A 71,458-nucleotide genomic window follows, 5' to 3' on the forward strand; every position below is an offset into this window, starting at 1 on the left:
GAATAGAAGAAGTTCCACCTAAACCTGAGGAGGAACTTCTTTCCTGTGAGGGTGGCAGAGCCCTGGAAGAGGCTGCCCAGGGAGGTGGTGGAGTCTCCTTCTCTGGAGACATTCCAACCCCACCTGGACACGTTCCTGTGCAACCTGCTCTGGGTGGATCTGCTTTGGTAAGGGGGTTTGGACTAGATGATCTCCAGAGGTCCCTTCCAACCCCATGTGATTCAGTGAATGAATTACTTCTCCCTTTGATATTTACAATGATTAAAAGCCAACCGCATAGCTCTGCTTCCTGTCTGTTTCCCATAGGAAAGGGCATGTGTCTTCTCACGGGGGCCGGGGCGGGGGGGGATAGGTCTGCTCCCTCAGTTGATGCTTTTTGAAGAGCGGGGGCTGCTGACAGGCTGTTTTGCACCATCACCATGTGGCACCTTGCCCCTGGCAGGTCCCATGCTGGCAGAATGAGAAGAGCTCCCAAAAGTGTGGAAGGAAACAGAGGGCAGGGAGGAATCGTTCTCAGCCGTCGCTGGCAGTAGCAGCAGCTTTTTTTTTTTGTCTTTTTTTTTATTTCCTTCAGCCACTGTGTTCCTTGCCGGAACAGAGTCCTGATTCTGGCTGTTCCTGTGCGCTGACCGAAGCTCTGTGTTAGCTGAGAAGCCAAAGCATGTGGAGATCATAGAATCATAGAATGGTTAGAGTTGGAAGGGACCTTAAAGATCATCCAGTTCCAACCCCCCTGCCATGGGCAGGGACACCTCCACTAGAGCAGGTTGCTCAAAGCCCCATCCAGCCTGGCCTTGAACACCTCCAGGGATGGAACATCCACAACTTCCCTGGGCAACCTGTTCCAGTGCCTCACCACCCTCACAGGAAAGAGTTTCTTCCTAATATCTAATCTAAATCTCCCCTCTTCCAATTTAAAACCATTACTCCTTGTCCTGTCACTACACTTCCTGACAAAGAGTCCCTCTCCAGCTCTCCTGTGGGCTCCCTTCAGATATTGGAAGGCTGCTATGAGGTGTCCCTGGAGCCTTCTCTTCTCCAGGCTGAACAACCCCAGCTCTCTCAGCCTGTCTTCATAGGGGAGGTGCTCCAGCCCTCTCATCATCTTCGTGGCCCTCCGCTGGACCCGTTCCAACAGGTCCATGTCTTTCCTGTGTTGAGGACTCCAGAGCTGGACACAGTACTCCAGGCGGGGTCTCACGAGCGCAGAGTAGAGGGGTAGAATCACCTCCCGTGACCTGCTGGCCATCCTTCTCTTGATGCAGCCCAGGATGCGGTTGGCTTTCTGGGCTGCCAGTGCGCACTGCCGGCTCATGTTGAGCTTCTCATCCACCAACACCCCCAAGTCCTTCTCCTCAGGGCTGCTCTCCAGCCATTCTCTGCCCAACCTGTATTTGTGCCTGGGATTGCCATGTCCCAGGTGCAGGACCCTGCACTTGGCCTGGTTGAACTTCATGCGATTTGCACGAGCCCACCTCTCAAGCCTGTCCAGGTCCCTCTGGATGGCATCCCTTCCCTCCAGCATGTTGATCATGCCACCGAGCTTGGTGTTGTCGGCAAACTTGCTGAGGGTGCACTCTATCCCACTGTCCATGTCTCCGACAAAGATGTTGAACAGCACTGGTCCCAGTACCGACCCCTGAGGAACTCCACTCATCACTGGCCGCCAATTGGACATTGAACCATTGACCACAACCCTTTGAGTGCGGCCATCCAGCCAGTTCCTTATCCACCGAGTGGTCCATCCATCGAACCCATGACTTTCCAATTTTGAGACCAGATGCTCCTCCTCTTGTGGAAAAGAACAGCCAAGGGTTTAAATGCCACTGGGCTTGGTGTAGCTGCGAGCGCCTTGATGGGAACCCAAAAGCTCCCTGCTAACAGGGGCAGCTGCTCCTGCCTTGAAGGTCAGTTGGGTTGGACAACATTAGTTGATCTCAGCGCCCAAGTGGACCACGGATACAAACCGATCCTGTGTTTTACGGTCCAGCTGCTGTTCTTGTTGCCGCTTTATGCACCATGGGCTGGGTGAAGCAGGGGAACCTTGGAAAACCTTGGTTTTTCTAAAACCTTTGTTGTTTCTAAAAGGAAAGGCTTGTGGTTGATACTTTGGATCTCACAAGTTTCTCCTGCCTCTGCGCTGCGCTCTGGTAGTGGTTTTCCAATGTAACAACTGAAAAGAAAAGCTCTAGCTGAATGACAAAATACTCAGCGTTCCACTAGTAGATGTCAACGCGAAGTCGTCAGCGATGTAAACCCTGGTGCTTTAAGGCGTGGACAAACCTCTACAGAGAGCTTGGGCAAAGGCCGTGTTTAAATCATTTTACGCTTTCCGCAGGGAGCGGGGGGTGTTGCTGCGACGTGACATCGCAGCGAGGACATCAGACGGCCCGCGACTCCTCTGTTTAGCCGGGCAATTCCTGCGTGAAGCAAAATCACTTGGTGGTCCAAGTGACTAAGGAGGGATCTTTGCAACTGGTGGAAGCCACCAGAGAACCCTCCCTTGGGAAGCACAAACCAGTAGAACTCTAGCTCATCGGGGAAGTATTCTTCTGTGTCTCTGTACACGCTCTCATGTATTTTAGATACTCATTTGGCTCTGGAGCAGTGGTGGGATAGTAAAATGATTGCAGGAGGAATCGGTTCTATTTGAAGATGTTTTGGTGGCTCTATAGGTAGCCATCTGCAAAAACAACTGCCGTGTGCGTTTCTCATGTCAAGAAGCCAGATACTGTGTTTTCAGGCTACGCTTTATTCAATCCAGAGAGATCCATTCACTCGAGCGATACAGTTGCTTTCGTAGCCACGAGAGGAACACGTGGCCTGAGGAACGGCGGCAGAACCTTTCACGTTCTGTAACGGCAAGTGCCGTAGGGGTCTCTGCAGCGGTGGCAGCGCAAGCGCAAGGGACTCGGTGCTAGCTTTGTTCGTTGTCAGCAGGGCTGGCTTCGCTTTCAAAAAGGTTTTGAGGAGAATTTCATTTACCTCCCTCCCCACCCCACGAGGCAGAAGCACGGTAGACTGGAAAGCGGTCTCTGCGTGTCTGTGTCCCCCCCCCCCCCCCCTTTTGAGGCTTTCTACAAAGGTCACGGAAGGGTTTCTATGCCGTTGTCGCAGTGTTACCGTACTAGTCGTTTGAATTTACCACGTTGCAAATGGAGACGGAATTAGCCGAGAGTTGAAAAGAAGGGTGTGATAGCCCCTCTATAAACCCTTTAGATGGACACAGGCAAGTTATCCTTCAGTGCAGAGGGGGGGTGAACTGTGGTCTGCCCCAGGGACAAAGCACGGAGCAGGGTCTCAGAGACCCAGCACCCCTTTGGACCCGTGGGGGAGTCACTGTTAATCTTTGAACACATCCAACTTCAAGGGCATGGACGGCCTCACTAATTTTGGTGACTCAAACACAGGGTTCTACGTATTTAAGCTTTAAGACCATCTAAAGACCATCTCTTTACCTCAGTTAATGTCCAAAGCAGGGAATATTTTCCTGTCCCTCCCCTTTTTCTCTCCTCCACCTATTCCCACAAAGCAAGCCTGCGCCTCCTGAAGCATGGCATACATACTCAGAGTGTCTCTGCGCTCTACTGGGGCAGGGGGTGCAGCTGGAAGTCTTTAATTAACAAGCTGCTCTACAAACATTCTCTTGAGGTTTACTTCATGCTTCATTGAGAAGTTTGTTCCATCTTGTTTCAAGGCAATGTTACTCCAGCTCAGAATAATAATCTTCATCCTAGATTCCATGGTAGCAAAGAGAATCACTTAAACTACATGCCTGGTTTGTAAATCTTTTTATTAAAAGAGTTGTTTTTTTCTTTTCCACAGTAGTAAAGCTTTGGCACTTACAGTATAAAAATAATCACTGATCATAATTACACCAAATTCCTCTTTGTCAACTGCATACTAAGTGTCTTCAATACATTTTATTCCCATATAAAAACACTTGAAGGTCAGGGGAACAAAACTGATAAATAACAGTATGAGATATAAAGATACAGCTAGAAAAAATACTAGGATCATTGAGAAAGAATTAGGACTGTGCATATTTTTAAATATCACAGTGATTGGATTTGCTGTTCCTATCTTATTGCTGGCTGCACGCTTATGTGAAAGCAGAAGTGTTCGGTGGACTTTCCTATTGCTAAACTTCAGTAATGTCGTACTCAAATGTTCTTTGCGTAGCACGGGAACCTTGAATTTCTACACCCTCCCTCACCCTTGATGTATTTTGATCCCCCACCAATTTGCGATTTAGCATCTCCCCCCCCCTTTTTTCTTTAAATTTGAAAATACTGACTGGTATTCAACACTTTGAGCAAAACCAAGACAAATCACTGTCAATCATGAGAAAAGTCTGAAACACTCCAAGAGTGGCGTTTGGAGAAGCTGTGAGTTGAGCTTAAGCTGGGAAAATGGCTCCAGAGCAGAGGGCCATTCTCAAAAAGATGCAGTTTTGCTAGCATCACTCCAGTTTGGATGGTAATCGTGGCAGAGAGATAGGTATTTATACTTTGGTTTGTCTGTTGCCATGGCCGCAAGAAGTCTTGCTGGATGTTACTTTCCCCGTGGATGTTGTGTGTCTGCCTGTACATCTAGGGGCATGAAACACTCAATTGGGCAGTTGACGTTCTGTCAGGAGGGAAGGAAATGAGTTAGCGCTCTGTCCTGGAAGGACGGACACTTCCGTGGTGTGGTTTGGGCTGAGAACCGTCACCGGTGCGTGCAGCCTGTTTGGCTTTTCTCAGCGCAAAGCACACAGCTGGTTTTAACAGCAGCAGAGAGTGAAGACCGGGCAACTACTCCATGCACTATCGCCTCAGCCAGAGCATGCAGCCGCATCCCGGGGCCAGGAAAGGAGAAGCCCCGCTGACGTGAGAGCGGCACTTGAACGCTGTTGTGTGGAAGTGTGAGCTCAAGCCTGTGTTGTGTGCTGCGCCGAGTGCTGGTTTGCTGGATCAGTGGCTGTTGTGCCCTTCCGTCCAAGCGGAAAGCTACGCGCTGCTCTTCTACCTTGCGCCCTACACAGACCCCCCAGGTATCTGTGCCATAGACCAGACTCACAGTAAGGGAGGGCGGAGAAGCAAAAGTGTACTCACGGTGTTCGTGGCCTGGTGGTATCTCTGTGTATACTGTGTGTAGGTATGGCCAGCAGAGCCTTCGGGGGCCACCTCCACGCTGGGTCTGCGGCAGTTGTCACAACGCCAGCCCTAGAGACACAGAACGGGCACGCGCCGGTCAGACCGCGCCGACGCGGGCGGCCAAGGAGCTGTCAGTATTCGTAGATTCATAGATTGGTCCAGGCCGGAAGGGACCTCCAAAGGTCATCTATTCTGACCTCCCCACAGTCAGCAGGGACACCCCCAACTAGACGAGGTTGCCCAGGGCCTCATCGAGCTTCACCTTGAATATCTCAAGGGAAGGGGCCTCAACCACCTCCCTGGGCAACCTGTTCCAGTGTTCCACCACCCTCAGAGTACATTCCTACATGTGGGTACAGCTCCACCAACACCACCAGCATTGGGGTTGCAGGCCCCAGCTCCCAAATCCCTGGCAACTACTTAAGCTCTCCTACTAATTATTTTCCTTCTTATATGGGCCTGTTCTGGTCAGGTATTAGACACCATCTGACCTGAAACCCAGCAGCCTTAGGACCGCACTCCAGCACGGCCTCCTCTCTTCATTTCCCTGTGTTCAGCGTGCCCAGTCCCTCCCGCTTACCTGCTGTCCTCCATAACAAGTGCAGGAGCAGATGGCCCCAAAGTACTCCTTCTGCCACTGCTCTCCGACTTGGTACATTTTGCCATCATCGTAGCACGTGGTCTCATCTGTGGAGGGAGAAGCAGAGCTCAGTTCCACAGCCCGTGCTTGGCTTTAAGCGTTCTCAGAGCAGCTTAGCCATCAGAACAGGAGCCTCTGGCCAGCACGCTCCCTCTGTTTGACCAGAGGCTCGCTGACCGGGAGGGGGAACATCAGTCATTTTTTATAGCTCTCCAGACACTTTGAACTAGAACACTAGAACAAAGTATCTGCCTGACAAGAGAAGCGCAGTTTAATTCCTACTGTGAAGACTAGAGGATCTTCAGGGGACAGGCCCTGCAGAAAAGTCCTGTTATTGATTAGGATAATCTACACCACTTAGCGCAGTGACATGTCCCTCTTCCGTGGCTCCAGCCAAAGGCAGAGAGACCCTGAGCGCGCTGCAACCTTTAGCTAACAAAACAGGGTTTTCTTCCTTTTAAGCTTGGGAATGTGAGTTTTATTGCCTTCAGCTCCTATGAGAACAGGTTCAATCCGTCACTGAATCAGACGTACTGATGCTCTCCCTGCCCCCATGGCAGGACCTTAATAGGAACAGCCCTGAGATGCTGAAACTTGCTCAATGGGAGCTCAGTTACATTAACATCAGAAGGAGACTTACGAGGTTCACACTTGAATTCTCCTTTTCCATTTCCAAGGCAGGTGCAGCTCATCATCTGGCCATTCTCTCCCTGCCGATCCCACTTCTCCCCAATCTTGTAGTTTACACCATTATCGTGACACCACTCTGGAGAAGGCAGAGGAACAAGAGAAGCAGGAGTTATCCCCCATGCTGCGCTGACATAGCAGGAGAAGAACAGCTTGGTGTTGTCTCAGGAACCAACAGAGGGGCAGGAGAAAGAGACTTTTCACCTCATATAAGGCCCAAGGAGGAAATGGATTCCTGCTGGAAATGGGTTCAGCTCCTGCAGCTTTTAACTGCTGAGGACTGTTACAGCTCCAAGAAATGGCTAAAGGCTCTTAGAGTAAGTAGGATGTGACAAAGAGTGGGGAGGGGGAGAGGAAGGATGGGAGGGGAAGATAAATGAAAAGGAATTTAACAGACATGGGGCAAGAAGGGAGAGGAAAATATTTCAAATGCCTTTTTTTTTTTTTTTTTAAGCAAATATCCAGTAAAACTGTATCACGGAGACTGCAAAACCCAACAGGAAAGCCGTGTGTATCAAATGAGGAAATATAAATATTAATCCTGTAAGACAACTGTTTTCCCTAAAGTCACTCCTCTGAGTCTATGCAAATTGCAGAAATACTCTCTTTGCTTAGCTTACTCCACAATTTAAATTAGCTGGATATGAGTTGTGTTAACCCGCTCAATCATGGATTTTTACTCCATCCCCTTAGAGGAAGTTTGATATTCTCCCATGTAAACCACAGTCCTGCAAAGAATAAAACTTAGTGCCCCGGCAGAGGTGTTGTCTGCTTGACAGAGCTTCAAAAAGCAGCTGACAGAATTAGAAAACTGGTTCCGCAAGATGCTCTGCAAACCTTGTCTGCAATGCAAAACAGCCTGTACTTGCTGTAATACCCATTGAAATCCACGGAAGTTCTGCCTGTCCCAATGCAACAACGTATATAATTAAGGAGGTGAAAATTCAACTATAGTTTAATACTCAAAGCTGTCTTCCGAAATGGCTACTCAGATACTGTCACTTAGGCAGCTTGCCTATCTCTCTTTGACACCTGCCAACGGTAGGGAAAATAAAACAAACATTGAACTTTGGTGAAAAAGTCATCATATATCAATACAATATTGATGACGTGGGAATCCCAGGCACAAATACAGGTTGGGTGGAGAATGGCTGGAGAGCAGCCCTGAGGAGAAGGACTTGGGGGTGTTGGTGGATGAGAAGCTCAACATGAGCCAGCAGTGTGCACTGGCAGCCCAGAAAGCCAACCGCATCCTGGGCTGCATCAAGAGAAGTGTGGCCAGCAGGTCACGGGAGGTGGTTCTACCCCTCTACTCTGCTCTGGTGAGACCCCACCTGGAATACTGTGTCCAGCTTTGGAGTCCTCAACACAGGAAGGACATGGACCTGTTGGAACGGGTCCAGTGGAGGGCCACAAAGATGATGAGAGGGCTGGAGCACCTCTCCTATGAAGACAGGCTGAGAGAGCTGGGGTTGTTCAGCCTGGAGAAGAGAAGGCTCCGGGGAGACCTCATAGCAGCCTTCCAATATCTGAAGGGAGCCTACAGGAGAGCCGGAGAGGGACTCTCTGTCAGGGAGTGTAGCGACAGGGCAACGGGTAATGGTTTTAAATTGGAAGAGGGGAGATTTAGATTAGATATTAGGAGGAAATTCTTTCCTGTGAGGGTGGTGAGGCACTGGAACAGGTTGCCCAGGGAAGTTGTGGCTGCCCCATCCCTGGAGGTGTTCAAGGCCAGGTTGGATGGGGCTTTGAGCAACCTGCTCTAGTGGAGGTGTCCCTGCCCATGGCAGGGGGGTTGGAACTGGATGATCTTTAAGGTCCCTTCCAACTCTAACCATTCTGTGATTCTATGATGGCTGCTGCTGCTGCAGGGAACGGCAGGACTGGATAAGCTGCACAGCTCAGAAGTAACCAAAGTTTTCCATCACTTCTCATGATGCAAAACACCGATTTGGTTTAAAAAAAAAACAACAAACTTAAGAGACTGCATTGATTTGCACCATGTTTGGATCAGGGTGGTTCTGTCAAACATGCTATTAGTGCTCAGGGAGTTTAGAGACAGGGAGGGTCCAAAAGCAAGCTACTCACTAGAAGAATCGCATCTGAAATGACCACTGCCAAAGCCTAAACACTGGCACCAGAGTTTAAAGCCAGTTTCAGACAGCCGCTCCCATTCCTCGCCAATGGAATAGAAGGAGCCAGTGTAAGTATCAAAGCAGGTATCGTCAGCTGGCTGGTTTAGTCCTTCAGACACTGGAACGAAAGAAAAAAGAAACAGGCATCACACACAGCAATAGGCACTACTGAAAGACAGGATGATTTTCACTGGATACGTGGTTTTTGTTTTTTTTTTTTCCTCCTTCTTACAATATCCTGGCAGTAATGGAGCTACCCCACGGGCATATACTTGATGGTTCTGTCAGCAGTCCAGACTCCCTGTGATTTATTTTCCATTTGCATGTGTCAGAGCAGTTGAATGATAAAAAAAAAAAACTTGACACGAAGGCTATTTTCATTTTGACTTGCCAAGTTTCAAGCGAATGTGAGTTTTTGCATTTGCTGCTAGAGAGCAACAACCTGACTGAGCCTGTTTTGAAGAGAAACGTGCTGAGCGATGCTGGGGAACAGCAGGAGGTTGGTAGCTGCATCTGCACTTTTTTTGGGCACTTCAGACTCTAGCTCATGGGAGGAGGAGGGAAGGAGACCAGACCTTATGGCCATGCTGTTGTATGCAGATTTCCACCTTAGGTGTGTGCCTTGATTGAAAAGTGGCTGTTTTACAACCACCATTTCAGCATGTGATGATCAGGGCCAAGAGTTAATGCTCTCTGTTCAGTCTGTGACAGAAATAAGGCAGTTGCTGGAAGGGGAGAAACAGCCTTGTTTTCCCAGGGAGGTGAGGGCAGTAGGGACCTGCATGGAGAAGCCTACTGGGTGGACAGTGTAAATCCTTAACTCTTCATTTCCTCTTCTCCCATCCTGCCCTCTTCTTCTTTTTGGCCTCAGAATACATACAGGGGGAGCTGGAGGGAGAGAAAGAGTTGTTGACCAGCCCTTTGTACTGGTTAAAGCAAAGCCCAGGTCCCACAGAGTGTAGGGGGGGCTCTGGGCTTTCCAGCTGTGGCAAGTTGTGGTCTCTGACCGCAAGTACTTGTGGTTGGTCACATGGCTTCTATGAGCTGCCTCTTTGTGTTTAACCAGCATCCCTGCAGGCAGCCTGCTCTGCTGCCGGGACCTTCGGAATGGTCTAGCAGTGCCGCTGGACAGCCAACACAGAGGCAGTGGCAAACGACTGACAGAGCAGTTAAGCTGGCCCCTGGCTCCTTCCCATAAGCATGATGTGTTACTGTGACAGCAGATCTTCACTGCTGGGCAGGAACGTGCAACACCAGCGTGATCCCTGTCTTCCTTTGAGAGCGCTAAATACCATACCTCTTGGTGTCTCTCAGGCACTGCCCCTACAGGAGTGTACGGAGCCTCAAAGCACGTTCTTCATGATGAGACAACGGATCAGAACAGCTCTAGTCACACCATCAATGTGGTAGTTAAGTTATCCAAGATCAGCGGACTTTAAAATCACTTGTGCTAGTGTCCTGTGATGAACTCTCCTTGTCAGGAGAAGTTTCCTTTCTGAACTGTTCTCAAGCCCGGGCACCAGGTAGGTTGTCTTGAATAAGGGAAAGAGGCAGGGACAGCAAAGGTTCCCCCAGGCTCCACAGAGCTTTCACTTACCAGTATTGCCAACTGTGACCACCTCTTCCAGCACCTTTTGTCTCCGGTGATCTTTCAGGGCTTCCACGATGATGTTGTAGGTGGCCCCTCTCGTAAGACCAGTGAGCGTAGCACTGGAGGAAGTGCCAGGAACCCTGAACTGCAACAAGAGGCAATGCCAAGTCACCGGAAAGGGAAGAGTGATTACTTCTTAGGTGTCACCCCCCTCATAGGAAAGACAGGGTGTTTAGGTTGACATCTCTGTACCATGATGGAGCCAGCCCATTCCCCTTAGACGTTCTGAGAACTTCAAATATTACCACGTTAAACTTGACTACTCTGGACTAGGGTTCATGAGGGATATGTTATTACCGCCATTTCAAGGAAACAGAAACCAAGGGAGACTAAGGAGAAGGGCGAAGGGAGTCTTTAGCTTGGAGAAGCAGCACTTGAGTGTTTGAAACTCCCAATCATGTCCCTGACTGTCCCCTTCCCTGGTGAAATGTTGACACGGACAGCGTTTCAAAGGCTTTCTCTTTTAGCATTTTTATCCTGTAGCCTTCTCCATGAAGGAGACGAGGGAGGCATTTATCCTCCTCTAAGCTACACGTTAAAAAGACTCTTTCAGCCATCTCTGACTGCCCACCTTAGCCCCCATGAGATGGGACTGGACACAGGAAAGGGACTGGACTCTCAAGAGATGTCTGCTGCCACAAATGAGGCTAACACTGTTCCTGTTGCTAAGACAGTTCAGTTACCTGCAGAGTATCCTCATCCTGGCTGACCGGCTGACATGAGATGATGTATTCAGAGCTTTCCAGCAGCGGCCTCCAAGAGATGGTTGTCTGAGAAAGAGCTTCTTGACCTGCGGTGTCGTTGCGCCTGGGCCCACGGGAGTGAGGGTATGAAGGTTCGACTATGATCGGCACTTGGTACCCAGGGATTTCAATCGCTTCATCTACATTTGGCGGTTGCCGTCTTGACCCCGGCCTAAGGGGAGTTGCTGTAGTGGGTACAGGCCGTCTGTAGCCATGCTCCTCAAAGAAGACTTGTTGACCCTGGTGTCCTATTGTCTGTGGGTGCCCAGAGGTGCCTGGAAGTTGGATACCATTTCCATTGTCATACCTATTGTTCGTGAGGTAAGGGGTTCCCTCGTCAATGGAAGGTACGTCGAGAATGTCGGGCTGGTTGGGGTGCGGTCTGGTAATCAACATGGGAAGCTCATCTGGCCAAAGAAAGGTTAGAAGCCATAAAGCAAAGCATGGCAAATTAACAATGGTAAATTAAACAGCTAGAGTGGATGCCGTACACCACTCCAAGCAGCAAAGATTAGCAATCATCGTGAGATGCAACACACTTTTTATGACCTCACTGTGTTTGTGAAGGTGTTTTCTATCTCTTTATATATTTATATGCTATATAAACATTTGTGTATATCTTTCATACACAGGCATAAGAAGTGTGTTGGTATGAAATTTTCATACAGCCGAGCAACAGTTTTGAACACTGCAACCCAAAGAAGCCACTACTTCTCAAACTGAGAAGAAGTACTGATTACGAGAGATCTTCACAGGTTATCAGTTTAAGAAAAACCACCGGTGTGCAGTAAGAAACTAGCTCCTTGGTCACATCAGGATATACTGCTGGTATTTTGCTTGCTACAGGCATCTCGATCTCACACTGTGGAGGGTGTAAATTAAGAGAAATGCAACGAGAAGCAAATGAATGAATTCTGCCTTGGATGTCATCGTGTGCTATACAGAAATGTGAGCGTTAACCCTAATTTAACTATCAATTAGGTACCCAGGCAAGAATCAAGCACCGAGCATGTTATTCTTTTCTTAGTGTTCAAATGCAGCTAAATGTAATTCACATAAGTTCATAATCTTACCTCCTGCATCCTAGAAAGGAAAACTTCCTTACAAAGCTTATTTGACTTATAAAAAAAAGTTGCGGCTGAATGATGTGAACAGCGTATTTTAAATAACATTATTATTTGAGTCCTGAGATTGTATTCCCCAAGTGGAAGACATCGTCTCCTGCTGGCACACAACAACCCAGAGCTTTGTTTTACCTGTCCTTTTTCTGCCAACCAGTGGTTCACTCTTCTGATTGTTCTTTACAGCAATGATGTAGATGATGTATTCAGTTCCTGGTTCCAAACCTAGGGAGGGAGGAAAGACATAAAACAATCTTAAACTTAAAAGTTGCTTTTATGATTTTGTGTGGGAGCTAAGGCAGACAAGAGGTGGGTATGGCTATAGTATGGGTCTCTGCATTTTGGGTCTGAGTTTTCAGGACACTACAAAGAGTCCAGCCTCCCGCTCCTCAGAGCAAGTTTGAAATCTGACCATGTCCGCTGGGATCACGGACACTGCAGACACAAAACACAATGAGTCTTCAGAATGTGTGACTGATGGGCTGCCAGAGTCAAAGCCCTTGAATGAATGAATGACAGCTGTAATGGCAGTGGAAACAGACATCTGTGGATTGTTCAAATCTGATGGTTGATCTGATCAGAGAAGTGTATTCTGTTTATAGGAGAGGTGTGCTCATAAAACCACTGTCTGTCATGAGAAACCACAATAAAGGAACAAAATGTTGTCTTTGTCTTAGCTGACCACCAACACATTTTATAATTAAGCCTTCCCCCTTTCTCTTCCAATTTAAGTGTTTCAGGTGAAGAGCTCCCAAACAAAAGAGAGACAGGTACCAGTAATAGTAGCCTCAGTGGTGCCGGGCCGAGGGCGAGGCAGAACCTCCTTGGCTGGTGAGCCAGGTTTCTCATATTTGATGATGTAGCCTGTGATCTTGGCTCGTGGAGGCTGCCAGGTAGCCAGGAGGGAGTTGCTTGTGGTTGTAAGGAAGCGCAGGTTAGAAGGAGCATCGATAGCTAGGTGAAAACAAAAGGAAACAAGTCAAATGCAGTAAAGGCAAGAATATTCTTCACCTGAACTGCATCTTCTGACACCCTTCTCAAACTCAGGAGTAAAACCTATTGCTGTAAGAAGTCACAGTAAATATTATATGTGATCAGATAAAGACAAGTTCTGCCTGACCATATGTGACTACTACGTGTTAGCATGAGGAGAAAAGTCAGACGATCATTACCGGTGGCGGCGTCAATCACTACGGGGGAACTGCGTGCATTCTCGTTCAGAGTGTAAAGGTAGATCTTGTAGTCATTGCCAGGTTGCAAGCCTAAAATGAAGTTGAAACATAGATGTGAGTTAATCTGAGAAAGCCATCTTAAAAGGGACATCAGAATGTCTTTCAACAACTTCTTGGAGGCTAGTCTTTATGACCCAGGTATTTTTTCTTACCTTTTATTCTTATATTATTTCTCATCAAAGAAATTCAACTACTAAACAAGAACCCAGTGTACGTTCTGATATGACCCTGGAAGCTCCTGCACCTCCAGAAGCCCCTCACTTACCAGTGATAGTGTAAGTCCTAACATCAGGGCTGATGGTTCTTTGAATGGGGTTCTGGCCACTCGCTGGGACAGCATCAATTTGAAAGCCAGTGATGGTCTCAGTCTTGGTTCTCCAGGTAATGGTGATGGTTGTCTCAGTGGTATCTGTCACACGGGCCCTGCGAGGGGGACTAACATCTGCACCAGAAGGAAAAGATTTCCTGTCAGTACAGTGGGGATTCTGAATCTTACCAGGTAAGTGCTTGGAAGGCCTTTGCTAAAGCTTTGTATAGAGCCCTGCTTTTGACACAGAGCAAAATCTTGGCCTCCGCACCCAGCACAGGACTAGCTGGTCATTTGTGGAGGATCACTACTTACTTTCAAGAGTGGTGACCACCCCTTGGGCTGGTCGGCTGGTCAGAGAGTCCTTCAGGGCGTACACGCTCACTTCATACTTGGTTGCTACCTAGAATGGACAAAGTTACATACCATGTTAGGAGAAGGACCTGGCACAGTGGGAAATACTCCGGCCCTCGTTCAGTGTTTGGTGGAGCCACATTTCTTGGTGACCAGTTACTGAAGTATTAAGCCTTAAAATAACTCGAATCAGTAACGGATTGATGGGATAGTTCTAATTATTTCCAGCTGTCATAAAAGAGTAGACATGGACCCTGATAAACAGCGCTGTTGACAATACTAGTAGTGCACACGTGCACACCCAGGAGCAGAGGAAATCCTGGAAGAAGCTTATTTGTCACCCCTCATTTTGGAATCTGTGCTTCAAAGCTGATTCTTCAGAAAAACCTAATTTACATCCTGTTTTTCCTGAGGTTAATGGATGCCATTTGCTAAGATAAGTGGCTCTTGCGGTGAAGAAAAAAGAACAGTGGAAGTTACAGCATGGTCTTTCATCCTTGACTGCATCAGACCAGGAGTTCACTTAGATTAGAATGTTTTTTAAGGCTTATTTTTGAAAATGATTCATGAAACGCCTCAAAAACAGATAAGTAGCTCTTTAAGATAGCAGGAACCATAAAAGCAGTGATTTTCAGCCTTTTTCCAGTTCAGGAACTCCTGAAATGTTTCCAGTAGAGAAGACGGCTATATAGCAAATTTAAGCCTACTCACAAAAGACTTGCATTTTTTACTGACATTTTGCAGATGTCTTAAAGTTAGGCAATAGACTGCCAGAGCTCCCATATCACAGCTTGAAAACCTCGACATTAGGTCACTTTATCTGACCTCTTTTGTGAAAGATGAGTAAAAGCATTTTACTGGGTTACTGTTGATTGTGACCCCGATAATTTGAATTTCATTAAGGCATCCGATCTCTCTGTGCGAAATGAGGAAGGGGAAAGAATGCAGATTCAGCAGGCCAATTCCTTGCCTTTTAAAAACTATGGTAAGTGAGTAGTTACAGCTGATGGCTCGTCAGACTTCAAACAGAGTCAGACCCTTAGGAGCTGTAATGATCTACTCCAGCTGAGGTTCCTGACCCAGGAATTTGAAATTGCTTAAAGTTTTCCTAACATCTCCTTCCCACAACATAGTCTGCTTTACACAAGGAAGAGAGTTACCATTAATCCAGACACGACGGCAGATGTACTGTCCGGAGAAAGGTTGATTTCTTTCATAGGACCAGTCTTTTCTTTGGGGTTTACTCTGACTCTGTAGCCAGTGAGGCGAACGTTTGGTGCATTCCAGTTGACGGTAAGACTGGTGGGAGTTACCTGAGTAAACTTAAGGTTTGTTGGAGGTGGAATTGCTGCAAAAATCCAGATTGGCACATGGTTAGTTTAAAGAAGACAGTCTTGGATAAAACAATATTCTCTCCTGAACACAAGACAGGCTTAGGCCTGAAATACGTAGGCAGGAAAAGTGGTGTGCCTTCTGCAAACACAGGCATAAAGCACCGTGGAAGGGGACAAAGTATTCAGGAGGAGATTCTCAAATCTACAGTAACACTTTTCAGCAGAAATAAGGAGACGTCGATGCTTCAACCCTGAAACTGGGTGAGTAATGACACTTGCTGTGATAGAAGGTGAAGGCTTTGGGAAGTGCCTAAATCTGTAGTAGGCCAGTCTGGTTTAATTCTTCTGCCTGTCTCTGCTTTTCATCACACAGCTAACAGTTTAGTCCTGCTTCCCTTGCCTATCTCTGTTCATTTCTAAAATACGATGGATGGTTTACAAAAGTAAGTAGGAAGCAGGCTCAGGAACTGCAAAGATAAAATACTGCAAATGCAGAGGGGAAGCATTTTACAGCCACTTACACAAGTGTAAATTACTACACAGAGAGCAAGGCAATGGAAAAGCAGAGCTGTGGTGGCCATAAGGCTCATCACGCGAGAGTCTGTCCACGAGCTAACACACCTGAGATCTTTAAAAAACAAGTGTTTGCATAAAAAAAAAAAAAAGGACCATCCATTGAAACATTTTCTTGCCTTACTGTTGGTAATCCTTGGGCTGTGAACAGGGGAAAAGTATACCTTACCAAAGCGCCCGCTATTAACACATTGCTGTGAAGTTTTCTAATTTTACACAGTGGAAATACAAGATAAATCTCCCTTGGTGCTTTGCTTGGAGCTCAAGCTAAAGCCCATGGGAGTCAACGGAAAGTCTTGAATGACTTCAAATATGCTTTTGAACAGCCCACAAAGAGTAAACCCACAGAGAGTGGGGTTTTAAAAATTACTGTATTGGCATTTCTGGCAGGTAGTCAGCCAGCTGTTTCTACCATTACAGCACTTTGCTTAGGTTTAGTACAGTAACCTGCATGCTAGGAATCACTGTCTTCATTGCGTCCCTGGAATTACAGTGCCAACTTTTCATCCACAAATGAACGGTAGACCTTAATTACAAAGGTGCTACCTTTGTAATAGACACGTCCGGTGATGCTGGAAGCTTCACAATGGATTCCATATTGCCAGAAGTAATTTTTATCTCAAGCAATTAGCTTCCTTTTCTTTTTTCACATAGGAATTTTAAATGTATTCTACATGGAGCTGGATCAGACTGGGGTCTCTCCTGAATGGAGTGTGTCCTCTTCTTGTGGAGGTGATGTGAGCAGAGAGTGTGGGCATGCACACAGGTGGTAGTCCTTAGGGCAGTGCCAGTGAAGGATCTAGAGGCTCTGTGAGACCTGAGGGTTAAGCAATCTCCCAGCCCTTCATGCTGATGTTCCGCTCCATCCAACAGCAAGGACCCTGGGGGATGAAAGCTGCCCTAATCTTTCTGTCATTGGTAACTACCTCTGCTTGCAGGTGCCCCATATCCTAGAGACAAGAGCGTTGCGAGAGAGTGATTCACCATGAATAAATTAGGCTCCATGACTAGCGACCGGACATTACTGATCCACTTTAGGACCGAGAGGTGACTATAAGGTAATATCCCTCCTTCTTTTAGAATCTGCTCCTTCCATCCTGCTGATCTTTCCTCCATTCCCTGCCTTCCCTGATATGTACGTAGGCTGACTCCGTTAGCAGCCAGCTCTCCAGCACCAACTAAGCCATCTCTCAAGAGCAATCACATCCCCTTGGGCTGCCCCTGGGGGCTTCCCCGGCACAGAGCACTAGTTGCGCATGGAAGCACACTTTACCCAACAGGGCAGAAGCCACTGCTGCCACGGCCTGCTGGGTGGTGTAGTTAAAAGTGTACCTGTGGACTGGGTCCCAGTGAGGGGCAGGCTCTCCATGTCATCGTATATGGCAACGATATTGATAGTGTACTCAGAACCTGGCCTGAGGCCATGCAGCTCAGCAGTGTCTTCTTCGCCACCTGGGGCCGGCAATAGCTCATGGATTCCATCCTCAGGGCTTGAGTAGGTCACCCTGTACCTGGTGACTTGCCCCTGCGGGCTTTCCCAAGCAATTTTGATGGAATCAACATCCACCTCAGTGAATGTTAGTCCTTTAGGGCGGTCAATGTCTGTTAGGCAAATTAACGGTAAGAGGTTATGTGATAAAAAGCAGGTTGTGGGTGAGGAAAATAAAAAGCATTTTATTACATGCAAAGCAGTTTTCGGTTTTGCGCGGGAGAGGGGGTACTTGATTCTCCTCTGTGCTGCACCTTGCACACATGCTTACACACGTGCAGAGTAAGGCTGAGCGTTCGCAGGTGCCAGACAGCAGCAAGGCAATCTTGGCCTTGTTGAAACCAAAAGGACTTACATTACCACCTTCAAAGCAGCCAGGAAACCAATCCTTACCTGTATTTCGGCCCCTTGGCACTGAAACCCCTTTTACACAACTCTAGCAGCATTAAGCTACCTTAAAGTGGTCAAGAGGGAAAAAAAATAAATGGGAATTTTAAGGCCCATTTCTACCACCGGAGCCAGTAACTGGTTCCCAGTGCTAAAGGCAGTCAGTCACACAACCCACCTGATTCGGTAAGTTTGGATTCATGCTGCATTTGCTTTTCACTACTGTAAGCTGCTGTGCAATGTGCCAGTCCAAGGAGAATCAGTCCCATTATTTTCTTTCATAAATTAATATCCAATTAACACACACTTATCAAGAAAGCAAATTACTCAGAATATCGTATTTTAAAATCAGTTAGAAACAAACTTTTCAGCTTTGTTTTGAGTGCACAGGGAATGACCACAGGTGCAACTGGGCGATACGCACACTTCCTAATTAGACCAATTAATTGGATTTTCCTAGCAAGGCAGGAGCTCAGTGCTAGACAGCAAAGTAAGCGAGCCTTGCTCCACAGAAGTCTAGTGTGGCTACCACAGAGCTATACCCATTTGTTACACAAAATGGGAGGATCTGACCTATCATTTTTATATTGGATCCAAATTATGTTTTTCTGTAAGATTTCAACTGTTTATTTGCCATGTTATATTAGTCCTGAATTTTCTACATTTTCTAGTTGACAAAGGTGATTTTTGTCCAGGAATTTGTTGGCTTGAAATTGATGTGGACTCTTTCCCCATCTCTGAAAAGTTTCAGAGAAGCTCCTGTTGTCTGTAGGACAATTCTGTAAGTATCTGGGGCTGAGCTGTGCTTTTGAATACAAGCCTGAGAAAGGGAATAACGTGCATCCAAATCCCTCCCCCAGAGGTGTCCCTGAAAAAGGCACTTTACATCAGAGAGATCCCTCTGAGTTACATGTTCCCTCTTGCCTCCTCTCTGTGTCCAGAGCAGTCCTGCTGTTCTGTACAGGCAGATAGAGCAATTTGAAGGCTGAGCTCTCCTTTCTTTTCCAGTGCATCATCCCGAGTTCTTGATAACTCATGTCATTTCCTTTACTCCCTTGCACAGAGAAAGTGCTCCCAAGCCAAGTCCACTCCCTTAACAGTAATCACCTTTGCCACCCGGCTCCAGAAAGGAGATCTTTGCACACTTTTTCCACTGATTGGCTGAAGGCAAACAAAACCCAAAAAGATTTTGCAGCTTTAGTGAAAGAAAATCAGAAGCACAGCATTTTGATGGGGTGGGAAATTGCATTTTGCCAGTGTTTGAGGGAGAGGGACTGCATTTTTGCCAGCATCTGCAATTTAGGTGCATGGTACTTAACACAGGGCATTTATCACCTTGCATTTTCCTGGAGACTAGGCACCTGCCACTTGCTTTCACTGGGGACGTGATACTGCATGGTAGATTCAGAGGTCAACAGATAACATTTGTTTCGTTACTGTGAAGTGAAATACGTACTGGTGACAGCTGTCTCAACCAAGGGAAGGCTTTCTCCATTCTGATTCTGAGCGTAGACGCTGACCATATACTCAACCGTGGGCTGCAGACCTTCAATAGTGACTTGCGTTTGATCTGGCAGGAAAGAACAACATTAGTTCATCTGCAGATGCACAAAGCTGCAGAGCATTGTGCCTTGAAGCAGCCTTGAACGAAGGGCCTGTATTAGCCATACATCATTAAAATGAGACAGGATTGACACATCAGGTTCACCTTTAGCTTGCACTACATCTTTCTGGTACTGCAGGACAAGGTATCTGCTATTTGTACCTGCTCAAAGGCCCCACAGCTAAAAGGGCAGGTTAGCACAGTATAAAAAGTAAAGCAAGAACAGACCAGCCTTCACCATTTGCTGGGATAGGATTGACCATTAACCCAACCGCATCACAAGCATCCCTGAGCGCTAATCTTTGCAGATCCCACAAAACCCACTGTGTTCCCAAGAGCTGACTTGGCAGGCACTATGGTAACGAGGTCAAGCCAGTAGCATATGGGACTGAGTCCGTGCTATGACCAAGGGTCACACTATGTGACCTTCAGAAGGATTTCAGAGGAAGTTTTGCTGGATCCTAGAAAATCCAATGGCATTTCTTTGAAATTCAGGTGCCTTTCAGAGACACTGAGGTTGCCAAGAACAAACCTTTGCAGCACAGCGGTGTCAAAGAAATATGAAGCTTCGGGGCAAAAATTTGCCCTAGCTTCTCCTGGATGAGACCCAACTGAAGTCAGCAGGATGGCAAAAAAAGGTACAAGCAGGAGAAAGTTTGGCTTTGAGCACATGCCTAGTGCCTGGTAGTGTTGATTCTAGTGGTCACGTCTTGCATTCTTTACAAATCTGGTGAAGGATGTCATGTCCTCTTACCTGCAGGGACATTTTTAGTTTTTGTAGGCCCATGTCCTTTCTTGGGCACAGCTGTCACTCGATACCCTGTGACTGGGGATGTTGAAGGGAGCCATCTGATGCTGATACTGTTGTCCTGGACATCGGTAACTTGCATCTGGGATGGTGTATCTATTTCTGGGCAACAAAAACAGTTTTTTCTGAGTATGCTGCTACAGGAAACCTTCCCTCCACTATTACCTCCTAACTGAATTTTATCCTGCTCTTCCTTTTCTGGGCTGTGCTTCCTAAAACTGAAAACACATGTTACTATTCATTTCTCTCGTGCTAGCCCAGAGTAAAAAAGCCTTAACCACGATGTGTGGGTAACTGACCTCCTATCAATGTTAGATGAGGACTTTTAGCCAGATAAAGGCTACTAAATACCTTTATCTGCAGCTACAGTAGGATTAAGTTATATCCAGAACAGCGGTGAGACAACAGTCCTGGATCTAGAAAGTCAGGTCTTATCAGGATCACATACTATGACAGTGCACCAGAAGTGCCAGAGTTAAGCCAACAGTGTCCCCATGATATGACAGTCCAACAGCATTTCCACTCTGCAATAAGCAGTCAAATATTGCTCGCATCCCCATCTGGACTCCACAGGGTCTCCCTCCTCCACAAGTCCAAGACCACAATCCTCTTGTGTGTCATGTCATTGTCATGCTGGGCCACCACAATATGAAGCTTCACTGAAAGTGACAGGCTTACAACACAGCCCATAGCTTCTAAAAGAAACCAGGGATCAGTGATAAAAATGTATGGGAATAAGCCAACACCAAGCTGTAGGGGTTTTATGTAGGTTTCGTTTATTTTGTTTAAACAGGTCTCACCTGTTTTGTAGGTGACAGTGACTGGCTTGCTACTGGCAGGGCTGTCTCCACGGCCGGTTACAGCATACACGGTGATGGTGTAGTCCACACCCGGTTTGAGGCCAGTGATGGTAGCAGTGGACATGGTGCCAGGCACTGTAAACTCCTGCACAGGGCTGCTTCCACCTAAGGAGGGTGGAGTGGAAAAAGAAGCATAATGGATCTCTAAATTACACATTTTAAATCATTACAAAAACCAGAACAATCCTATATGCACCAAGCTGAAGAGAGGACCCTGTTGATTTTAGAGGATCTTGGGTCAAAGTCTTTTTCAGACCAACCCAAGGAAAAGAATGAAATATGTACACAGAACCACCTCTAAAATGACTGGAGTGCTCCAAATGTTCTTTCTTTTTGGTTGACAAAACATGATTTGCTCTCCTTTAAAAAAAAAAAAAGGACCTATATTTGACAATCTTCTCTAAATATGCTGTAGGAATCTCAGAGATACAAGAGTTTGCATGCTGCAGTCAAACTTGCCTTTGCTGTTTTCTGCAGCTTTCTAATGGCCTTAGAAATAGAGCTTCTGGTCTGTGACTGGCCATAGCAACCTGCTCTCACCTGTTTCACCGTAAGTGATCCGGTAGTATCTGACTGTCACTGCAGGAGCGTCCCAGGAAATCACAAGGCTGGTTGGGCTGGTGGGGGTGACTTCCAGGTCCCTTGGAACATCAGACACTAGAAAAACAGAGAATGGAGATGCAGTTTAAGCACAGTTAATGTATATCAGCTACATATTCCACCTATCATACCGTGCTCCTCTGCTACTTATCTGCCTTAGTTCTAGCCCAGCGCACACACCTCTACAAGTGACGTATCCGGTTAAAAACCGTCAGGCATTGGACTGGAGTCAATGAAAAAAGTTCTGCTGGCCCTAAAGACATCTGACTTGGTCTGAAAGTAGCATGAGTCCTCCCACCTTTTTCTAAATCAGGCCCTACCTCAGTATCACAGGCATGCTCCTCCTGAGCGGTTTCACCAGCTGGCAAGGAGTATCTGGTTTAACAACTACTTTGCTACAGGACACCCAAAATTGTCAAGGTAACTTTTAGCCAGCCTTCTCTCAAGGCTTACCTGTTGTTTGTTGGCCGACCAAGGGCACGCTCTCCTCCCTGCCATTGATGGCAATGATGCTGACCACATACTCAGTCCCTGGAAGCAGGTTAGTAAGGGTGATGGAGTTCCGTGAGGGTGGCACGCGGTCCTCCTTGGGCCTGCCAGCACCTTGCTCTGGGTGATGCCGGATTTTGTAGCCTGTAATGGTGGCACGAGGAGCAATCCAGTGGACGGTGAAAGAGTTAGCAGTTATATCCGAGAAGTCAAGGCCAGTGGGGGAATCAAGACCTGGGTATTTCAAAGAGACAAGAGACTGAGCTCAACTGAGCTACTGGTCACGTTCCATTAAGTTCAGTACCATGACACTGCCAGATCCTAAGCCAAATGCTATTCGGCCATGGAACTAAACACATATGTGTTCAGGATCAAAGTGAGATAAACAAGCACTGGAACACAACTGCAGGAAAAGAGTGTTTGTCACACACAGACAACACAGCATAAAACACCACACATGACCAGTGAACATTACACAGTTATGAAACAAAGACTCAGTGATAGATACGATGGGCTCTGCCTAGGCTTGCTCTCAGGCAGACACTATTGGTACATTCATTCCTGGGGTCTACAATGCTCTACTTAAAACCAACAGAAGTGCTGGCTCTCAGGCATAAGGATATGTGAGATTTCCTAGCCTTTCCCAAGATGTGCATCTGCATTGCTCTTTGATACCTAGCTGATGAGCCATCAACGAGGTGACAATACACAAGAAAGAGCAACAAAGTTCCGTTAGTGAATGCTTAATGGATAGCATTAATCACATGTGTCTCAGGCTGTGTCTAAGTACCTGTTTTCTGGGTCCCAGACAAAGGTGCACTCTCGTGTTGCTCAGAAACACTGTAGACTTTCACCAGATATTCAGTCCCAGGGAGCAGATCTGTGGAGTTTAAGTACAAGAATTTAGACATATTTCTTTACTAATTATCTAGAACTAGTCACTCAACCTACACAATGTTAACTGTGTTTACCCTCTTAAGTGAGGTAATCGGGTTTTGCTGGATGAAAGATCTGAGCCTCCAGGACAGTCAAAAATTTCAATCAGTTCTTTTTGTGGCATTATGGATGCTTGCAATGTTTTAGCCTGAAGGAGCATGGCATCCTGTATCACTGCTTCATTAGTTTGTGGAGACTGGCTAGAAGCAATTAGTTTTCTACAAGGTCCCTTCTAGTTACCTAGTAGTTTAGTTATGCACCAGGCCAAAGCTTTATCTGATACAGACTGGAATAGGGCCAGTATTTCTAACATAGCTACTGTAACTCAGATGAGCTCCAGATCTAGTCTCTTATTCTAAAAGTGGGTATTGTTTCTCACTCAACCAACCTGATTCCAGGATGGAGAAAAAAAACTTCAAATATAACACAGCTTTTGCAAAAGTTAATGTCAGCTTTTTGAAAATGCCTATGTTTTTCGTTGCCATGTCCTGTAACATTCCAAACAGTATTTATTTTCTGGTCCCAAGCATACAAAGCCAAAGGAGCAATGACCTTTTCCACATTCTGATCCTCTCCCCTGAATCTCTGCACTGCAAATTCTTGACATTACTGGCAAACCAGGTGAGTAATATGTATTTACTCTTAATACCTAACTAGGCTGCAAATCAATGCAATTGCCCCATAGTCTAATTCATCACTGTCCTTGGATTGATGCGAAAAACTTTCCTGTGGTTTGGCTTTAACTTGGGCAAAGCAAGTGACCAAACCCCATTTAGCGTGAGTTTGTATAAGGCTACTTCGACATCAGCTTCGATCAGTTGAGAGCTTGGCTGTAAGTTACGCTTAAAGTAAGCAATTTTTCTTCTGCCTCACCTTATGTCATATATATAAGGGGCTTCTTATATTTGACTGACTTAGGTGACCCACTTACTTGTTAAGATCACCATGTTGTCTGAGGGTGAAATCGTCAGCTCTGCAACGTCTTCCTCCTTCTTCACAGGTGAGTAGCGCACCAAGAAACTGCTCAGCACGATGGAAGTTGGCGCGGTCCAAGTCACTCTCATAGTATCAGGCCCCACGTTAGTGAAGCGGAGATCAGTGGGAGGAGGCACGGCTACATAGCAAAGAACAAATATATCTCAGTTCTCTGATTCATAAAAGTCGATCAAGGGAATGACCATTGAAAGTATCTCATGCATAACAGACTACTGTGTCAGACCCATGCAAACAGACTTCTAAACTACATTCGGTTCTACTACAGTTAAGAGAAAAATATTCCTGTACTACTGTCAGGCTCCTTTAACCTCTTGGCAATTCCAGATACTTTAAACGTACCCTGTGGGGCTAATTTGAAAATAAGGTAGCAAGTTTCAGTAACGCGCTTCTTGCAGCTGGATTTCGTATTACAGATACGGAGCCAAGAGAGGTTTAAAGTTGCCATACAGCAGCTCACAGATGGAAGAGTAATCTCATCTAGAATTCATACATGCACACACAGGAGAAGAGAGGGTATATCACTAATTTCCTATGACTCTACTTCTAATCGTGTTGAAGAATTTACAGCCTCAGGATTTTCAAACACAATAGGATTTCATGCAAGAACCAGTTTTCAGCTCGCCTTCTGCTCATGCACTAGAGAGACCCTTGACGGTGTGGCATGGCTGTCAGTAGCGTGTACTCGGGGAGCGGCTTTTCATCCGCACCCTTTGGGGCATTGTGGAAAGAGCGGGGCCACCACCGAAACAGCGGCTGCTGGAAGCTCAAAATAGTTATCAAGCCCGGAGGATGTGGGCTGAACTGCTCCACCCTTTAGGCGCTCTTATTTTGGGGAACCGCAGTTTAAAAGTCTGGTGAATACACAGCTCGTGTTGCAGGCTCTTCGATTCCGACTGGATCCCAGAAATCTGAGTAGCAGAAGGTGAATGAGCCTGGCAAGTCTGCAGCCAGACACAGTATTAAAAGGCCTCAAATTAGAAGTCTGAGCAGCGTATATCCATCCCTGCCGGACAGTTAGAAAAAGAAACGAGTTGGGTCTGTCTGGCTTCCCCCCGGTGAGCAGCTCAATTTCTCTTTGGACAAAGCCCCATTGTCCCGACAGCCAGTGACAGCATGAAACACCGTCCATGTCACAAAACACAGAAGTTTTCAAAATTCACCCGTTTGCTGTGTCAGAGTGGTAGGGGCGCTCTCTCCGCCATTAATGAGTGTGATTACACTGATGTCGTAATCAATGCCCGGCTCCAAGCCTGTGACTGTGTAGTATCCTACTGAGGAGTCCACAAAATCTTCAAAAATAGGGACACTTTCTCCTGCCGCAACTACTGTGATGCGGTAACCAATAATGGTGGAGGCATTTAACGGGGTCCACCTCAGGCCGATGCTTGAGTCAGTTATGTCAACAAAGCTTAGGTCAGTGAGTTGGGGCACCTCTAATGAGTTAAAGAGCAAATGGGAAAGGCAAAGACATACAGAGGCAAAAGAAAGAGAAGGGAGAAAAAAGCAGTGTTCATCACTCTTAACATTGACAGAACTTTAGAAGCAATTGCGGTGATATGCAGAATTTCTCGCAGGGTTTGGGGGAAAAGGAGGTTTTTTGGTGGGTTGTTGTTGGTGGTTTTTTTTCTTTTTATATTGTACCCTTCAATGTGATCTCCAGCTGCCTTCCCAGGCAGGCAGAAGCTGAAACCCCAATCCCTTGCAACAATGCACATCCACTTGAGACATACAATTTTCAAAAAGACCTACGAGAGGTCTTGCAACAAATTTACTTTGAGCAATGATGAGCCATAAAGACCCATCATTTTCTGATGAAAACAGAAGCAAAAAAACCCCATACCTGATTTTTTTTTTTTTTTGCAGGTAGAAAACAAGAGCTCTAAGTTTATTAACATATAAATAAAAGAGCTCCTCTGAAATAATAGTTGATTGACCCTCTAGAATTTTTGTCTTGTTCAAATGGTAAGTCTAAATTTTATCATTGGGATCATACAAATATCAATTCATTTGAAGGGCCTAAATTGCCCTACACCCTCAGCTGGTGAGAACCATCACAAAGCTTCAGGGTGGATCATCCACTATCCAAACTACTTACACTGGATTTGGAAAAAAGGTCTCAAATCCCTCTAACGGCTTGAGGATCTGGCCCAGAATTCCTCAAGTTCTACTTACCACTAACTGCCGCAATACATGTGCTAAAAACAGATGATACGAACAGTGAGCGATAAAACACTTTCTTGGAAAGGTGGCAACTGGTTAAAAATGACCTTTAGATGATACGAATTCTATGAGTGACAACATCCCCATATTCAGAGGTTATGTCCAGCACATTACGTGGCTAAGAGGCTGACTTGATTTGTTGGCTAAATTGTTCAAAATCTCAGAACCGAGTTAAGGATCCTCTTTAATGACCCTCTACATACTGCCTAAGTTTCTGTATGGCAAAGAAGCACAGCAGTGACTGTTCTCCCTCCTATCAATATTACTCCTATTAGCAAAGCTGTTCTTTTCCTGTATGTTAGGGCCAAGAGAACTGGCCAGGGGGTGGGGAATGTTAGATGCATCTTTAATCGACAACGGCCAAACCCTCAGCTGCTCAAGTCAATAGATTGATATTGATTTAAGCCACAAGATTTGGCTGTATAATTTTAGCAGGGTGATCCTGAAGTCAGTGGGAGCTGATGGATGCTCTTCCTCACTCAGGATCAGACACCAGCAGGTGAGTCAAAAATGCAGGACTCGGTAGCTGTTCTGTTGGATTACAAGTTAGCTTGAAAAGGAATTATGAGACAGTAATAATGCAAAAGACTGGCTTTAGTAATTGTGGTTATGTTCTATTTCGATGTCCTTCTAAAAAAAGACTTATTTTACAAAACAGATGCAAAAAAAATGCCATCTTTCTGTAAAATCATTGTTTATCCACATGGAATGCACGTACCATATCACCTTTAAAGAGTGCTAAAAGCCAGAGACATACATTCTTAGGTTTCCCCCACCAGAAGATGGTAAAGGGCTAAAGCTACTACTTCTTTAATTATGCAGTATCACAGTATTAGTGAACCCCCAGGGAGCATACAGCACTTCAGTGAAGCATGGAGATTTTAAAGCAGTGTTATAAAAGCAAGCAAACACAGTAGCTGGCATCATTTCAGGGCTGAGCAGAAACAAAAACAAACGAAGCCCTGACAAAGCAAAATGAAATGAAACCATTTGGGGAGATGCGTTTTAATTTTGCTACTGTGGCTACAAAGGTAGTTCCTGCAGTCATTGCAGCAGGTAATGTGTGGTGGCACATACTACTTCGTGTCCCAGAACCGCTACAGTGATGGACCTTTCAATCTTGGCTTTCTTCTCCATTGTGCTGAAGTGATCTTCTGCCACCATTCCTGCCAAAATTTCTCCTGTGCTCACTTCCCACTCATACCTCTCTTCACCTACTTCCTATTCCCACCAGCTGTGCTCCAGATGCTGGGGCACCGCAGGGCCAAGTTACATCTCTGCTGCTTTCCAGCTCAGTGTACTGATACAACAGATCCATCCCTTTACCACCACCCTGCTGACAGACAATGTAGGCTGCCCATGCAGAGAAGTACATGGGTATAAAAACTGCTCTGCCACATGCTGGCACACGGCTTCTTGAGACTAAATACTAAGTCTAAGCCCTCTGCCATCAGACTAATAGGCATTTTGCAACGTAGAGCCGTCGGGCTCAGCCATTTGACCTTTGTAGCTAAAACCGCTGCTCATCCTTTCGTTACCTTGTGTGACGGTTTCAGAGATGGGGATGCTCTCCTGGTCGTCCTTCACTGAGTAAACGCTGACGTTGTACTCCACACCAGGGCTTAGGTTTTCAAAGGTGCAGGTGGTCTGATCCGCACCTACTACTTCCTCCAAGGTAGAGCCCTGCTGCCCACTGGTAGGAGCAGTGGTCACTCGGTACCCACTGATGCCTGAAATACAGATATACCACTATGCAGTGAACTCATGCCGTATTTATTTACGTCAGGTCTCAGCATAAACAACCGAAGCAAACACATTACATTTTACAAGTGATTTTGCCACCCTGAGCCCAGCAGACAGGAGGTTGCTTTGTCAAGCACTCCAAAACGAGCTTCCAAGGAGGTAGCCATGCCACTTGCACAGCGTAACTTCTGTTCCCTCTGAGACCTTACCAAACTGAAAAATCTCCTGACGCGTCAAGAAAAGATACATCTACTAACTGAGAGTGGGGTTTTCAAAAGCTTTCAATCCTTGTTTTAAGGAAGTCAGTTGTACAGGTCTCATCAGCTATTGTGGGAGAAGAGTTCACCTCGAACACTTTCAGAAATCCCATGCTAACTCTCAATAACACAAACTTACTCTTTGCTGCTACGAATCTTTTTGGCCCATTTTGCTTTCCCTCTCTTGGACTTTTCTTAAACCACTGGATATTTGAAGAAATCCTTCAAATCCCTAAAGCAGCTGAAATATTTAAACACATTCATACTCCAAAATAGCATTTCACATGGAATGTAAATCATGATGAGTCCTATGGCTACCTATATATAACTATGAATTATATCCTTGAATATATCTACAAATATGTACATTTTTCCTTAAGTTGCTCAACAGCAAACTTCCCATCAAAGTCTCCTTAATGAACCACAAGGCACTGCAGAACAAATGTTAGCATTCTGGTACAACAGGACATTTGAGCATAGTGTGAGTTCATGTAGTTACCTGGAGTTGTGCTTCTATCCCAAGAGACTACCAGGATCCCAGTATCAGGATTGGGCTCCAGGCGCAGGTTGGTAGGTGGAGACAACGCTGCAAGTGTTCAGACAAATGGGTCATTTATGGCACTGAGAATCATGCTAGGTCCCTCAGCAACCCTCCTCCCCAAATTATATCCTTACCCTTCAGGATTAGCTAAAAAATATTCTCCTGAAGTTGTCACCCTACACTACATGACCTAGTGCTACTGTCACCTATGCATTGAAAGAAAAACACCTTCCAGACCATGACAGGAGAAAAAGACTAGAAAGACTTCCAGAAGACAGCCATTCATCTGGGGAGCTCAGGGGAAGCAAGTAGAAGACGGAATAATTGTGGAAAAGCAAATGTGTCGTACGTGTGGTCACTCTCCTGATGATCGGAGTCTCTCTCTCCTGGCCGTCCATCAGGACTGTGAGGCTGTAGGTGTACTCCACTCCAGGGGTCAGGCCAGATATCACGATGCTGCCAGAATCAGAGATGACCTCCCGGGGAGCCTCTCCACCTTGGCTTGGGCGCACGCCCAGCTGCAGAGAAACAGCAAAGTTTGCTTTTCAGTCTCAAATACTCCTACCTCAGCTAACTATCAGCATCCTGACTAATCATCCAACGGGAGTATCGTGAGCCCTTATGCTGAACGCCAACTGTTAATCCTGTAACCAGGGTTTTAGATGTCTCACTGATAAACTTGACCCGAAGCCCAGAGGACGTGCTTGCACTGACCTCTGTGACCTAGACCCTGCCCCCTGTAAGCAGCGTGTCTTCTGGACCTCCTTCCTTTGTGCTACTATCTTCACTGCAGTCAATAGTAAACAGCTTTAATCTGTCCTCCCTAATACAATGAAGCAAGAGGAAAAAGAAAGATGGGACTTCAGTTTCTCCTACCTTGAAACCAATCCTTGGGGCAGGTGTCCAGGTGATGACAATAGAAGTCTCAGTCACTTCTGTGTTAAAAGGAGGAACAGAGCCAACAGGCTGATCTGTGAAGTGAATTGACAGAGTTGAAGTCTAGCTGCTGTGATAGCACCAAACAGTTAGAAAACCTGACCCTACATCAGTCCAAACAGCAAGAGGTATGTCGTAAGTGCTGAACTATATTACTTCTGAAAATTCGGTGACTTGGGAGGGATCTGACAGATGGTATGTTGCTGGGCTTGATAGACACAGTATGCAAGCGGTCAGTGTTTTTACTGTTCCTGAGAAAAATGAAAATATTGAAGTGGGCCTCCTAAGTCCTCCACGCAGCCAACCCCAAGAATTTGGGGAATATTGGTTTTGGCATGATATCTAAAGTGTTTGGCACGTTATCTAAAGTGTTCCTCAAAAACCAGCTTTTTTTCCTTCACCCACCATAAGCCATTCAATCAGCAGAACACTACACCCTTGTCTGTCATCCAGCTGTCCCAGCTAGAACCATCTCATCCCTCACCAATATCTTCAACTCTTTTGAAGTCAGTAGTGTGAAAGGGAACTCAAAGTCAACCTGAGGAATCTGTGGTCTCATTGATATCTGTCAGAAGCATCACACAGAAGCCAAAGCCTTCGTGTACCCCAGAATCAGTCTCAGTAACTCCACTGAGTTTAATCTGAATTGACCTCATTAATAATGAAGAGAGTCAGTTTATTAATCTATAGTCTTTAACTGGACTGGTATTATTCAGATAAGCCAGAATTTGAAGTCAGTATTCATCTAAAGATATGCAATCATATCCTAATTGAGAAATATTTATAGATAAGGCTGGCTGTCAGCAAAAAATACCTTGCCAATGTCAACAGTGTTACTCTGATTAAAAGTCTGAATCCTTATTTTAATTTCACATTGTTCTAAAAGAAACCACATTCTCTTTTGAAAAGACGATGTGGTTCTGGGCTTGGATACGGCTTTGAATTTTCCTAGGTTATATGACTGCTTCATCATTATTTAAACAGTGAATCTATTTGTTCTTTTTAGAAATATGTGTGGGTTCTTACAGAACTCCTTTTCCTCTCAAAATTTGCTAAAATTTAAAAAACAAACAAACAAAAACAAAAAAAGAAAACAAAAAAAACAAAATAAGGATAGAATGCAAAGTTTGTGTCAGTCTCTGTAACTGCAGTTCAGCTGCCTGAGATGGTATGGTTGGGCTTGAGAAATGATCGCCTTCAGCTTTATACAAATGACAGGCTAATTATTAGTCGCCCGTTTTAAGGGAGTTGTTTGCTTCCCTTGATTTGTCACGCCAAACCCAAACAACTGGAAATACCAAGCTGCTGCTTCAGTCAGTTAAACAAAAACTGAGGTACCAGCAGTAAGTTTTCCCTTTTGTTTTCAATCACCAAAAAGCTGAAATATATTTTACTAAAAGCTTTTTGATGCAAATAACTCTATTTTTCCTGCCAAACAGTTCAGAAAGAAGAACAAGGAATATTTCCCAAGCAGTTCTGCTTGAATGCTACTTCAAAAGGCTTCTTCTGTAAACCAATTCACAATAGCCACTTTCAGCACAAGTTTTGAAGAAAGGCCAGGGCGCTAGGGAAGAGGAATGTGTGCCTATTATACTTACAAGTTGTGAAGACTCCAGTCTCTCTGGCGCTTTGCAAGTCATCTTTAACTGCCACAAGGTACACAGTGTACTCAGTGCCAGGCTGCAAGTTCCTGAGATGGTACTTGGTGGCAGAAGGTCCCACATTGTAGGTCCTTGGTTGACCTCCTCTTGTGGGACCTGCAGTCAGCCGATACCCTGTGATCACAGCACGAGGCCGCGTCCACAACACTAACACCGAATGCTCCGTGGTATTGAGAAATCTGAGGTTGGTGGGGGCATCGAGCTCTGGGAAGAAAAAGTATAACATGCATCACTTTTCCAGCAGAATCTCTACTTCCAAAGCACATCCATTCCAGTGCAAAAAGCACGGGTGTACCATGAGGCTGTGGAGCCTGTATTTCTCACTTAGGGCACAAATACAATAGTATGAAAGAAAGAAGGTGGGAAACATAAGAGAGCTGGAAACGGAAGTGAAATAACTATATCTGTGCCTCAGTGCCATCCCATAATATGCTGGGCCAGGCAGACCTGCGCATTCTGGGCTGTGCCGATTTGGGTCGCTGCCATACATGCCTGTCCCGTGGGGAAGTCAGGCTAACGGCTGAGGCGAGACAGATGAATCCAACTGCACTCAGGAATTTCAATAGTTTCTCATGAATGCTGAGCATTTTTTAAAAATCAGCTCAGTTTAGACTTGTCAGCATAAGCACAGAAACCCAACTTTAGCCCTTTTTCATTAAAAAGATTTATTCTTTTAAATCTTTGCCTAGTCCTATTCCCTGCCCTCTCAAAATCCCTTCCCAAAACAAAATACCCCCACTTTGTCATGTTAATGTAAAAATAAGTTAACAGTCTGTGACTTCCTGCAGGAAAAAAAAACCAAAAAAAACAGTTCCTAGATCTACTTAAAAATAATCACACTGTGGAACTGACGATACAACAATTCTAAGCATGCTCATCTCTCTCACGGGATTCACGCAGCAGCTCTTATCGGGCTTCCTCCCCTTTTTGTCACTGCCCCTGGGGAGCTGCTGAAACTGGTAACCCAGAAAACTACATAAACATGAGGCTGAAGCAACACAGCTCCCTCAGCGTTATGCTGGAGTCCAGCGAACAGCAGGGATGCTACTACCTTTGGCTGAGACAAGATGAGGCTCGGAGGGGGAAAGATACTTGAGCAATTTGCCCCCACAGCAGGCAGGGTAGCACTGGCTGCAGCAAAGAGTTTATAGCATCTATATGGCAAGCTGCCCCACCTTTTCTAGGTCCCAACCGCATGCTGAAATTATGAGCAGTGAAGAGAGGTTCCATCAATGCTCCTTTTTGATGGCAAATGCTTTTTTATCCCCCTAAGTAATACTTCTGTGATAAAAATTAATGTTTTCATCACTCTCCCAGTGATTCAGCAAGAAGCAGGTTTTGTCCTTTTTGTTTTCTCCCCCGTTGCTTTCTCCCTTTTTGAAGAGGAAGGAAAAAGGAAGGTTCCTTCTTCCACCACTTGCAAAGATGGGGGAGATAGTTCTAGAAGATAAAGAATGAGTGTGACCCTCCTTAGGCTCATCTCCAACCCATGGACTGAGAGTCAGCTTTATCTCTTCTTGGTACTTAGACCCGTGCTAAGTCTCATCTGACAAGGATTGTATCTTCTTCCGATGTGTAGCCTACAGTCAGTTCCCATCTGCACAACTTCATTTGCCAGCTCTATTAGGCTTTTATCACTTCCTCTCCCCATACTAAAGGAAAAAGGGGAAGATTAAAAAGCCACACACACACTCGGAGTTTATTTGTAGACTGCTTTTTAACGGAAGGCCAAAAAGAGAATCACATTTACACCGTGGGAAGAGAGTTTTGCTGCAGGGTTTTCCTTGGGAACTCTGAATGATTTCTGTTTCCCAGGACTTTCGATTACAGGATGCAATTTAAGTGAATACTTTCTGAAATGTGGTTTAGGCAAAGCAGTTAAGCGGACGATCATAGCCTATGGAAAATGGTTCCAAACATTTGTAACTAGCCCACTGCTGTCTGAATCAAATGCCTATGCTCCGATGTACACCTCTGTGTGTGGACTTTCAGAGGGGCTCTACACCTAGCCAAGGCTCCTGAAAACAACCACAAAAACTTACAGATCTAACTGGGAACTGAGCTCTTCTTGTTCTAAACGCTTCCAAGAAGAGTTCAGACTCCTAAGTCTCACCCTTGCTTTTAAAAGCCTTACTTGAAAGAGGAGGGAGGGTGTTCACACTGTCTATGTTACACTCAAATCAGATTAGGGCAAACATAAGGATCCCATTGTCCCTGCATAGTCAAGGGAGACAGTAAGAGGGAGAGGCACTATTAACGGCTCCTAACCTCATGGATGTAAGTAGTATTTCTCAAACAGCATGGCTATATTCACAGATTATCCCATTTCCTTTCCTACCCACTCATCTTTATAAGAGTTGGGCTGGACTCTCAAAAGTTGCTCTCATTTACTGAAAAGTATCAGAACGGCAGCAGATGTGCATAGCTGAATATTGGTCCTTTGAATAATGTCACCCAGTCAAAGAACACCACAAACACCGAGTCACCCTTCTGTTGCCCAATAAGCAAGATCTGTTCAAATGAACCGCATCCCAGGTTCTGTCTGATCTGCTTCTCTTGGATCAAAAATGAAGATAACCACTCGAACCCATGCTAAATTCCTTTGCCATCTGAAAGCCTACACCTTGCCCAGCCACCGCTCCTCTCTTCTCTGCCCTTCTGCAAAGCAAAAAGCAATGGCTGACAGACCGCGTACTTTGCTTGTCATCTTCCACGCCTCATACTGGTAACGTGTTGCACTGCCACTAGATCATTAGCAATCAGGTTCTGAAAGATCCTGCACAACCCTTCCTAAAAAAAAAATACATGCTCCCCCCGGCTCTTGTCAACAGTCCACTGTGGTCACTGCAAACCAGTTTCCCAGGTTTCACTGGGATGACAATGACATTTCTGGGGTGGCCTGTGGAAAGCCAGGCCTGACCTGGCAAAGCTGAAATGCAGTCCTTTTCATGATAAGGCCTGTCCTTGCTATGTCCCTGCAGAACTCGTGCTGCTTATGGTAGAGCCAAACAGGTATGTAGCTGTCAGAAAGGAGACGGGGGTTTTCAGAGCAATCTCAGCAAGGATCCTAAGTCATGCTGAAATCTGCCCTAAGGTATCCTCAAAAAAAAAAAAAAAAAAAATATCGGAGGCTGCGATCTGTGCTGCAAAAGAACTGCAAGGCCCATCAATTCTCAGTCAGTAATAAAAAAGTTGAATTCCAGCCATATGAAATTGTTTTAAAGTGCCATGAGAGTTAAACTCCCATTGGAAAGCCCTGGAGGAGGATAAATCTGCTGAAGAGATCATTGTTTGAGTGAATGAATTCCCAGCCCTGTCATCCTTGTTATGGGATACCTCCTGGGCTATAACTGTTGCACTTTAAGTGCTCTGTTTATATTTCTCTGAGCGACAGAGAAATATGCGCTTCAAAAGGTTGAAAAAAAGCACAAAGGAAAGACACTTACTGGTGGTTTGCTCTCCAGTCAAAGGTTTGCTCTCCCTGCCGTGGCTAATAGCAAAGATCTTAAAGAGATAGGTTGTTCCTGGGATCAGGTCAACAACTTCAGCAAAAGAGCTCCTGGTGATAGGCAGTCTCTGCCCATGTTGGCCCGGGCGATTGACAGGGATGACTTCCACTCGATAGCCAGTCACTTGGCTCTGCGGTGGGGTCCACATGATGGTGATCTTGATATCAGAAACCTCCACAAACTGTAGATCTCTGGGTGAAGGAACTTCACCTGAAAGCAGAGTGACAGAAGAACGTCAGAGGGAGTCCTTAGCAAACACCAGGAGAAGCTATAGGTTTGCATGAAAGAGAAAACTGAATTTTGATTGGACAGTGGATAGCCCCAAGAATATTTACCAAATGAAAAATGTCATGGTAACCTTACCTTATACACACATTCCCAGACAATACTCAAGCAGACTACAATTCAAAATGCAAATACATAGTTTTAAGTATTTTCTGTCTTCAGACTTAGAAGGTATCTTGCTGTCACAGAAAGAGAACTGAAAGCCCAGATGTAGTACTCTACAGAACTTCAAGCATATGCAGAACCAAAAATTTGGGTGGAAAAAAAAAAAAAAAATACTCCATGGGCTGGAAACAGGAACCTCCTTTTAAAATTAAAAGAGAGGGTTTTCAAAATCCATGGCATGTTCTGGATGTCTATAATTAACTTAAAATCCACCTTTTATAATTAAACAAGTATAGGGGCTGATCTGGCCTTATTGTAGTCAAAACAAAATCCAGTTCCGTCTGTGTTGGTCCACAGTACTGCACCCTTGAATTCCTACATTCAAATTAAGTTTCTTCAGATTAGGACTGATACTGCCTTAAGGTTAACCAATGCACATTTTTAGAAGAGTCAGATGCCAAACCATAAAATCATTGAGCTGAGGTCTTTCCTGGTAAATTCCCATTTGCAAACATGTGCTTGCAACTTGCAGGACCATCAAATTCCGCTGCTACCACATCAGACCCCAATTCTTTCACTATCCTTTCTTTTGGTTTGGCTATTCAGCCCAACTGGATACTTAGAGAACCCTGAAACCAGTAGTTTTTTAAATTGTGGGTGCCTCAATTTTAGATCATATGGTGCTATTTTGGCATATCAGTCAATGCTGAGCAATCTCCCATCCCCACCAACTGCAATGGAAAATAATGGTTAGGACTGGAAGGGAGAGGGAGAAGTCAGGTGAGCGATTTGGATTTACATTGTGGTGTCTGAGTACATAACCTTACCTATCTGCAGGCCAAGTACTGAAGTGATTTAATGATTTACCAGGGTCTTAAGAACATCTCTTCACAGAATCCCCTTAAGACAGCTTAGGAACCTCTGATCTCTCTTTTCCATAGAAACAATGCCAGAGCAACCGTTTGACCTGCCTGCAGTCTGATCCGTAAGAATTACAACGCTATCAATGAAGACTGGCGGCTTGACTGTGTCAATTCATTCTTGAGTATGACTTCACTATAGAACTTCGATACCAGTCACATTTTAAATTAAAAAACACGACGACGATGGCAAAAACCAGAATTGAGTCCGTTTAAGGATTCATTTGGCTAGAGCAATGTAAGCCTGCACTGTCATTTGGCTCTGTGTACTAACAGAAAACTCGGTGACTGATACCAGAACACGCTGATCGTTACCTGCACGTGGGACGCCTGTGGTTTCCTGTTGGATGAAGACAGGAGTACTCTCCTGATTTTCTTCCACTGCATAGATGCTGATGTTGTACTGAACACCCGGCATCAAGTCACTGAGTGTTACAGAGGTAGCAGTGTCAGGCAGGTTGAGCTCTGTGCTGCTGCCTTCCACGGAGGGTGTGTAGATAATTCTGTAGCCTAAAGCAAGAGAGATACATATTTAGTCGTTAGCCACAATCAGTAAGTCAGCACAAGGAATGACAGGAATGAGAACTAAAGTGAACTGATCTTCCCACTGAGGTTTCATAAAAATAGTCCTGAACTTCAGTGGGACCTGTGGCTTGCCTGTGCTCACATCCCATCTACAGATCACACACTCATAATGCCTGACAAAGCATAACCTGACCTGGATTAGCATATTTCTGAGTTTTGACATGTGGATTTAGAGTCTATACAGTTCTCATGCTTGTTATGGGATGGTCTGGATGACTGATACAAATATAAGGTTATGGGGTTTGTTTTTATTTAACATAAATCCAAAATGAATTGTTTTGCATCCAGCCTCCTGAATTGCTTGGTTAGACAGTGAAACCAAGCAAATGCTGAACTGACCATGTGCTTTCCAGCTTGTCATTCAGACAGGTCAGAATTATGCACTAGCCCTCTGTCCCAGAGTTTTTTTACATATACTTCAGATTCTACCAATAGTGCAAAATAGGTGCATTCCAATTAGACAAACCTGTGATTGGAGCCTGCGGTCTGCTCCAGCTAATGACAATTGATGTGTCATCTACACTTTCCACGGTGTGATCCGGAGGTGCATCAGGAGCTGTTTAAGGGAATAAACAGAGGACGACAGCAAGTGTGAGGATAAGAGGTAACAAAAATTTATTGAGAAAGCACTAAAAACAGCTTTCAAAGTGCAGCAACACCCACCCACACATACCTGTAGTCTGTGAAGTAGACAGGATCAGATTCTGCTCTCCTTCTTCAGAAATCTGATAGACATTAACAATATACTTGCGACCAGGAAGCAAGTCAGGGATGTTGACAGAAGTGGCTGTGCTTGGAAGATCTAAGGAAGGCATGAAAGAAAAAATTGCCTTAGCAATTCTACCTTCTTGCTTTCTCTCCAAATGAAGTAATTGAGATCTCTGTTCTAATCTGGGCTGAATCACAGTCTTCCTGCAATAAACCAGCAAGTGTTCTGCAACTGTGTGTTAGTCCACATCAGAAAAATTGTGTGGCGAGTTGGGACTGGTCTCCACACTCAGCAAGCAGACAACACCTAGGACAGCAAGGATTGATGTGTGATATGGCAGGACAACTTGACCAGCAGCCCCCTGCGCACTGCTGGCATTTAGCCATCTCAGCTAACTGAGCTCTCATTTCATACCCTGCTGTATTTTCAGTAAGGAAATATACGGAAAATTTTTCCCAGGAATAGGTTATGTGGAAAGACTGACTCATGAGTGGAGAAGAATGACATTATGAGGGCTGATGAACTTCTCTCCCCCCTGCCTTCCCCCAGATGTCCACCTACATGCCAGATGCAGGAAATTCCCCATGAAGTAGCTCCTTACTGGCCAGACTAAAGCCAAGCATCTTAAGGGAAACTGGGAATTGCCTTTCAATTTGCCTGTAAACCTCTGTCTGTAGACAAATGAGTTCAGGAGCTGCTTCACAACACAGCCCAGCTCTCTGGGCAGACAGTGTGCAGAGAATAGAGGTGGTGACAGTGCTGGCAGTCCCAATGTAAGCTACTTCTGCCCACGAGTCCAAGCCCATGACTTCAGTGGAGCAACAGTCCAGGGAGAATTAAGAGGTCAGGGGATTACTGTTCTTTTTCTCAAATTGTTCTTCTATTGCACGCATGTCCTAATAGCAATATCTCACAAGGATTTGAGGTTATAATAGCTATTACCATTGTTAAGACAGGAAATTAGGAAAAAGAAATTAAGATGAAATTATGTGTGGTGACACAGACTTTACAGTAGGTTTTGGAAAAGTGGATTCAATTCCTAGGTCTGAGTCCAGTGCCTTTGACCAGCTTCCTGGCTTAGCGAAGTTGTCACATTATCAAAGATGAATAAGATCTGATCCAAACAAAACAACTGAGAGAGCAGACTAGAACAGACATCCATGAGATAATAAGTAGCTGAGAGCGGGCATTTGGGAAAGGATTTCTCTCTGTCCATTCTGATGGAAGGACAAAGGTATACCAAAGGAAATTAGCCAGTGGCAGGTTGGAAAAACAGATTTGGTTCTCTTCTCATCTGCACTGCTGCTCACTTCAGGATGCTGAATTTACGTGATTTCAGAAGGAAAAAAAGACCGGACAAATCCATGGAGCTGAAGAGAATAAATACATCTACCCACAGATACGACAAATCTACCACCCCTGGCTCAGGGAGTTTTCCTCTGCAGGATCCTGAGACAGTATTCTGAGAGGGTATTGCTAAACACCTGCCTTGTTCTCATACTCTTCCTTGGACACGAACTTACTTACTTGATGGAGAAAGGACAATAAACTAAATGATCTTTTAATCTGAACTAGTCCTGCCACTCTCATATCCTAATTGAATCATACTGAAAGATAGTGAGATCCTCACTATTTACAGTAGCTATCCTGATTGTCACAGAAAACAGCAATGTACTGTTAGCAATGCTGTGGTCTGGTAGGCTTAAATATTGTCTCACCAAGATACTGTGGCTCATCACCCTCCTCGCTCAGCTCATACTCAACACGGAATCCAGAAACTGTGTCAGAAGCAGAAACCCAGGAGACAACAAAGCTGTTGGATGTGATCTCAGTGACTGACTCTGAAGTAGCAACCATGGGAGGAAGAAGAGTTGTCTCTCCTGAAACAGTGTTGCCTACAAGAGAGAAGAAAGAGAGGTTAGCTAACCATCGCTACTTTTGCGTTAACTGGAATGCACGAGACAAAGACTTAGGTGATGGAGCTTAGGTTTCTCTGGTTGCGCCGCTCTTCAACTTACTTGTCACTGCTGTGGTGCTGGTTGTGGTAAAATCAAAGCGGGTGACTTCTTTGTGGCCATACCGCTGAACGCTGATGAGCTGTCCTTCATATATCACACCAGGCTTCAGGCCTGAGATGGTGTAGGAGTTCTGGTAGCCGGGGATGGTAGCTTCCTTCCACTGCCTTCCAGAGTTTTTCTGCAAGAACAAGGACACCCAAACAGTGAGAGACTCCCTAGCCTGCAAACAGAGGTATCTAGTGATCTAATCTGCTACTTGGTTACCAAGCACCGTGATATTCTAACACAGGTGTGACTTGAATGGCTAATGTACAGACAGAGTCAAGTCAAAGGAGATGATAGAGGTACGCCAGGAAGCAGAGCTAATGATATTTTGGGCAATTAAGTTTTACTGGGATAAATTGAGAAACAATTTAGCTTTGAACTTTTTCCTTTAAAAGGAGCATTATTTGGAATATATACACTGAACTCATTCCTTTATCAAAAATGCATTAAGGCATGAAGGAATGGTTGGAAAACGCACATTTGAAGGCTGTTCACAATAACACTCTATGCCGTCATCTGAAAACAATATACAGAAAAGTGCTTCCCTTCTACCCTGTGTTTGAACTCTATGGGAAGCTCTAAAATAATGCTCCATCCTCTGAGGTTTGTACTCCAGTGCTTTAAAGTCCATTTCACTCAGGCCTTGATCCAAGATACACTGAAGTCAGTAAAAAGACCTGACTGCCTTTAACGGCTTTGGATCAGGGCCTTTATTGTTCTTCTAATAACAGGCAGCATCAAGATACTAATGTTCCTAATCATTAAGTGGACTTTTACGAAGCTGTACTCAGGGGAACTGTAACACAACTCATCTACGTTGGTTAAAACGAATCATTCCTCAAATATGAAGGAGCCAAAAAGCAGTGGTTAACCAGCTTTGGTTTAGACTTTACAGAAGACGGGAGATGACTGTTTATTTAATCCTATGCTAGCTACTTATGTCTTCATATCCTACTCACTTTTACCTCCTCATTAATAGGATAAAATCTATCCCGGTTGTCTCTGGATATGCACACAGTACCAAAACAATGTTTCTTAGGATGAGGAAGCTTCCTTAAGGATTTACATTACTTAAAGTGAAGACAGACATAAACTTGTCTGTTTACTGTGCTAGTGCTTTGGTTAATAAGATACTGCATGAACACAGTGACCAGTAAAGTTTGAGCACGAAAACATCAAGTGTTTATACAGCACTGGTTGTCTTTGATCCTCAGAGTAACTGCTGACCTCAACAGGACAAGGACACTGAACTAGCAACTAAAGTTTGCTGTAATTGTGTCAGCCACTGATTTCAGACACAGAAAAAGCCAAACAAAGTATTTTTGATGAAGGAATGATGAATGCGGCACTCACCGGTCTCCAGCGCAAAATGTATTTGGTGATGTGAGATCGTTCAGGAGCATTCCACTGGATGGGGTGGGAGTTTGGCTGATTTGCACTCTCTGTGATGATCACCTGAACAGGCCCAGTTGACCCTGAAAAAAAAAAATTGCCATTTTTTACATACTGGGGATGCTTTTCTTCTGCATTTGTTGTGGAGTCATCAAAAAGCAAGAAAGCTGTGTGACTCAAGTACTATTTCGATACATAGGAAATAAGTCGCATCGTCCTTCTATCTGTAATGCTTCGTTGCTCTTTAAAAAACTAATTAGAATGTATTCCAGGGGGGAGTTAACATGTGCTGTTTGGGTTAATTTCCTGTGAGTTATCAATGAAATAGAAAACCGGAACAGTCTAGTATAGAAAAAGTCTGCAAAGTTTTATTGTTCAGAGAGGGAGCTTCTCGGCAACAAACTGCTTTCATCATTTAATATCTTCTGTATGGGAGCAGGGAAACAGATGAGGAATGTGTGCCCAATCCAGGTCTGATCTTGTGGCATGGTGAGGGCAAATTCCTGATCTGACATTGACAACACCCTGCAAAGATACACTAATCTTTTACTATTTTACAGAATTTCTTCATCAGTTAATGGGAAACACTGAATTTTCATGACTCTGTGGAGCACTCCACAGGCAGTGAGGCATGTATTCCACACACAAACCACACCAGAAGGGTGGGTGGAAGTCTTGAGACAAATCAGGCCCATAAACTCATGAAAATACAACTTCAGCAGTGCTCTCATGCTTGAAACTACCAATTGCAGTTAGCTAGATCAGGCTCAGGTGTATTCTCCCCATAAAGCCCTCTAATAGAGAAGGGAAGGTTTTATGATCCCATGGTTCTCCTTCCAGTCCCTCCCAGCCCTGCTGCAGGGGTTTCGCTGAACACTCAGCAGCACTGTTCTCGTGTTAGTTCTCAGAAAATCCCAGCAAAGAGCGGCTTGAAATCTGCAGGAAAGCGGCTTGGTTTAGCCATTGAATATCTTCACCCTCCCTCCGCTCCCAACATTTCTAATTATAATTTATTTGGACAACTGTATGACATATATACCTGCTCCATATTTAACAGGACTTCCAGGCAAACAAACCTGTGCCCACAGGCAGAAAATTTCAAAGCTCACCTAACCCCAAATCTACATTCAGAAGCATTAGATTTGGTTTATTTACACATTTTCAGTTACTCTTGTGTCTAAAGAAGCCCAAAGCCCTGGTTCTCCAGTCTGGAGGCATGCATATTTCACATAGCTCAGGGGGATGTTTGTTTAAGCAGTCTGACAGGAGTCAAGGAAGCTCAGCAAGCCCCAGTAAAAAACTCAGGGTAAAAAAAAAAAGTCCAGAGAAGGCATGCTTCCTATTCTTGCCCTCCCAAAGAAAGGTAGTCCCTAGTTCTGTCTGCAAAGTGTCCTATTCCCTTGTCTCTGGCTCACTAGCTGTATGGCCATGGACAGAAATGCAGTCAGTTCATTGACAACACTGCTGGGTATAGGCCAGGTTCAATAGGGTGCTGTCACAAAACCCTTCTATACCATGTGCGTGACCCAAGTCACAGAGAAGAGGTACTCTATGCAAAGCATTTAGTTGCTTTGGACTTCAAAGGGGCTAGTCCCCTTCTACAGCACGGTCACCTATATTAAAACCCTCTTTCTGAATGCGCCTCAGATTCCCTTTCTTACCTTGCAGGGCACTTAGGGGATAAATACATTGCAGCTACTAAGCGGACAGATGCTTCTTAATCTATCTTAAAGTAAAAACAGAGAATCAACTCAACATTGAAGCTGGTAACTCCAATCTTTACGCAGTTCCACCACATTTATGCTCAAAGATGGGTTGGGAAACCAATGACTTGAGCATAGTTTTCTCATCCCAACAGGGAAGCCACAACACAGCCTTAATATTTCAGCTGATTTAGATTAAGACAGTGGTAGTTGCAACATTACACAGGAAAGTAGAGTTGTTCCCCTTATCATGTTCTGTTCAGAGAACTGAAACAGAGCAAGCCAACAAACAGGCATTGCCTGCCCCTATAAAGATTTCCTGGAACTGACTGAGCAAAGCAAAGTTCAAATATTTAATTTCTTCACGGCACTGATCAGGAAAAATGCTTCATTCCATGGCGGAATGTAGTGAGTGGAAAAGGAAAGAATACACATGTAAGAGTTTTAAGCAACAGAAACTGAAGGTTGCAGGTGTGATGGTAGAGCCAATTTACAGAGGCAATATAAACCCAAGTTGTTGTGTGAAGTGATAGTCATTCCCTAAACTAACCCCAGCCTCAGGAATAGCTGTTAGCAGCCTGGGCCCCTCTTTATAATAATGACATTTGTGTGTGTCTGCCAAGGCACAAAGAAAAAGACAGACAAAGGAAATGGTTCTGTGTAAAAAGGACACCAAAAGGAATAACGTACGGTGAGGGGTGGAAAGATTGCTTTCCTCACGTCTTACTCAGATATCTGAGTTAGTCATCTGTTGTGTTTCTTACCAGGATAGGTCTGCAGAGGCTGGCAATGCCATTCTCCAATACCACGACCATAGCAATAGCACTGGTATCTAACACCATGGACGTACTTCTCCCATGAATCTCCAATTTGGTAAAAGGTACGGGTTTCTGAATCCTGGCACTGATCTAAAGGCACAAAAGAGAGAGTTAACCACTGCATGTTACTGAAACTATAGTGAAAAATCTATGCCAAACACAAAAGTTACGTAAGTAACAAGAGACTTTTACAGAAAGAAATACAACAAAAATGTTTATTTGCTAATATAGTTATATAAAGAGAAACTGGCAACAGAAATTGAATCTCAAATCAAGGTTCTGGATATATTACCGCATGTGTGGCGTTAGATACTAGGGAGCTAATTCAGCTGCGATGCATTTTTTAAGATACTGTTAAGTACAGGCTGTCCACCTGACAAGCTTCCCACTGAAGGTGTTCCTTCAGGCAAGGATTTATTTTGAACTATCTATTGTGGAGCCCAATTCTGCTCCAGTCAACTAAGTTCATCTCTCATCCAAAGCTAAACCATGCTGCTCTCAAGGAAATCAATGGCAAAATTCCTACTGTCTTCAGCAGAATTCAGTTATACAAGTCCAAAGCGACCCATTAATTCTCAGCAGAGTCCTTCCAGATTTACCATTGTGTAAACCAAAGGAGGACAGACCAAATCCTGAAATCATCTTAGCTAGCGTGAATACAACACAGTACCAGTGCTTCAGTACACTTTCTAGCCTGTTTTCTGGCCCAATGGAAATTTTCAGTGAGAACTAGCATTATGCTTGCTTGGATAAACAGGAGCCTTCTTCAGAGAGAGCCCAAAATTAAACCAATTGCACCTTTACACATAGCTGAAATCATCTCCCCCTCCCTTTCTTTCAGAGTAGTAATTTTCAGGAGCTTTACAGTCCAAGTTCCTCCAGTAAACCTGTACAGATATTACTGTAAATAAAACAGAACTTAACCACTAGTACTTTCTAATAGATTTTCTTGGCAATAGTTCGAAGTTCTCTTGGATTTAGTAATTGCAAACCAAACAGCCAGGTCTTATCTGCCAATCAAGGTTCACTAGGGAAGGGGAGGATGCAGGAGAGATGAAATCTCCTCATTCCTGCCGAGAATCACGATGGTTTTAGCTAACCTCCAGAGTCCTATTAACACATGTTCTCATCCCGAGCTTTCTCTCTTTGCCAGAACAAAGGGCAGCCAAAAAAAATCTATTTAGTCCAAGGTAAGTTAATATACGCTGGTGCTCCTTTCTCAGTTCAGTGAGGAGACCTAAAATTTTAGGATAGAGAAAGGAAAGAAAACTGATCCTACCATCAGTACCTAGCTGCATATTATCAGCATTCAGTCCGAGAGCCCTACCTGCTAGGCTGACAGCTCAGGTACCAGAACTCAGCCGAATCACCCCAGTCTGGGGCTAATATGCCCAATTACCACAACCTGCTGCATTTTAAGAAGAATGTTGCCACAATCCATTACTACTGCATCACCATCATCAACTTCTGTGGCATGTCTGATAACCCAAGCTTATCTCCTTAAAACTAGGAATCACCTTTCACTTACCCTCCAGCAAACCCAGAGTTACTTCTACTTTTGCAGCTGTGCAGTTCAGGGGAGAAAGTGGGGAAGACTGGGTCCAAATTCACACACCAGTTTCAGCATACCATAACCTGTTCCTATACAGCCACAGTCTGTGTTTAGCAAGCGAGAACAGCTGGTGACTTACCAACAGGATCGCATTTCCATCTCCCCCGGCCCTGGCCAAAGCATGTGCAGTTCAGCATGTGCCCCTCATCGTGACGCTTATGGAAGGTCTGGTTCACATCATAGGTGATACCGTCCACAATGCACTGGTCTGTTTGAGAAAGAGCAGACACGCTTCTGTCAGCAATAGCTCTAAGCGTTAAGACAAAATCCTTCTGCTTGGCACGTTGTTCCCTCCTCTTGATCAGCTTATAGAGACTGAGCATGACAAGCTCCATTCATACCAAAGGGAGCCCTCCCGGTATCTGTGATCATCACAGACTAGTGCTGCATCCGTATCGCTGCTCCCGAGTTCATTTATCAGCAACGCTTAAACAAGCAACACTTGCAGAAAAGGGGTCTGTAGGATGCAGTCCAAAGTTCTATGCATTACTCAAACTACAGAACCGCCTGGTTCTTCCTTGTGACATATTCTGCATGTGAAAGAAAATCTAAAATAGCACACTAACTCTCTCACTACCTCCTCTTAGGAAGATATAGACTGGAATACCTCAGTTAGTACTGCCTGAAATCATTAAAACTACACATGGAGAAAAGGGCTAATCCAAATTCATAAAGATACCATGAAGAGGTACAAACATCCTCAAGACGTTATTCTCCCGGGTATCTCTGCTACGCTTTGTAGTCATCTGAAGACAGGAGCAAATCTTATCACACGTAGAAGATGCTACCAGTACCTACTAATCTACTATTGCCTCAAAGCACAGTAACCAGATCCCATGCAAAAGTGCAATGGTATCAGTCTATTAGGTTCAATGGCGACGTGTCAATCTGTGATCTGGCCCAGAATTCCTAACGCCAGTCTAATCACAGTCAGGAGCAGAAAGACAAAACAAACAAGAAAACCACCCCAGAAGCATGTTGTTTTGTTAACTGGGACCCAAGAGACCCCAGTTCAGTTCCGGAGTCAATCACAGACCATCTGTCCTTGGGGAAGTGACTCAGTTAATCCCAGGACTTCATTCCCCACCATACTTTCCCACACCCCAGGACAAACCAAGCAATGCTCAGACCCTCCTATAGGCGCTAAGGACCTTCCTCTGGCTGCTATGTTTAAACAGCTCTACTTAGATAACCTTTGCCTTTTGAAAAAGCAAAGCACCCCCAACAAGAAAGACCACTTTAGCTCCAGAATGAAACTGCAGAGAACTAGCTGCATATGTGGAAAAAGGAGTTTCACAGACCAGAACTTTTAGCAGTACATTTCTCACTGTTCTGAAGTAAATGCATAAAAAAAACCCCATCCCAAAGCCCTTGAGTGAGCCTTTCCCTATAAATTATGTCCCATTTCAGCACTGGTGTTAAGAGTCCTTTCTTGGCTGCTTGACAGCAACCCCCCTGCCTTTTCCAGACACGAAGCCAACGCTGTGAGCTAGCTGTAGAATGATCAAATGTCTGTGCTTTTAAGTCTTCTTTTTTTGGTATTGCTTAAGCACTTCTCCACTTGGACCACTCATATAAATAAGTAAATAAATAAGAGTAATCTTAGTGCTGTCCTGCCAACTTTTCGTATAGATTAGCCAGCAAAGGGCTAATCCAGCACAAAGGAATTGAAAATTTCACTGCAGGACAATAAAACAAGCCGCCTCTCCAATCAAACTTCAGACTAGTCTGGAATTTAGTCTGTTCTCGAGTGGGGGAGGTGCCTTTGCTGAGCTCACTGCAAAGTCCCAGCACACTGAGCCTAAAAGTAGACAAAAGGAGGTAGGGATACCTCCTGATAAAGCTCATCAAGTTTTTCTCCTGCTTGCTAGCCTGCAAAGGCTGAAATAGTACATTTCCAGCATGTAAACAACAGAGGAACTTCAGGTAGTCCCTCTGATTCCCTTTCTACTCCAAAGAAAAGCTTGATAATACACAGTTCTTGACCGTAGGTTCAAACTCACAAGGATGGAAAAGAAAATCAATTTCTCCCCACCCCCCAAACACTTAAAGTGGTGACACCAACATGAAAATCAGTACCTCTAAGCTGGGAATATGCAATGCAAGTCCATTCTCCGCGGCCATTTCCCACACAAGTACATCTCATCATATGGCCCATGTCATGTTGTTTATCCCACTGGTCACCAACACGATACATGACACCATCATTGGTTGTGCAGATTTCTTCATGGGCTGGTTGAGAAGAAAGTAAGAGGATATTTTATGTTGCCAGAATTAACAAGACCTTGAGGGTTTGGAGCATTTGCACCAGCTGAGAAGTGTGCCTACCACTGCCTTGTAGCAAAGGAGTAATGAAAATTGCCTTCTCCTGACAATGCCTAAGTCTCTGCTCAAGGTGATCAGTGGGGAAAAAAGGACAAAACAGAACTTCAGAAATGCCTTAAAGGGTTTTGGGCTGGGGTGCAGCTCACTGCAAGTCATCAATAACTGACCAACAACTGACAGCTCTTTACTTTCCAGCTCGAAGAACCACTTATAGGTATTCCATAATCCCTTTATGGTTCTCAGCCTTACCAGCCATAGGGCAGAAACCGAATTTCTGGTCAGCGTCATAGTTCTCAGTGGTTCCACACCACTTCATGTTGTCTCTCCGTCCCTCAGAAGTACAGTCAGTGTAGTTGCGGTTGTTATACAGGAAGGGGAAGTGGCATAGAGCGCCATTGGAATTGCCACCACGTGTCTGGACCAAAACTGTACAAAGTGAAAAGAAAACAGATGCAAATGAAGCCTGCATTCTCCCTCAGCATGCATGGAAGAGCTTGAAAAACAAGCCACTAGCAGTATTTTTTCCCACGTGTACCCTGTATATTATCCACAGGCCTCTTTTCTTGGCTTTAATTAATTCAGATCTGGAAACATAAGCCTTGCACAAGGTCAATTCAGTTCAAACATTGCTTTGGAAAGAGTTCCAGAGCCAGCCATGGGAATTCCTGGGGAATAGGGAAAACCAAAGCTTACTGTGTTTGGGAAGTGGCTTTACAGACACTTGGTGCCAAATCAAATAAACCCACTCTTCTCAGCACACCTGTATTATCTCACTAAGGCTATTACCCAATTGTCCCTTTTGGCTTAAAGTAAAGCCTTAGTCCTCAGGAAAGGGTTACAATTCAGTTGTGTCCAACAGGACAAGCCAAAACCCCCCTGCAGGTTGGAAGCTTCATGTTTTGCAAGCAGCAGTAGGAAGAGGGCTGTAATCTACCTGAACTCCTCACCTCTTGAGCAACTGTGCTTTACAAATAATGGAGAACACGGAGGCATTTGTTGAAGTTTTTCTATATTGGTATTTCTCATTCCCCACAATATATCACAAGAAGCCTCATTAAAACAAGAATGTGTGTGGACAGGGACAGTAGGTTTTTTTGTTTTATGTTGTTTGAGGTTTTTTTTTAAAAAGAAAGAATATTATATGTGCTGCAGAGAAAATCAGAAAAAATAACTGAAGTAGAACAGAGTAAAAAAAATAAAAATCTATGCAGAGTAAGAAGTATTTTTGTGTGGGACTATGAAAAATTCTCTCCAAGGTCAGGTCCCAGAGAAGTCGCTTGGATGCTGCTCCATGGATGTCTGATGGGCTTTCCAGGAAATGCAACCACACAGGTAGATTTGTGCTGTGAAGAGAACACTGACCATCCACAGACAAGAGGGAATGCTGCCACATGAGTCATGCACCAGCTCTTGATCAGTGATCACAAACCACATTAAGATTACTGCTATATATGGCAGCCTGGCTAGATAGTCAGGACGGGGGGAATGACAGAGGACTGCACAAAATGTACTCCATGGATATCCTCCTCTTCGCAGCCTAATATGGGCATTGCTCTAGCAATTCAGCCAAGCAAAGGCAAATTCTAAGTATCCTTTGGGCCAAGGCTCCATGCTGATGAGATACTCCTGTTCAAAGGTCAGCTCATAGGAGAGAGAATGGGACTCAAAGTCCCATCCTACACCTGTATCACCCTAAGCACCCTCCAAAGATGCCAAGATCACAGAAGTGCCCTGACTCCAGGCAGCCCTCCATTCACAGGACTGCCTTGCTGCTGAGGCATGCCTAGAGTTCCAGACTACTAGAATTGTTCAGGCAGCCTGTCCCTATGTTCTCGGCTCCTTCCTCCCTCTGTGCATGAGGGTCACGTGCATGTGAAGATCCTCTGAGAAGAACTCACCATTCTGCTCAGTACAGAAGGAGTATCTCCTGTCCTGCTCAAAGTTGGAAGTGGTGCTGCACCAGAGGTGCCCATCTGTGCGGCCTTCAGTGGTGCAGGAATAGAAAGTCCTCCCATCGTAGGTGAAAGGCAGAACACAAGCTTCTCCATCAGAATTGCCACCATATGTTTGGGTCACAGCTTTAAAACAAGCAAATCACAGCATTAGATTCTGGCTTGGAGCAATCCCCAAATCGTAGGGCTCTAAAACAGCAATAGAGCCTCTGGTCCAGATCACTGGCTGATGTGAACCCACACTGACTGCCGTGGACCTGGGCCAATACACACCAACACACCACTTAGCCCTGCAGCTGTGTCATTCTTTTACGTTCTTTTCCAAACATATACTATTGCAGCTTGGTTTGAATAAAGTTATTAATGCTCCTCCCCAAGGGCTTTGTTTTCCCTTAGCAGGTTATATATAACTCACTGGGAAATGTTCCTGCCCTACAGAACCAGGCTTCAAATAACCAAACCAACTGTTTCTTCACCCCTTTACACTTTTCTCCAATACATCTTCTTCAGAAGACACTTCTGATACACACACAGAGGTTTCTACTTTGAAATCAAACCACGGGGCAGTCTCAAAGATCTCACTGGACTGAACAGGCACTAAACACAAACTCATACCTATTTCCTGGCAGCTGACTCCATTGCCCAGGCAGGTACAAAGCATTTGCTGGCTGCCCTGTGTCTTGAGCCACTGCATACCCACGGAGTACACCACTCCGTTATCAGTTATGCACTGGCCATAGGGCTGAGGCTGGGGCTGTTGAGGTTGGGGCTGGTACAATGCAGTCTGCACATTTGTGAAGCTAGGAGAGCCAGATCCTGCAGCAGAACATGGGAGAGAAGCAAGACGTTACGTGCAAAGGTAAAGAACAGAATGCTTCGATTAAATGTTGAGATAATAAAACCTTAGGAACCCCATCAGATTGAAGGCACAACTCTCTTATCTTCTCTAGATATATTTTAATTATTCCACTTAGCAAACTTTAAAATTAAAAGAACAACTCCCAGTTCTGCTAATGATAGCCTCTGGTTTCTAACGCTGTGGAGTGGCTTTAGAAAAGATTAAGACCATCAACTTCTTTCCACAGGAATTGTTTAAAACCTATTTTTTTTTTTTTAAATTTTTTAGTTGAAAATATAGAATAAAAAGTGACAAGACAATTAAAAAATACCAAGGAAGTATGCCAAGATAAGGCAGAAAGGATTCATTTTGAATTTTTCATTGAAAAATAAAACACAAATGGATTCATTTACCCTGGAATTTTTAAACTTTGAATTAAAGATTTTGTTCCATTATCATTTGGAATAATACTGAAAGACAAAGAGGCTTGTTGTGTACATTATGGAAATTTTTGCTAATGATTCCCATAGGAATCTCCACAAATTCAGCTCTGCTGAAACAGGGGAAATATTAATGGAAACAAAATACTGGCACCCTTGAAGCTTCGTGCATTTTGCAGTTTAGACCTTCTGAGAGTTTGAAGTTGACCTGCTGGTACTGAACTGTTAAAGGTCATTTACCAAGAAAAAAAACAGCGTAGGTACTTCAGGAAAACAGAGTTTTACATTGCATTCACCAGAAGGAAACCTAGATCCTTGAAATGGCAAAAAAGAACTTAGAAGCTGAAGACTTTAACAAACCTTGGGCAAAAAATATATGCTACCTATAAACTAGGTAATATTTCAAACCAAAATTACAAACTATCTGATGTACGTGTATTAAACAGCATTGCACACATTCCTTGACATATCTCTTTTTTAAAGCACAACCATTAGTAGGTGTATTTATCTTGTCAAAGAAACCAGATGGTCTCAGTGGAGTTTAAATTAGGGACATTTCAACCAAGTTACCCTGAGGCAAATACATAAAGTTCAAATACTGACTTGAAGTGCCATGCTTCCAAAACAAAGTTAGTAGATAGTTCCTGTGGATGCATGGGTCTAGCTGTGATTTACTGCACTGTGATTGTGCAGGCAATCACATCTGCCTCATTTCTGCACGGAAACAAGGTATAAATTATTCTTATCTACAAATGCACAAACAAGGAGCATCGCCTGAACTCTGACCCTCTTTGTTGACAATCCTTCCCTGACAAGGCTCCTAGATGCCTAAACGAGGACGGCACAATTTAGCACCAAGTCCCAACCATTCAAAATGTGCCATTCCTTGTCCCTTCCCCTACCTGACACGCTATGATGCCCCACTTACCAGTGCTAGTTGTATGCAGGGACGTGTGTCTTTCGCATTTCCATTCACCTCTGCCGTTACCAGTACAGATGCACTGAAGCAAGTTTCCACGGTTATCCTTCTTGCTCCAGGTGTCTCCAATTCTGTAGGAAGTCTTGGTGTCATGGTCATTGCACCTATCTGTATAAGGAACAAGACTGTTAGCCACTTCTGCACTGGATGGCTTCACCATGCAATTTATAGTACTGAGCCACCAACACTATGAAACGAACTAAAAGTTTAAAGCCTTTAGAGAGCCCACCTCATTTTCTGCAGCCCACTATTACAAGTCCTTTATGCACTAAAGCCTTCATTAAACCACACAGGCTGAGAGCATCTGAAAATCCTGATGCTTTATTCGAGGGGAAAATTCCCATTTATTTCCAGAACTGTGATTTCACTTTATAGCCATTGTCAAAACCAGCATCATAACATTCCCAGTGTGAACGTGGAAAGCTATGTTCAAAATCAATGTGAAAATGCACATTCTGGATTGAAAATATTCCTGCTTGTTACTTTTACACCTATTTTAAGACCATTCTGTCTAGCACGCACCTTTAAAGCTTAAACTTGTTTTAATGTCTGGGTTTCTGGGGTTTTTTGTTTGTTTGTTTTTTGGGTTGGTTTTTTGTTGGGTTGTTTGGGTTTTTTTTAAGCAGAAGTCTTTGAAGCTGGGTCATTTCATACTATACACAGGACACAGTTCAAGTTCGGGGCTCTATTTCAGCTGAAAGAAACTAAAATCTGTTTGAGGGCAATATGCTAAATTCCATTTCTTTCAAAAGAAGTGTGCATGAAGCTCCAGTAAAATTAATATAAGCTGCTCATGTCATACGATGAATATTAGACTTTCTAAATCTCCCTGTTGTCTTTAATAACCCACGGCCCCTGATGAATTGAGTAAATGGGTTCAAAGGACAGCATAACAAACCACTTTTGTCTGGGTGCCAGATCCACATGGATTAACTAGTTCTTCTTCCATTACAACATTTTACCTTCTCATTCAAGGGCAACTTGAGGGCTCAAATATAATCATGGATCAATGAACATGGATTTATGAAGAACTTTGGAAGGACATGTGCATCATGCCAGATTGCCACTGAAAGAGCACACAGGATAGAATATGAATGTGGAAAACACATTACTAATTCCTAGTAGTTAAAATGACTCAAAACTGAGTATTTGCCAGAAAAGTGGTAAATTGGTGAAGTATTCATAATGTAATTTGGCAAACGTGAAAAAAACCCTGTCTTATGGACACTCAGATTCTCAGGTTAGACAATGAAAAGCTGAAATGTCCCCCAAGAAATCAGCTGTGATTCTGGAAAACACCGGCAATAAAAGATATAAAACTGTAGCACACAGTGAAGCATAATGGCACTTTGTGGGCTACAGCTATCGTTTTACATACACAAATTTGAATTTCCCTGTTCAATTACATTTGAAAAACAAAATGAAAAATGAACAGGTCATTTTATTGTAATTTCTCCTATGATACAACAACACAGACCTGAGTAATGGGAGGAAAGATACTGCCAAATCATTTTTATTAATAATAGTAACTCCTCCAAAATTCACAAACACCACATTCTGTTTTATTCATTCCTATTTGACAGCTAATGATTTTTCCCCATGTGTTTTTAACAGACTTAATATTGTCAAGGCTGGTTTGATTTTTACAGCTTATTCCTTGAGCAAGTCTCTCCAAATCTTCAGTTTTAATCGCAACCCTCCTTGTGTTTCAGTTCTTTACAGGTCTGCTGTTTATATCAGCAGAAAGCCATTATCTGTGTGCCCTGAGGCAACTGAATATGAGGCAATTTAAAGGCTACAGAAGAGTTTCTCAAACCTTGCATAACAAAGGTGTAAGGTACAAAGTTAAATTTTCTTGAGGCAACTGGTGTAAACCATGATAGCTCCACAACAGAGCTTGCTCCTAACAAAATTGGAACAGAAGGTAGGTAAACAAGCAAGATTTTGGATTTTTAAAAGCCCTGTTTGCTTTGCAAATACAAATAAAACGGAGTATTTACGGTAATGTCCTTCAGTGATGTAAAAATTAAAAAAAGTCACCTGCACTGGTGAAGCATGTTTACACTGAAGACAAAATGGTGGGAAAAACTAGCAAGCGAGAAGGAAGAGCAGACAAAACAAACCCTGTTTTAGCCAATATATATATTGAACAGTAATAAGGAGAAAAAAAAGGAGACAACATTTTAATATGGCAGATACTGCTGTTGGAGCAGGTAACTATTTCTCTTTAAAAGCAGCTAACAAGCTAACTCTCCCTCAGGAGGCTACTTTGAGAAAAAAAAAAAAAAAAAAAAAGGCACAAAAAACCAAACAGGAATGGAGATATTAGGCCAAACTCTCTGCCATCTTGCAGACCAAGCAATTCCCCTGGCTTCCTGGGAGACGTGTGACTGTGATTCAGCTGGCCTGCGGATTTCTTAAAACCTTTCTCTCTAAATCAGGTTGAAACCCCAAATAATCCAGCTGCTCTTCTCACCAGCATAGACCACCAACTCTTCCCCAGATGGCGAATGGCAACCGAGAGGCGCAAACGCTCCCCTCTCACCTCAGAGGTGTCTGCGTCCCACCCCTTCTCAGGAGAGGGCCACCCTCCTAGAACTACCATCGCTTGCAACAGGGCAGAAAAATGAATGCCTTTTCTTTGTGAAAAATGAAGTAAGAGAAATAAAGCAGAGCAGCCGGCAGGCCCCAGGCCAGCACTTACTTCTGGAGGTGCAGGTGATGCGCCCGCTGCCCTCTCCCAGGCAGGTGCAGTCCACCATCATCCAGCCCTGGTAAGGTTTCTCCCAGGTCTCGCCGACCACGTAGGACGTCCCGGCCGTGTTGTCGTAGCATCGCTCAGCTGTAAGACGGGAAGGTGTTAAAGAGTCCAACCAGGGCTATCCCAGATGGGGACGCCTCAGGAAGACAAGAGGAGGAAGAGGCCAATAAACCCTGACCGAGCTGGGGGAGAAGGAGGGAGCTGCTACCTACCAACAGGCTTGCAGGTCCACTCGCCCTTCCCGTTGCCCAGGCACACGCACTCCAGCATGTAGCCGCCAGTCTCGTGCGGCCGGCGCCAGGTATCGCCGATCTTGTAGGACTGGCCACCTTCATGGCAGCGATCTGCAGCGGGAGAGAGGGGAGCTGAGGTGAGGGACCACACCGGGGACAAGGTAAGGGCCACCCGGCTAGGGGCAAAGGGGGTCAGCTGGGGGAGGCGTGGGGGGCAGTGAGGAGGAGTGAGGCAAGGCCATGGCCGCCTCCTCTCCTCCAGCCTGCAAAATGGCCCCCACCATTTTCTGAGGCTTCGAGGCCCTGTCCTCTTTCCTCAGCTAATCCCCTCCAGGTTTCATACCACAACTGAGACCCAACTGGAGTTCCAAGGGGAACACCAGGGTCCGAGGAGGTGCTGTTTCTCCCTCAGGCCCCGCTCACAGCCTGAGGGCTGGTGAGGGAGGGTTTGCCTCCATCTTGTTCTGAGGTGGTGCCAATCAGACCTCCCTGTGGCTGTCCCTATATGGTGTGAGGGACAGGGTGGCCAGGCCAGCGCAGGGAGAATAAGGAGGTGCTTTGTGTGAGACCTTGGTGGAACATTTGTCCTCTTGGGTTTGGAAACCCTGCCCTGGAAAGGCAGATTCCCAGCCCACCAACGCCCCACAGCCCTGAGGCAGCCCACACCCACCACTTTGCCCAGGCCCAGGGAGGGAAACACGGTGAAGGGCAGTTTGCAAACACAGGGTCATCTTCCAAGAAAGAAAGAAGAAACACATATCCGGTCATTTATTAGGAGCTACTAAAACGTTTTGTTGGCTCATTTATGAAAGCAGGGAATCTAAGAGTTGGGAAGATTGATTCAAAGCCAGTTGCAGTCAGTGAGACTCTCCAGTGAGCTCTAAACCAGGCTGATGATGAGGAAATGAGACTGCTCTTATGTTCACAATTTCCTTACTGCTCTTTCTTTTCTTACACCACTTATCATCCCTGCCCAATAAAATGCCATTAAATTCAGAAGGGCTTCAGGTCTACTTGTTAGATTCAATACTTTTTGGGTTTTTCCATGCTCTAACAATGGCTGGCTTCCGAGTCCTCTGTGGCAATGCTACTAGCATCAGCATGTGTGTCTTAAATAAGAAACTGGATTCTTTTAAGAACAAGGCTTTTCTCAAAAGGTGCCTCAGGGACTTTGAAATCTCAGTCTAAAAGTCCTGACACAGTGATCTTCATCTGCACTCACAGAAAGTCTAATTATGAACTGAAGGGAAATTGTGAACAGTTCAGTGACTCAATAAGGAAAGGATTTCCAGGCAAAGACATGAAAGGGAGAGCTAGGGAGAAAGAACCAAGGGAAGAGAGGGAGGAACAAGAGGAAAGTATGGGTCAGGCTAGTGAAAAAGGAGTTGCAGAAACATATTGAGCTGGTATCTGGATACCAAATCCCAGCTTCTTCAGGGACAAATGTTGGCATGACATTTTTGGAGGACGGGGGACTGGCTCTCAGGTGATATTTATTTATTATTATTTATTCAGAGTAGTCTTGTTAATGCCGATGGTGTTATTCTGATTAACTAGCTGCAGAGCAGACCCTCGCTCTTTTTTCCAGTAAAAAAAAAAACCTCTTTCATAAATGTGCCTGTGAAGGTGTAACACACTCTTGTATATAGCAAATGTACTAACCTGTATGGCTGGACACTAACAGTAATTTTTGGCCTATGATTTTACACATAGCACTTTAGCTCTTAAAAAAAAAAAAAGGAATTTGGTTGTGCAAATGTATGTACATGGGACAAGGATTTTCAATTCCAAGATTTTAACGGGCTTTGGATTAAACCACCCCCCCAAGTCTAGCTAATGGCCATTGGGAATACTATGTAAATTGCTCTGGAAAATATGACACTAAGGAACAATAGCGGTAATAATAGGCTCTTGGTTACATACTGGCAATGGTGCAGCTGATTCTCCCACGTCCAGCTCCAATGCAAGTACAGTCCCAGATCATGGAGTCCTTGGGGCGCTCGTATGTCTCCCCTACTCGGTAAGTGGATCCAGTGTATTTGTCAAAGCAAGTCTCTTCAGCTATGAGGGGAGAAAAATCAACTTTATGTAACCATGCCAGTAACACATGCAGTCAACAGAAACACACGTTCCTTGCCTCCTCACACAGATGCTTTTTTGCCTGGAGAAAAATGCTATGTCTCCTCTTCTTTCTTGGGTTGGAACAGCAGAGAGGAACTTGGGTGACATTTGCCCCCCTCAAGGTCCCCATGCTGAATAACCTCGGCTTCCCTCCCCCAGTAAGCCAGAAGTTTGGCATGGCACGTGGACATCCACGCTCTGAAAAGATCGATCCCAGCTGTCTGCAGCGCAACAGTACAGAAGACAGGAGGGAGCAAACATCCCCTCGAAGCTGTGTGCTTTGTCACGCTAACCCTCCTCATTCTGACCTGGCAAAAAAAAAATTGAGTATATTAATCCCAAATTCTACAGCAGTCCCATCGAAGTCAACAGCCCTAACTTGTGAATTGTTCACACTCGCACATGAGTAAGTGATTACAGAACGGTTATGTCAGTGCTGCCACCAGACTTGAGATCTGCAACACAACAGCCTTCTTCACTACTGGACAGATAAAAATTAACATCAGGGAAACTTGCTATTGGACTTTGAAACTGTAAAACTTGGAAATTCCTGCAGGGGAAGAAAAGCCAGATTAAACCCCCTTTTTATGGGGGAGTAAGGTGACTGAGTACTCCCTTAAAATACTCTAGCCGGGAGGCAGGCAGCATGCAAGCCTTTGCAAAACAGATTGCTGGGACACTCCCATCTGTATTACATGAACACAGTCAGCCAGGAACCAGTTCTTTTTTTCCTCTTATACCTCCAGAGCAACATAAAGGAGATATGGCAAACCAGTGGCTTCAGACCAATACATACAGACAGATCGCATCCGATTATCTAAACTACATTGTATCCCAGAAAAGATGCATCTTCCAGTAGAGTTTGCATTTCAAGTTTCTTTCTGTTACCCAAACTTTTTCTGCAGGAGACTAAACAATCTCATTTTACACTCAATTATGGAAAGCTCACAGCACGGTTAGGGGGCTGCGGAAAGTTGTAAGTTGAAATACTTTTAAACAAGCTGACGACACTGCACAGCTATGAAAAGTTGGGGTGAAGCAATCAAAAAGCACAGAGCCAGAGCTGCAAAGTGACTCCAGATTTGAACTTCCCCGTGCGAGTCCAGGAGTCAGTTCAGTTCATTATAAAGAAGAGGTTGGCTCCAAAATTAACGTTTAGATCCAATCCTCCAGAGAGATGAGTGATGTTTGGCTCGGGGTTCTGGTGGCAGGCCCATCGCAAATGAAAAGCATTTCTTAAAATCCCGAGCCAGATCTTCAATGTAATTGAGTGTAGATCCGTTACCGACCCCAAGTACCCAACTTCAGCTGAAGTTATAACTCGGTACAAGGCTTGGCTTACTCAGCATCAAAAGCCATGCTTGGGTCTTGATGCAGAGGGGACAAAAAGAAGAAGACCAACAACTTACGTTCAGGTTTGCTTTCGCAGTTAAACCCTCTGCTTCCACCATAGCAGGTACAGACCAGTGTGTTTCCCAGGTAAATGCGCTCCCACTGCTGGTTTATCTGATAGTATCTTCCATTGTCAAAACAGGTCTCTGAGGGGGGAGGTGTGGGAGGAGGAGGAGGGGGGAGGAAGCAGAGGGGGAAGAGAAAGAAAAGTTTAGAGTTACGGAGGGCAGTGCGGGAAGGGGGCACGGCGCAGGCAAACCGCCCTTGCGGCGGGCACCGGCTGCTCTGCCCCGGCCTCGCACATGTGCGGGTCCCGCCGAGCCCCAAGGGCCGAGCCCGAGGGAAGAGAAAAAGCCACCCGGGGGTCACCCAGCGGGACAGGGGCTCCGGCTCCCGCCGCGCTCCGGAGGATGGGGGCAACGCTTGCGTCCCGTCCGCGCTGCGGCGGGGCCGGGCCGGGCCGAGCCCCCCGCCGTGCCCTGCCCTGCCCGCGGGACCCCATCCCGGCGCGGTACTCACGCTTGCCCTGCGCGGGGGTGCCCTGAGGTATCGAGGTGGTCTGCGCCTGCCGCCGGCTCTTGCCGCCGCCTCCGCGGCGCTGCCCGCCGCCACCCCCCGCTGCTGCGGCCCCCAGGCAGAGGGCCAGCAGCGCCAGCCGCCACACGGTGCGGCCCGGCATCCTGGCACGGCACGGCACGGCACGGCACGGCACGGCACGGCACGGCACGGCACGGCACGGCACGGCACGGCACGGCACGGCACGGCACGGCACGGACAGCGGCGCCGCTCGCAGGCAGCCCGACAGACGGGACAGCGGCGCCGCTCGGGCGATATATAGGGCGGGCGGTGCGGGGAGGGGGCGGCCGCCGCCGCCCCGGCGCCCATTGGCCTCGGTGCCGCCGGGGGCCGGGCGGGGGCCGCCGCCGCCCCGCCGAGGGCAGCCGGCCCGGCCCGACCCGGCCCGGTCGCCACAAAGGGCCGAGCACCGGGGCGAGGAGGGGGTTGCGAGCGATAGACGGCGTAGGGAGCTCGGCCGGGGTGGGAGGCCCGTCCCCGCAAGGAGAGCGGGCTGGAAGGCGGTCGTGCCATTTTGTGGAACGTTTGACTTAACAAAATGGCTTTTTTGAGGAGAGACAAACTTTTCTTTTTTCTTTGAGCACCGCTGCCTGTAAGCTGATACCGCTTCATTCAGGAGAAATAATGTTCTGCACAGGGGAGTAGGTGAGGCGTAACATACGTGTACAGGTTGGAAATAGGAAAACCTAAGTGATGTTTCGTCTACTGCTGGTGACTCAAGGTTAAAATCTTTCACACCTCACTTGGAAAAAACGGTGTGATTACATTCCGTTCAAAATAAATTTAATAGCCTCTTTCTCTGACTTTATTTCTCGCTGTCCAAAATCAATTTTGAGAACAAAAGATGAGTGAAAAAAGAAATGCTAGGCTTGTAACCCCTTTTAATATAGAGGATCTTCAGCCTCATGATCTAATGTAACCCTGCAGTATCCAAATTTTGTCCTCCTCTTTCCTGTCTTCTTCCCATGGCCATCTCTGCTGCTTTTGGGGTGTCTCTTCCGTAGTTTGAAGGAATACTGCAAAGCAGAGATCATGAACTGCAGTTGTGGCTCTCAAGCAGGAAGCTGCTAGCAAGAAAAGCACAGCGTGCCCCGACCTGGTACAGTGCCTGGACCAGCACTTTAGTTCAGATTGTATAGGAAGGTCATGTTGCTAACCGTTTTTGTGCTTCTCACACACACTCTGTCTTGGCAAAGGGATTATTAAGCTAAAAATCTGCTGTTGGTTCCTGATCTATTAAAGCAACACTTCAGACAAACATGAGTGTGAAGTAGTCGTCGGTGTTTCCCGACATCTTAAGCTGAACATCCACAGGTCTCCATAAGAATTCTTCAGCAAGCTGGGCACCAAGCTCTTGTTCCACTTACTGCAAACCAATTCTATTAACGTTACTGAAATGCAAGCAGTAATATCTCACTTGGGATGAAGACTCTTTCAGTATGCAGTATACAGATCCATCGCATGCTTTGTTCCAGGAAAGCACACAGTTGTGATGTCAGGTATCTGTTTCCAAAGAAATTTCTACTCCTCTGTATGACGAATGCCCACAGATGCATTAACACAAGCTTCCCTGCTGAAAACTTACTGGAAATGGAAACCTGACCTGGCAATTGAGGTGAGCTGTGGTGAGCTAATTCCCATCTTTCCTAATTTTTATTTTTAGATCTACTGCACTGCTGGTTTGGTGCTTTTTTTTTTTTTTTGAGTTACCAGACACACATTATCCCTCAAAATAATCTCAGAGCTAAAGTGGTCATAGCTAGGGAGAGCATTTGCTTTATGAGGCAGGGCACATCATAACCTAGCAAATACTGGTTTTTTAAAATGAGAACTGCTTTCAGAAAGTGTTACTGCTTTTCTGAGGCCTAAGATACGAAGTGTCATCCTCAAATTCCAGCTTATATCTAGAATTCTCTGATAAAAGCAAGGTGAAAAGCACAGTCAGAAAATTACGCTGTACGACCCTTTATGACTGGGATGTACTTTACCTAGCCTGCTCCAAAGTAAGCATTAATGAGTAGAAAACAGTGGAAAAGAAGGATTTTCCTTCTAGGAAACACATATGTGCAATGAGGAGGCAATTTTAGGTAATTTTTCCAGTTACTGCACATAGGTCTTGGTCAAATTTTCAGCATAGCACTGCTTCTGCACCGTGCTTGTTTCTGCATACCTTTCCAGTGAATGTGTGAACAGATCCTGCTGCTGCTACGAGCTGCTAATTAAGCTCAATTGACATGGAAAAGGAAAGAGTAATGGGGAGTCTTGAAGTACAGGAGGATTACGATAAATAAAAATTGCTAGGGGAAATCTGCTTAAAATGTAGGGGGTAATGCTACAGGTAATCCATAATGAACAGGCTATGGTGGAATAAGCAGACGTGAGGAAGCAACCAGCAGCCTTCACTGTGGAGCGAGAGCCCGTGGGTGCTAGATGCTGTGCAAACATAGCCAAAGAGTGCTCCAGGGAGTTTATAACCTCTGTAGGTCTAGGTACATAGTACCTGTGAGCTCTCTGCAGGCATTAGAGGAGGAAAGTCCCTGCTCCTAAGAAATAAGAAATAATGACCCCCCAATTTCCAGCATGCTACTTTTAGCCACTATTTAAAAAATAGCATTTGGAAGGTTCATATATGAGATATACTTCCCATGAAGGCTAAATGATTGACATTGACCTCATTTATGTCTGCTTTAAGTCCAGTTCATGTAATTTTGTGTTGTGCTTAGGTCTTCAAGGACAGTATAAGTATTTACACAAAACTGAAAATGGAATTCCGTCTGAAAGTGGAATGAGAAATACAGTGTTAGCAAGTGTGTGACTATGTCTAATGCTTTCCGTGGCATTAGTTACACAAATACAAAGACAAATGTAAGATTCTTGTTTAAGAAAACATTACTGGAAGCACACAAAACAAAATTATAATTTTCAATGATGCTCAAATTAGTTTCTTACATAGCCATCATTTATTAGCAGCCAGAAATAATCTTATGAGTCGTATTTCAACGCAATTTGGAACAGCCTGGTTTCACTTCTAAAGGAATCTCTGACAGTAATTATGACACAAACATATAGCAATTATTATATTGCATGCTGTTAGACTTTCTGAGATGTCTCCCACTTATTTCAGGAAATGGATGTAAGTCCTTTGTCTGTCCTGCTGTCAGTTTGTCCCTGAAGCTAACAGGAAATGAAAGGAAGATTCACCTGAAGTCTTTCTTAGGATTAGATCAGTTTGAATTTATAACCCCACTTCTGTGTTTTTTGCATCTGAATAAGGATTAAGAATATCCTAAACCTTTGCTTTAGCCATGGGTATTATGATTCATGTTCTTGGTCAAATTTTTTTTCTACTGAAATCCTAACTTTTCTACTCTTGGTTAGAAAAGACACATGCCCTTATAAGGTTCTCCTGACTTTTGTTGCTCCATTGTATTGCTCTGCAGAGAAACCTCTCCACTGGGTCAATGTGATTTCCTTTACTGCACACACTCGTGGGGGGGCTACACATATGACTGGGAGCACGGTCTGTCCCTGTAACCCTTCTGCAAATTCCAATGGCAAGAGAGAAGATGAATCAGTACAGAAAGGATAGGTCACTTGCTATTCTTTTAGCAACCTTAGAAGAAAGGCCACTCAGGCTGAATCATCTCCTTCTAAAATTATCATTCACAGGAACAAGAACCATAAAGACAAGAGGTTAGGATTCCTCTCCTTGACATAGGGAGACCATTAAACGCTTCCTGCAGTTCCCAAATATTTTGCAAGAACTCCTGTTGCGAGCTGAAAATTTCTGAATCATCACAATTTCAAGTCTGTGGTTTTTGTTAGGTCACAGCAAAATTCATTTCAAGGCTGCTGAGGCTCTGCTGCACAGTGCTTCATTCACTCCTGAGAGTCGCATCCAGGAATCTGGAACATCGCTCTTCAAATGAAATTCATTCCTTCTGCCGGTTAACTGCAACTTCAGCGGCACGTAACTTTATGCCGGCTCTCAGTGTAGGAATGAATTTCATCATGTATAAATGGTCTGTAACAGGGCATTAATTAGACCTTTGGCACTCTTAATGGAAATTCCATTCTCTTCTCCCTCCCCTCCGTCTTTCCTAACGAAATGTTCAGTGTCATCAACACAGAAAAACACATTTCCTTTCTGTAGCTGTCTGTGGATTATGTTATTTAATTTGGTCTGTTTTAGTTTGCCAGTGATGAGAAGTTCATAGCCACAGCTCTTGTTTTGCAGTTGGGTCTGCAGTACGGTCAGCCCCGGCTGTTTAACTTTGGAGAGTCACACCCTGCAAAATCAGGGGAACAGATTTGGAGGGCAGGGGGAAGAGATTTTCATCCAGGTAGAGAAGTTCTATGGGGAGGGTTCAGGTTGTTTGTTTGTTTGTTTGTTTTCCTGATTCTTCAAGGAGGTGTTTACATCACATACAAAGTGATTTATGATTGGAAACTGAGATAATGACATGTTTCCTGATGCCAGAACTTCAGGAAAAATGAGAACTCTCACGAGACTCATGACAATGTGAATTGGCAGGCAAGTAGCAAGGGACAGACTTTCATTCATGGGAGAAGCTTTTGGAAAGGCAATACCAGCTTGAAAGAGCTGAAGACATGTCCATCATCACATTTTGAGATGTTTGGCAGAGTTTTTCACAGATGCCCAAACCCCTAAACCCTTTGGAAATCCCAGCCTGATGCCCTGCCGGGAAAGTTCTGCAGCACTTCTGGGAGCTTGTCAGGGCAGCCCTGGAAGCCTGAACTATTGTTTCGGGATGTATCATAAGGGCCGTTGAATGGGGCTATGGGATCTGGCTTGGGACCAAGCATGGTGTTGCCACCTCTTGAAAGATGTTATTTTAGGCAGAGTTGGAACTATTTTGTCTTAATGAGGGATGTTCCGTCTCCCCCGTTGATATCTGCCCTGCTCAAAAGGAACTCCTTTCTAACTGGCTGCTTGTGACACTTCTTTTCCTCCATTCAGAGGTTAAGCAGCCCCCAAGGACCACTGCAGGAAACAGCCAAGCCTTCTCTTCCTCCAACTCACGGGCCAGTACTCCTTGCATGGAGTTCTGCAGCTTCTCCCCAAAGCAGAGGCGAGAGAGCTCCAAAAAGCCCTTTGGAGGTTGGGCTGTTGGGCCACAATGCTGCAAGGAGCCTGGGCAGCATGGGTGTTTGCATTGCTGAGCACAGGGGTGGGGGTAGATCACCCATCAGGAGCCAGAAACCCCCTCCACAATTAACAGGGGAGAATTAGCAATGCCTGCAATCGTGTGCAAACCTGTACACTTTTATCAGGGACAAAGGAAGGAAAAAAAGTTAGGACAGCTGGAAAAGCACAATTTCTTATGACTGTTATTTTCTTTTTAATTTTTGTGTTTTGGCCAAAATCCCACCCAGTGGCGGTGATGGGGCAAGGCTCCTAATTCTAGTGGCTATTTTTATTTAGTTGTTGTGGGTTTCTAACAATAATTTGACTTTTGAGTAATAGAGGTTTTTTTCTTTTAATGGAAGGGCTACAGTTAGTTATGTCCATGTTGTTAGCATAACTTGCATCTCCCTGAAAGCCCAGAAACAGCCCTTTTTCCACAGCCCTCTTAAAAGTACTAAAGCAAAGTTAAATAACGGTGTTATCACCACCAGCAGCATGAGGTGAACTTGGCCACAAACCCTGGTGTTTGACTGCAATTGCTTTTATTCTCTCCCAGTCAATATGGCAAATCACACCGAGTCTTGTTTGGTTTTAGGCAGGCCTGGTCGAAATCCAGAAATAAATGCTAGTGCTGGGTTGAGCTTGGCTTGCTGCAAGGAAGTTGAATACACTGAGCAAGCAAGCAGCTATTTATGATGATGATTATGGGGGAGTGTGTAACGGGTTGAAATTGAGAGTCACAAAGGGCTGAATGGAGCCAGGAGCATCCAGAAGGAAAATATTTTGGCTCCAAGCTGCAGTTTGTCCCCTGTTTCCTTCTTAGCCCTTCCACCCAGCCTTACATGGAGCCAAGGAGCATGTATAATTCTTTGCTGCCAATTTTGAAGGGTTTGCTTTATTTTTTTTCCTTCTCTTAGTGTTGGTAACCTGATTTTTTGGCTGCACTGTCAGAGATGAGAGAAGCTCTCACTTTCACTTGTTTTTCAGCCCTTCCCAGAAGTTCTTTTTGGCTGCCTTTCATACTTTCCAGCTTCTGGGGAAGAACTTGGGTCTTCTCCTTGTCTTCTTTCTCACTTTCTTTTCCCTACTCTTGCACCCTCTCCCTTCTGGTAGTCCAGATCTCCTGGCCAGCAAGGTGTTCCTTGGTGTCTGATGTATTTATTTTAATTTGGTTGTTTCTGCGGCCCAGCAACAGTGTCACTCTTCCCATGGGACTTTCCCAACTATGGGTGGGAATTCAGCCCAGAGAGAGGCCCAGAGAGAGGCTGTTTCTGACTTATTCAAGCCCTTTGTGAAAGATGAGCTTGTAGCAAGAAATTTTAGTAAAGCGGACTGGAGTTTCATTCTGTGTCAATCAGTCAACTCATAATTAGTCTGAAGTCAGGGCCTCTTGCAGGTATGATTCTTAACCTAGGGAGCTTGCTAGTGCGGAGTTTGGGTCCTATATAGGCATAGGTATCAAAAAGATTTTTTTCCTCCCAAGTCACTTCCACTGGAAACCTCTAACAGTAGAGTCAGGCCGAGAAATAGAGCTGCATCTCATTGGTTAACTGTTTCTGGTGTGGCTTTATGTTAAAACTGGGATGTCCTTTGATTAATTTTTGGTTGAAAGCTGGACCTCATGGCAAAGGACTTTCTGTACTGACTCAGAATTTTTTTTCTCTGTCATTACTCCTTTGAATTAATTCCTTACTTTCAAATATTGATTATAGTGGGCTAGACCTTTTTTTTTTTTTTTCCCCTGGCAATCAAAATTGATAATAGTCTGCATATGTTTTTTGATTATAGTCCTTGTTCTGGTTTTGGGGTTGCTTTGCTGCTTGGACTGGCTTGGAGTTCATATTTTTAGTCTGTACTGAACTACCTATCCATGAAATCATGCATATTTGGAGCTGGTGCTTTCCAACAGTCATCACTTATTTTTACCTTTCTGACAGTATTTATGGAGTTTGCAGTGTTCCTCATTCTTGAGATGATGAATTACTGTGGTAACAATAAATATACGGTGTTTTCATGGGCCATTTTACATAATTCTTTCTGCCATCCATATTGATACAGTCATGCCAAAGGTGTTTCTATGTGCAAACGAAAGTTTTATCACTGATAGTGTTTAGCCACTGACGTATGTATGATACACTGCAAGAGCTTTTCCGCTGGGACATCACAAGTCAAAACAAGTCAATTTTTGCCTAGAACAAGGAGCTGTGCCCATGTTCTAGAATTCACTACTTCCAAGCGCCTTTTTCTTGGAAAAATTTCTTCTCTTGCAGAACGCTCTCAAGACCAGCCTTTGACTGGTGTGTGGTGAAGGGATGGCATCATAATTTAACCTATACTTTCTTGTCTACACCTCTCCTGTAAAGGCTTAGGAGCCGTCGCCAGGTAGGCATTTAGGCATGTAATGGATGGAAAACTAAACCCCTTACCTGATTGTAATAAGGTGATTGCAGTCCAGCCTGTCGAACTGAACAATAAAATTCACCTTTTTCTTAAAAGAAGCAGGATTTGGACCTGTTAGCGGGCTGATCTAGGGACTTTCCAAACTGAGTACCTGTTACCATTTCGCTTTCATAGGTATGGAAAGAGAGGATAAAAAGGGGGTTTCAAAGGAAAGAAAAGCCTAAATAGTTTGATATGGTATGAAGAGGAAAGCTTCTTATTATTATGTTGTCCAAGATAGCTTCTGGCAACACCAAAAAAGCTAAGCATAATTCTTAAGTGAAGTAGGAAGTTCTGCAAAGATGCATCATATCTTGTGGTCATATGCTAAAAACAAATATCCCAAAGCTCTTGATGACGCATCTGGTGTTTGTACTCATTGAATATGTCCCAAGCCAGCCATATTTACTGGAGGCAGATTTTTGCTTAGCCGGGTCATGCAGAAATTAAAACAAACATTACCTAAATATGTACCATCAAATCGGGGTATTAATCTGGCTGGACTGATATAAACCGACTTGCTGTCCATTCTGTAGCTGACAGATTTATAGGGGCAGATAGAAGCTTCAGAGTCTAGAGATGTACATTGCTTCTGCGTTTGATTATACTCTCCAAATTTATACACGATGTGGAAAGAGGTCATAGCTAACTTTCCAGGAACAGCATTCATACTTTCCATAAAGTGCATTAGTGTAGAATGCAGATTACATGCACATTAAATGAAGGGAAAGGGGAAAGTTTTTGACAGTATGTATCTTCAATTAATTTATAATCAGAAATGTCATGTGTAATATTGAAAATAAGTGCTACACATGGCATTCATCTCCTGACTGACACTTCCTTCTCACTATTTTTGGTTTCTATTTCAGTGGTGTGCAGAGACATGGAAATGTGAAACTATAAAGGGCCTGTATAAGTCTCCCGTCTTTAGAGGATATCTTACTGAAACATAGCTTCTAAAAATTACTCTTTTTTCCTCTGGCAAATAAAACAGCCTGAGACATTTCTTATATGGAAAGTCTTGAAGGAGAAAACAAAAAGGGGAAGAGAGAAACATACCTTTGATAGGAATTTTTTCTAGAAGATGGAGCATCTGTGCATGGGAAAGAAATATTTAAGAGAACAAAATTCTAAGGATCACAGGAAAATCAGTAGTATTTAACTAATGTTGCTGTAAGGTGACTTTATGGTAGAGCTTTGGGCTCTGGAGCACTGGTCTTTAAGCACCTGTGAAATGCTTTGGGCTCAAGTCAACGTACAGACTTCTACCTCCAATGTGTTTGAGACCTAAGATTTTTTGACAGCCTAGGTCCAAGAGGCTTGTGAGCCTAAGTCTCATTGAAAGACAGTACAATTTAGGTTTCTTAGTACCTAAGTCTATATAGACATGTCATTTAAGCCCTTGACTCCTGTAGGCACATAGTGTCTGGTAGAAACATCGCCAAGGGTTCAGCTGGGGGAAGCAGCATTAGGTTGGAGGCAACCCAGTGCACTCATTTGTTGCTGTTGCTGGCTCACAGCTTAGAGATCTGCGAGGGACTTTTTGTAGCTGAAAGGCTCAGATCTTGACCCTGTAAAGATTAATTAAAGTGTCTAGCTTTACCTGTTGCAGTAATTTCACTACTTGATTTACCTTGGCTGTCACCTGAATAAAGCTAGGCATGTGGTTTGTCTCTCTGGAGCCAGGTCCCAACACCTCTGTGAGAAGCATTTAAATACGTTGGTATCCTCAGCTTTGCCACTGGGAAAGCGTGTATGAATAAGCTGCATGACAGGGTCATAAATTACATGGAGAGTAGAACAAATCTTGGCAGCAGATCATAGCTGCTGGAGAGATGAGAGCTATGGCAGACACATGAGGAGAAAAGGAAGGGAAGACTAATATTTAAGAGGAAGGCAGAAATTTTACTACTAGACTTTGTTCCATTGAAATGAGACCATTTCTGACCTGGGTTTCTTTGGGAGCAGGCTTGGTCTCCTAATTTCTGTTTAATGTTTTTCTTCTCGTCTAACCTCTCAGGGAAGGATTGATGCTTTCGGACCATTAGAAATTCTGCCTTCTTTATAGAAAAGCCAAAATCAAAACCATAAAGTGCAACTGATTTTTAAGCAGGCTGGAGCAATCCCACAAAAACATATATACTGTGCACGCCTATCTCTAAATCCATGGACTGCAGCTATAGCCTTAAATTTGTGTGTCAGCCTTCAAGGGATATAGGCCTAAATATTCTTTCCACGTCTAGTGTCTATCACAAAGTCTAAACACCGTAGCTGTGTAAAATTAATTTTTTTCTATCAAGTTTCATAACCTTATAACATTCTTATAAATGTGTTTGAAAACTGTAGTGTGACTTTAAGACATGCTTGGAAAGCCTTCAAACAATTACAAATATGCACACAAAAAATCTGTGCTTAGATGAGGTAATCCACAAGAGGATTTCCAGTTGGCCCTTTGAAAACCAACTATTTCATGTATAAATGTTAACATTAATTAAAAATCAACATGAAACAGGAAGTAAAAGACCATAATGCTGTATTGGTTATGATCTGAATATACTGATTAAGTCCTACCCCATTACTAAGAGCTTTTTCCTGTTCTTGGAGGCAGTCAAGTTTTTTTAAAAGAAAGAAACAGATACGCACCCACTGGAGGATGCAGCCCATCAGATGATTTCACATTGAAACCAACACATAGAGAGTAATTTTCAAAGGCATTGTGGGTCCTTGCATGATGCCTGATTAATAATGAAAATGGAGCATCCTAATCCTTTTGGCATCTGCAAAAATCCCTCCCATTATTTAAGCATATTGGCCAAACTCCCCTCCCTGGAGAGCTGCTGTTGTCTGCGTAGGCTTATACCATGAATCACTGAGACCTCATGAGTTAATATTTGTATTCTCATGCTCTTAGCTGGCTTTTATGAGTGGTACTAAATGGCTTTTTAGATCCGGTCCTCAGATACACAGAATGTGCCTTCCAACACTGCTGCTTATATCCAAGCTGCTGGAGCAAATAGGAAATGGCCTGAGTTTAATCCATCCTCAAGATAATCTTAAAATGATTAATTTGCGGCTGTCCTCGAGTACCACACAGCAGGCTTCACTACTAGTGAGGTTTTTTCCAGAAATCTTCTTATTTATTACTGCTACATACGTTACTATATTTATTTAAGGATGGAAGAAGATGCCAGTGTATTCAGTGCACACTTCACTACTTCACTAGTGGGGCACACACTTGAAAAAGTTCCCAAATCATATGCAGATAAAATTAATTTCAAAAATATGTCCCATAGTGTGTCCAGTGCTACGTGCACCATTTCTTTTTATGAATGCAGAGGGACACTGCCTCAGCTAAGGCTGACTGCTTTCTTGTTTAAGTCTTTTTAGGTCAAAATCTCTCCTAAACGGTAGACAGAACATAAATAAAACAGTGTACTACGCTCACCTCCTTCCCCTGAGGACAGGATGGGGTCAGAATGGTGCGTTCACACATGGAAGTTGGTGGGGGGGTGTTAGGTGAATGGGAGCCCCAGGGTAGAAAGCCAGCTGGCAGAACGAGGTCCCCTAGGAACAAAGGGAGTGCTCAGGGTTTCCCCCATGGGTGCTGCAATAAACATTACTGAAGTTTGCGTTCCCTGCCGTGTGAGGTTTAGAAAGTGGAAAAGAGACTGGTACCTCTCAAACAAGCTAGTTTGCGTGATGCTCGTAATTGATAAGTGTCTTTTTGTTCTTTCTTCTACTGTGGGGTTTAAGGCAAGGAGGAGCTTTGTAAAGTGCCAGTCCACACTCTTCCCTGATAGGAAAACTTTCCAAATATGAGAAGCAGAGATTTCGACCTGCTGTAGGCTGCTGTAATGAATGTGACTTTCCCTATGTTGCTTTCTTGCCTGTTTGACCTGACATGCTGCTTGGGACCAGAGGCTGCTTAGAGGCCAGCCCTATGCACCTCCTGCCCCATAAAAATTGTCCCCCTGCAAGGGAATCTGAGTGCGGCTGCAAGCAACTGCTGAATCCTGCAAAGAAGAAAGGAAACTTTTCACCTGTCACTATTTGCAAGTTGCCAGAGGCAATGAAAGTATAAATACAGTAACTCACTGCGGTAGCAATAGCTTTGCAGTGAACTGCACAGTCACCCTAAACCCCCGTGTTATATTATAAGGGTATGCTGAGCATGATGAATGCTTCTGGTTTAAAATATTCCAGAGAGAACATTTTTTATCTCTCTCCTTTTCCAGACATCGACCAACTGTGTTTGCATCTAATAAAATCCAGATGCTTCTTGAAATAAAATTGCTGCTATATTGGATTGCAAAACTTATTTTAAAATTAAGGTTGTGACATTTTTAGCAAATGTTCCCTTTCGCTGCAGTGGACTCAGAGCAGGAAGCAGTAGATTTTATGACAGTGAAACCCAGACAGAAGGTGTTTATTCTTATCTGCTAACAGCAGCATTACTGCTCTGTGCTGCTCTGGTGGACAGTTTCTAACACGGGTTGTAACTAATATTTGTAGACAGCTAGATCTTGGAAAAACTATATCCTGAGAACAACTCTGATTTCTCCTAACATAGTCTATACTTACCTATATGTAGCTACATCGCATCTGAAAAATACTATAGGGTGTCAAGATGACCCGAGGAATTAAAATAACAGTATACGCATGGAAATTTGGAGGCGTACTTCCAAAGAAAGATATTTTTGGATGCTATGTCAAGGAAGGCTATGAGGCATCGTTGTGATGGTTTGCAACACATTATGGCAGAGGACCAAGCTAGACAAAAAGTGAATTTATAGTGGGTCTATTATGACTACAGTAATAACCATCTTTTATGCTGGTATCACAGCCTGTTTTCATTTTGTTTAAAAGACCAAAGACCTTTATGTGCAAACCTTGGCTTGCACACACCTTTCTTAAATCATCTCCACTACCACTGTGGTAAAACACCTTGACTCCTTGTGTATTTCGTATTGTCAGTCATCCCTAAATCACAAATCATCACAAATACCTCTTCCAGGAATACTCCCTTCACCACATCTCTGGTACACACAGGTTGTCCCCAACCCAACTGCAGTATTAAGAAATGTGTTTCATTTTTTTAAAGAACTGAAATA

General features: G+C 44.5%; 1 protein-coding gene across 2 annotated transcripts; it reads right to left on the reverse strand.

Annotated features, from left to right (window-relative positions):
- Positions 1-3,774: 3,774 nt before the first annotated feature.
- Positions 3,775-58,862, reverse strand: FN1 (fibronectin 1). 2 transcript variants are annotated; one of them, XM_074145542.1, is made up of 47 exons: positions 58,703-58,862; positions 58,461-58,463; positions 58,201-58,329; positions 56,594-56,731; positions 54,650-54,781; positions 54,381-54,518; positions 51,626-51,784; positions 50,035-50,235; positions 49,366-49,545; positions 47,717-47,893; positions 47,222-47,374; positions 45,222-45,350; positions 43,477-43,620; positions 40,971-41,092; positions 39,573-39,750; positions 39,273-39,449; positions 37,519-37,647; positions 37,312-37,401; positions 36,576-36,770; positions 34,888-35,160; positions 31,379-31,645; positions 29,721-29,815; positions 29,194-29,362; positions 28,803-28,889; positions 27,842-28,033; positions 25,244-25,516; positions 24,019-24,201; positions 22,942-23,031; positions 22,116-22,385; positions 21,603-21,719; positions 21,003-21,167; positions 20,149-20,304; positions 19,248-19,361; positions 17,248-17,517; positions 15,169-15,356; positions 13,970-14,057; positions 13,613-13,789; positions 13,288-13,377; positions 12,890-13,069; positions 12,251-12,340; positions 10,935-11,401; positions 10,198-10,336; positions 8,554-8,718; positions 6,419-6,544; positions 5,719-5,825; positions 5,097-5,207; positions 3,775-4,629 (listed from the first exon to the last, which is right to left on the reverse strand). In XM_074145542.1, exons 1-47 carry the CDS (start codon positions 58,860-58,862, stop codon positions 4,555-4,557), a joined length of 7,458 nt encoding a protein of 2,485 aa, XP_074001643.1. In that variant the 3' UTR covers positions 3,775-4,554. The 2 variants fall into 2 exon arrangements, with proteins under 2 accessions (XP_074001643.1, XP_074001644.1); XM_074145543.1 differs by lacking the exon at positions 58,461-58,463.
- Positions 58,863-71,458: the final 12,596 nt, after the last annotated feature.

The sequence above is a fragment of the Numenius arquata genome, chromosome 3, assembly GCF_964106895.1.
Source record: "Numenius arquata chromosome 3, bNumArq3.hap1.1, whole genome shotgun sequence".
Lineage (NCBI taxonomy): Eukaryota > Metazoa > Chordata > Aves > Charadriiformes > Scolopacidae > Numenius > Numenius arquata.

What these genes read in the sequence shown, in the direction of transcription:
- FN1 (XM_074145542.1), bottom strand. Translation starts at nt 58,862, where the DNA reads ATGCCGGGCCGCACCGTGTGGCGGCTGGCGCTGCTGGCCCTCTGCCTG. An exon ending in CATCAGGAGAGTGACCACAC is followed by an intron (nt 28,890 to 29,193) that starts GTACGACACATT and finishes GAACACTTGCAG; the next exon opens with CGTTGTCTCCACCTACCAAC. An exon ending in TAGGACTTACACTATCACTG is followed by an intron (nt 13,378 to 13,612) that starts GTAAGTGAGGGG and finishes ACTTCATTTTAG; the next exon opens with GCTTGCAACCTGGCAATGAC.